The sequence below is a fragment of the Arachis ipaensis genome, chromosome B2, assembly GCF_059453495.1.
Source record: "Arachis ipaensis isolate K30076 ecotype BB chromosome B2, ASM5945349v1, whole genome shotgun sequence".
NCBI lineage: Eukaryota > Viridiplantae > Streptophyta > Magnoliopsida > Fabales > Fabaceae > Arachis > Arachis ipaensis.
The window spans coordinates 18028731-18100819 of NC_142437.1; the positions used below are offsets into that span (position 1 = coordinate 18028731).

The window sequence follows — 72089 nt, forward strand, 5'->3', positions numbered from 1 at the left end:
AGAATATTTTAGAAAAGAAATTTAACACTATATATATAATGTAATTTAAAATTTTGTTCCTATTAAAAGTAAGACTGCCAAGGGAAAAATATAGTTGGTGTTTTCTATAATGTCCTACATTTTTTTTTCCAAGGGGTACGGTTTGGCATTTGTTTTTGCTTATTTAACAATAAACACTCATCGGATTGATTACTTTAGCTATGCTTATGCGGAAATTTTAATTATATTTAGCAAAAGAAGGATTCAATTATGTTGACTAAAACCCTGATCTTACTTTTAGATGAATCTATAAATATAATTATTTCTAAATTTGAAAAAAAAAACTTAAAAAATTTTAGTATAATTATTTCAAAATTAACCTCAAATAATTAACAGATCATGTTGAAAAATAATAAATGCATACCATCATATATAATTTTCAATCAAAATAGTTCTTAGATAAATAAACGGTATAAGTTATGATTTTTTTTTTAAATACTAAATCTAGCATTGTAATAAAGAATATAATAAAAGATTTAAGAATCGGTAATTCTAATAATGAAAAATATAATATAATGTGATACCCAAAAGAAAATTGGATTAGTTTGATAAAATTATCAAAAACATTCAATAAAACTAGTATAAATATTGAGTGCAAATCAATTTGGATTCATCATATAATCAACTCACTTATTTATTTAAATAAGTATAAAATGTTTTAAATTTTGTCTTATATATGCAACAATCTATTGATCAACAACAAAAATTTATCCTAAACTTATTGAGTCGGAAAAAGCCCTAAAAACCCAAAACCTTGAATAGGGAGTGCATGATAAGACATTATTCAATCTCAATAGATGCAATCTCAAGATCTCAGCTACTACAATTTATTTACAATTTCCAGCAAGTAAATTAGTACTTACATGTATATCCAGATATAGCTTCCCCTTGAATTGATATGCCTATAACTGTGAGTTTTATTTCTTCTTTCCTTTAAATTATGATCATAAATCAAGGTTTTAGAGGAAGGAATGAAAAGAGGAAAAACAGCCTCCATAATATAAAGTTATTAGTTTGTACCTTTTTGGACTTTGATGAAATCTTATATTATATTATATTCCAAAGTGGAAACATAGTGGATATATAGTGAAAGAATCAAAAATGGTGTATCTATAATCACTTGTTTAATATATAGCAGCCACATAGAGACAAATGTATTGCTAATTTAATTTGTAATAGAATGGGTTCACACATATATACAAATGTTGGGGCATGGATTATATTCGGTAACAATTTAGTAACATGGAACAAGTTGAAGCATGATAATGGTCGTTAGAGGCAACGCATCCATGTGTCCAGATACAATTTCGCTCATGGGGGCTAATGGATTATAAATTAAATTTAATTTGAATCAATAATATAATGGAATAAATAATGATTAATTGTGAAATCTTTTAATTTCATCTTCGTTCAAAGAGACATATTAAAGTTTTAAAAAAGTGGTTTGGTTTACTTTATAGGGATATATCAACGGTCTATGAAACCTTGAGCATTGTAAATCCTAATTAAAAGTGCTATCCATGCACAAATATTAATAAATTACTTACTAGTGGGTGGGGGCGTTATATCTCCAGTTACTACTATAATCTATATATATACAGGTGAATTATAAGATAAAGATATAAATTTATAAATTTTTTTTATGAAATGAAATAGTATTTAAAAAATTAGAGTTCACACGTTGAATAATAATAATATAATAAAAAATAAAATAATTATAAAAAAATTTATATTTTTTTTTTGAACAATTTTAATCTATATAATAGAGTGTTTCATATATATATATATATATATATATATATATATATATAATACTCTCTTTGTTCCTTTTTTGAGTGAGTTTTGTTTAAAGAATTTGAATTTATTTTTAGAAATTGTCCAAAAAAGATATTTTTTTATATCTATTTAAAGTTTTAAAATTTAATTCTCAGAAATAAATTAGTTTTTAGAATATTTTTTTAAAATATAAAATTTTATTACTTCCTAAAAGGTAAATAGTTGATATTTTCATGTTAAGTGAATAAAAATTAAAATATAAAATTACAATTATATCTTTTAATTATTATTATTTGTCAAACAGCCCCTATTTTTAATTGATAAAACAAACTTATTATAATTTATTTTTAGACTATCGAAATTAATTTCCAACCATTTGTAGTACTGAACAAATAATTCTTTATAATACTCAATTATAATATTCAAATTGAAGTTTAGAATATATTTCTTAACATTGAAGTAAATTCCTGCTAAAAGAATTTAAAATTAATAATAATCTATAAATAATATCGCTAAATAATTATTAGAGTAAATTATATAAATAACACAAATTAGATTTAATATTACCCAATGGTCTTAAATTAAATCTAGATACATTTTTATCTTTTTTAAATTTATGTATATCGTTGCATGTTACAAGGTACTACAAAAAAAACACTAATGAGTTCCGTTAGATTTATCGTCGAATTTAGCGTTGCACATTAGCATCAATTTTATTGGAGAATTTATTGACCGTTTAGGCGTAAAATTCGTTAGATAAAATCATTATCAGCGGATTTCTATTTTCAACGGTAAATTTACTGGTAATAATTGGAGAAAAAACGAAAAAAAAAAATAGATGAGAAATGTAACGTAAATTTACTGTTGAATTATTATGACGGTAAACACGTTTAGTGAAAATCTGAGTTTTGGTGACCCGCAACGCGTTACTGGCAAATGACAGTAATCGTGCCCTAAATTCGAACTGCAAACCCTCTTCCCTTTCATTTCAAATTTCTCTCTCTCTCTCTCTCTAACTCTCTCATCTCCTCTCCGTCAACACCTCTTCGACAGTCCCCTCCGACGGCACCCTCTCACGTATGGTTTGGCTGCTGCTGGTGCTGGAAACGCTTTTGCCGCCGCTTCTACTCTTCTTCTTCTCCTGCTACTCTTCTTCTCGGCGCCGGCGTAGGAGGAAGGTCAGAAACTCCTTCTCAGTTGTTCCCTTCCCCTATTAAAATTTATTTCAGGTAATGCTTCTGAACTTCTAAAATAGGATTAAGGTCTGAACTTACTTGTTATTATCAAATAGAATTTGTATTGATTATTGTTGATTTGTGTTGATTATTCAGGTTTCTTGGTGAAGCTTTCATTATATATAGATTTTTATTATTATTGATTTAATTTGTTCTTAATTTTTAACTTAAAAATTATTTTTTGGTGCTTTAATTTTCTTTTCAAGTTTCTTGCTGCTTCAATTAGGTGATAATTTAGAATCAGTTAGAGAATTTATAAAAATTACTTTAACTTGCTGTTAGGTTTCTTGAATTTGAATTTGAATTTGTTTGGACTAGATTAAGGTCTGAGTTTACTTGTTATTATAAAATAGGATTCGTGTTGATTATTTAGGTTGATTTGTGAAGTTTTCATTATATATATTTTTTATTATTATTAATTTAATTTGTTCTCAATCTTTAACTTGAAAATTATTTTTTGGTGTTTTAATTTTTTTGAGTTACTTGCTGCTTTAACTAGGTGATAATTTAATTAGAATCAATTAGAGAATTTATAAAAATTAGTTTAACATGTTATGTTTCTTGAATTTTAATTTTAATTTGTTTGGACTAGATTAAGGTATGAGCTTACTTGTTATTGTAAAATAGGATTTGTGTTGATTATTCAGATTACTTAGCGAAGTTTTCATTGTATATTTTTTTTATTATTGTTCATTTACTTTGTTGTTAATCTTTAATTTGGAAATTAATTTTTGATGCTTTAATTTCCTTTTCAAGTAGTTGCTTGCAAGCTTCAATTAGGTGATAATTTAGAATCAGTTAGAAAATTTAAAAAAAAATTTAATTTAACATGTTATGTTTTTTGAATTTGAATTTGAATTTGTTTGGACTGGATTAAGGTATGAGCTTATTTACTATTATAAAATAGGATTTGTGCTGATTATTGTTAATTTGTGTTGATTATTATTCAAGTTTCTTATTGAAGTTTCTATTATATATTTTTTATTATTGTTCATTTAATTTGTTCTTAATCTTTAACTTAAAAAATGTTGTTCGATGCTTTAATTTTCTTTTTAAATTGGTTGTCACTTCAATTAGGTGATAATTTAGAATCAGTTAGAGAATTTATATAAATTAGTTCAATATGATGTCATGTTTCTTGAATTTTAATTTTAATTTATTTTGACTGGATTAAGGTCTGAGCTTATTTGTTATTATAAAATAAGATTTGTGTTGATTATTGTTGATTTGTGTTAATTATTCAGGTTGTTTAGTGAAGCTTTTAATATAATATATATATATATATATATATATATATATATATATATATATATATTATTGTTCATTTAATTTGTTCTTAATTTTTAACTTGAAAATTATTTTTTGGTGCTTTAATTTCCTTTTCAAGTTGCTTGCTGCTTCAATAGGCGATAATTTAGAATCAATTAGAGAATTTATAAAAATTAGTTCAATATGCTCTTATGTTTCTTGAATTTGAATTTCAATTTGTTTGGACTACTTTGTGTTTTAATTTGGTTGGATTTGTGGGAACCGTAAAGGTGGATATATGTCCAATTTTAGGAGAGGTTATGTCAAAAAAATTTTTAAATAATATAAATATTGAAGGATTTGTGTTGTATATATGTTGATTAGTGTTAATTGGTATTTGCTTTACAAACATGACGACAGGTAGCAGAGGTGTCACGAGTCAGTCTCGTGGTCATGGTAGAGGGAGGGTTTTCACTACCGGTACCCTAGGGACTTCTCGATCATCGCCCTCTATCTCGACTAGCCCGTCGACCTCTGTGACGTCACAGGTGGGTCCACCGGACCAGCAGTTCATCTTGGTCATGAATCCCGATTATGTGGCTCCTTCTACTACGCCCCTACCTCCACCCCTTACAACTCCAACGACAGAGACCGCGGTGGGTGATTCTTCTAATGCATCCCAGCCAGATGCCCCTCCACCACCGTCTGTCATACGGATGAGGATTTGGCCTTATGAAATGTAGGCGTGAGTACTATTTTAATGTCTTTTATCTGCAATATATTTTGAATTTATTATGTTTTATGTGTTTGCTAATCTTAAGTTTTTTTATTGATAGGTTTACACCAAACAACAATGCATGTACATAAGAGATCTCCAATGTCATTAAGTCCATGTACGACAACCTATGGCCGAGCTACACAAAAATTCCTACTGAGACTAGAGAGCAATGGTTTCAGAAGTGGACAATAAGAACCCAATATTGTTGATTTAACTGTATCTTAGCTATATTTTATTTCGGCTAACTAATGTTGTTGAATTACTTTGTGCAGGAGAACTTTATATGGAATTTAGAACATGATATCTTGATTAGAAAGATCTACGACCACTGGATAGCTAAGCGACTTCAGCAGATGATGCGGGACGTTCGTCAAGGGTACGACCACCTCACGATTTAGCTTTGTCCAAATATTAAGAAGGAACTGGACGTCCATTTTAGTACTGATGAGGAGTTCAAGCGTCGCCATCTGACGAAAAGAACTAACAGGGCTTCATCGAGGTCGTCGAAGTATACCGATGGATCGGCGACTTTCATGAAGACGAAGAGCAGGCTGGTATGTAGTTTGCTAATCTTTGTTAATTATTACTTAAATTAATTGTTACTTAATTTATTTTTGTTGGGAATAAGTAGTATGACCACAATCCAATTAATCACGTGTTAAATAATTTGTTATTGTTATTATATTTAAATGTTAATATAATAACGTCCTTGATTAAATTTAGAGATTTATCATTGTGATAGTGATCACAATATTGAGAGATGAATCTTTTATAATTTAATCTAAATTGTTCTTGGTCATAGGATTATTAAAAAGGACATTAATAATCCGGAAAGATCAATATATATATAATGGTCTTCATTGGATGAAGATTAATAGATCTCATTTATTAAATTATATATATAGATAGTGCATATAGAGATATGACCATTGAACTGACTCACTCTGAGAACTCCTAATGGTTATAATTACCGCATATTTGTCAATAGGATATTCTTAAGATGAACATAGTAATAGAGTTTTCTTTGACCTGCGACTGTCATAGTAATTAACAATGTATTTATTATACTTTGATTCCCGACACCTAATACCCTAGGGTGCTAGTTGAATGGATATTGATTATTGGGTATGATTTAAATACTTGTAGAATTAATGATTTGTCAATAAGGAATCCGTCAACTCTCGGTAAAGAGTTTGAGCTCTATGATTATAATGACTGAGATGAATAAAACCTTGGCCAAGGGGATTGAATGAAGGAAGAAATGAGTTTCTTAGGTCATTCACAGTTCATTATAATAATGGTAACAAATTAGAATTTGACAATTAAACCATACTCTAAGGGTTAACCAAGAGCTGGAAAGATGAAAGGAATTATACTTTGTTCTTCTGAGGTTCTTAGTAAAAATATATTACTTCATACTATCGGATCGTTGAGGAGTGTTGCTAGACGCCAACCTTGATTAGTAAATTTAGTATGACTAATTTACTACCTGCTTAGTATTGAACCTATGGGGTCACACACTAACGAGTGTTCTAACATTTGCTGTAGAATTATTTAATTATTATTTTAATTTGATCAAATAAATAATTATATTAATTCAAATGGAATATTATTATATTCTTTGCTAGCACCAAGAATATAATAATAGTATGATAATTGAGAATATTATATGAGATTTGAGAATAATTAGTTATTCTATTTCTGATGAGCGGATATTTTATACGCTTTTTGGGGTTAATTTCATATAGTTTTTAGTATGATTTGGTTAGTTTTTAGTATATTTTCATTAGTTTTTAGGAAAAATTCATATTTCTAGACTTTACTACGAGTTCGTGTGTTTTTCTGTAATTTCAGGTATTTTCTGGCTAAAATTGAGGGAGCTGAGCAAAAATCTGATTCAGACTGAAAAAGGACTGCTGATGCTGTTGGATTCTGACCTCTCAACACTCGGAATGGATTTTCTGGAGCTACAGAAGTCCAATTGGCGCGCTTTCAATTGCGTTGGAAAGTAGACATCCAGGGCTTTCCAGAAATATATAATAGTCCATACTTTGCTCAAGGATAGATGATGTAAACTGGCGTTCAACGCCAGTTCCATGTTGCAGTCTGGCGTCCAGCGCCAGAAACAGGTTACAAGTTGGAGTTCAACGCCAGAAACAGGTTACAACCTGGCGTTGAACGCCCAAAACAGCCCAGGCACGTGAGAAGCTTAAGTCTCAGCCCCAGCACACACCAAGTGGACCCCAGAAGTGGATTTCTGCACTATCTATCATAGTTTACTCATTTTCTGTAAACCTAGGTTACTAGTTTAGTATTTAAACAACTTTTAGAGATTTATTTTGGATCTCATGACATTTTAGATCTGAAATTTGTACCTTTTGGCAGCATGAGTCTCTAAACCCCATTGTTGGGGGTGAGGAGCTCTGCAGCGTCTCGATGAATTAATGCAAGTATTTCTATTTTCCTTTCAAACATGCGTGTTCCTATCTAAGATATTCATTCGCGCTTAATTATAGAGAAGGTGATGATCCGTGACACTCATCACCTTCCTCAATCCATGAATGTGTGTCTGACAACCACCTCCGTTCTATATCAGATTGAATGAGTATCTCTTAGATTCTTTAATCAGAATCTTTGTGGTATAAGCTAGATTGATGGCGGCATTCATGAGAATCTGGAAAGTCTAAACCTTGTCTGTGGTATTCCGAGTAGGATTCTGGGATTGGATGGCTGTGACGAGCTTCAAACTCACGAGTGTTGGGCATAGTGACAGACGCAAAAGGATCAATGGATCCTATTCCAGCATGAATGGGAAACGACAGATGATTAGCCGTGTAGTGACAGCGCACGTGGACCCTTTTCACTGAGAGGACGGATGGTAGCCATTGACAACGGTGATCCACCAATATACAGCTTGCCATGGAAGGAACTTTGCACTTTTGCATGCATGAGGGAAGAGGAATACAAGAGAAAAGCTGAAATTCAGAAGACAAAGCATCTCCAAAACTCCAACATATTCTCCATTACTGCATAACAAGTAACCTTTAATTCATGCTCTCTTGTTCATTTGCAAGTCAACTGATAACCACAAATTAATATCCTGACTAAGAGTTGCAAGATAACCATAGCTTGCTTCAAACCAACAATCTCCGTGGGATCGACCCTTACTCACGTAAGGTATTACTTGGACGACCCAGTGCACTTGCTGGTTAGTTGTGCGAATTTGTAAGAAATAGTGATATTGACATTGACATATACAAATTCGTGCACAAAGTTTCTGGCGCCGTTGCCGGGGATTGTTCGAGTTTGGACAACTGACGGTTTATTTTGTTGCTTAGATTAGAAAAAAAAAATTTTTTTCTTTTAAAATTTTCGAAATTTGTGTTCTTTGTTCTTTCTTCATCTTCAAGTTGTTCTTGTTTATTTTTCTTGTTTGACCTTTAGTTTTTCTTGTTCTGTTTCTTTTCTTGTTTTTTTTTTGTGTGCCTTTTCAAAACTTTAGTTTTCGAAAAAAAAAATTCATTCTTAGTTATTTAAAAATACTTCTTCAAAATAAGTGTTACATTTACAGCCCAATTGGCTAGAGCGTTAGTCTATGTTCTTGGTAATTGGGTATATTCTTTTCAAAATCTTCTTTTTCAAAAATAATTTTTCTATTAAATCTTGTGCCAAACTTTAAGTTTGGTGTTTTCTTGTTGATTTTTCTTTGGTTTTCGAAAATTTTATTTTGGTTTTCTAAAAATTTTAAGTTTGGTGTTCTACCTTCATGTTCTTGTTGTTCTTGTGATTCTTCGAAGTGTTCTTGAGTCTTCCTTGTGTTTTGATCTTAAAATTTTTAAGTTTGGTGTTCCTTGGTGTTTTCCCTCCAAAATTTTCGAAAACAAGGAGCATTAGATCTAAAAATTTTAAGTTGTGTGTCTTTTATGTGTTTTTCTCTTTCATCATAAAATTCAAAAATAAAAAAAAATATCTTTTCTTCATTCCACTCATAATTTTCGAAAAATTAGCATTAAATTAGTCATCAAATTTAAAAATCATATCTTTTTCAAATCATATCTTTTCCAATCAAATCCTTTCAATCATATCTTTTTCAAAACTTCCTAACCATTTTTCTTCTTTCTCTCTCTTCATTTTTCGAAAATCTTCACCCATCTTTATTTATTTTATTTTAGTTTATTTTATTTTCGAAATAAATAAATAAATAAATAAATAAAAATATATTTTTCTCTATTTTACATCATCTCCCTTTCTCCATCATGGATCTAAGTGGAAATGAACAGTCCAGAAGGACTCTGGGGTCATATGCTAACCCTACTACTGCTTCATATGGGAGTAGTATCAGTATACCCTCTATTGGAGTCAGTAGCTTTGAGCTGAATCCTCAGCTCATTATTATGGTACAGCAAAGTTGTCAGTATTCCGGTCTTCCACAGGAAGAACCTACAGAGTTTCTGGCACAGTTTTTACAAATTGCTGACACAGTCCATGATAAGGAAGTAGATCAGGATGTCTACAGACTATTACTGTTTCCATTTGCTGTAAAAGACCAAGCTAAGAGGTGGTTAAATAACCAACCTAAGGCTAGCATAAGGACATGGAAACAGCTGTCAGAAAAATTCCTGAATCAATATTTCCCTCCAAAAAGGATGACACAGCTAAGGCTGGACATCCAAAGCTTTAAACAAGGAGATCATGAATCTCTTTATGATGCATGGGAGAGATACAGAGAGATGCTAAGAAAGTGCCCCTCTGAAATGTTTTCAGAGTGGGTTCAGTTAGACATCTTCTATTATGGGCTTACAGAAAGGGCTCAGATTTCTCTAGATTACTCAGCTGGTGGATCTATCCACATGAGAAAGACAATTGAAGAAGCTCAAGAGTTCATTGATACAGTTGCCAGAAATCAGCATCTATACCTAAGCAGTGAACCTTCCATGAAAGAAGAGGCTAGAACAGTGACTGCTGAACTCAGTCCTGCAGAACAAGCTACTGAATTCAATCAGCAATTGGATTTTCTAACAAAACAGTTAGCCGAATTCAAGGAGAGACTACAAGAGACAAGAATGGCTAATATAAATATGGAAGTACAATTAAAGCAAACAAAGCAGCAGCTGTCAAAACAAATAACAGAAGAGTGCCACGCAGTTCAATTGAGAAGTGGGAAAACATTAGATGCCCCACCTCAAGGTAGCAGGAAGCCAAGAAATGAGCAAACTATCCAAAATCCATCTGAGGACAGTAAGAGCCCAGAGAGGAATAATTCTGGCAATCAAACGCTAGAAATTGGGTGGAAAGCTGGCGTTGAACGCCCAAACCATGCTCAGTCCTGGCGTTCAACGCCAGAAACAAGCAAGGAATTAGCGTTGAACGCCCAAAGGAAGCACAGTTCTGGCGTTCAGACGCCCGGAACAGGTGAGGAGTTGGCATCCAACGTCACTCCAGCTTCTAACCCTGGCATTCAAATGCCAGTGAGGGATCAGACATACACAAGTGCTGATAACAACCCCTCTAAAAAGGCTTCTCCAATCACCTCTGTAGGAAATAAACCTGCAGCAACTAAGGTTGAAGAATATAAAGCCAAGATACCTTATCCTCAAAAACTCCGCCAAGAGGAGCAGGATAAGCAATTTTCTCGCTTTGCAGATTATCTCAGGACTCTTGAAATAAAGATTCCGTTTGCAGAGGCACTTGAGCAAATACCTTCTTATGCCAAGTTCATGAAAGAGATCTTGAGTCATAAGAAGGATTGGAGAGAAACTGAAAGAGTTCTCCTCACTGAAGAATGTAGTGCAGTCATTCTGAAAAGCTTTCCAGAAAAGCTTAAAGATCCCGGAAGCTTTCTGATACCATGCATATTAGAGGGTAATTGCACCAAGACAGCCTTATGTGATCTTGGGGCAAGCATCAACCTAATACCTGCATCCACTATCAGAAAGCTTGGTTTAACTGAAGAAGTTAAACCAACCCGGATATGTCTCCAACTTGCTGATGGCTCCATTAAATACCCATCAGGCGTGATTGAGGACATGATTGTCAGGGTTGGGCCATTCGCCTTTTCCACTAACTTTGTAGTGCTGGAAATGGAGGAGCACAAGAGTGCTACTCTCATTCTAGGAAGACCTTTCCTAGCAACTGGACGAACTCTCATTGATGTCCAAAAGGGGGAAGTCACCCTGAGAGTCAATGAGGATGAGTTTAAGTTGAATGCTGTCAATGCCATGCAGCATCCAGACACACCAAAAGACTGCATGAAAGTTGATCTTATTGACTCTTTGGTAGAGGAGATCAACATGGCTGAGAGTCTCGAATCAGAGTTGGAAGATATCCTTAAAGATGTTCAGCCTGATCTTGAGGATTCAGAGGAATTGAAAGAGCCTCTGAAATTTCCTCAGGAAAAGGAAAAACCTCCTAAACCCGAGCTCAAACCATTACCACCATCCCTGAAATATGCATTTTTGGGAGAAGGTAACACTTTTCCAGTGATCATAAGCTCTGCTTTAAATCCATAGGAAGAGGAAGCACTAATTCAAGTGCTAAGGACACACAAGACAGCTTTTGGGTGGTCCATAGGTGACCTTAAGGGCATAAGCCCAGCTAGATGCATACACAAGATCTTATTGGAGGATAATGCTAAGCCAGTGGTTCAACCACAGAGGCGGCTAAATCCAGCCATGAAGGAAGTGGTGCAGAAAGAGGTCACCAAATTACTGGAGGCTGGGATTATTTATCCTATTTCTGATAGCCCCTTGGTGAGCCCTGTCCAAGTTGTGCCCAAAAAGGGAGGCATGACAGTGGTTCATAATGAAAAAAATGAACTGGTTCCTACAAGAATAGTTACAGGGTGATGCATGTGTATTGACTACAGAAGGCTCAATACAGCCACCAGAAAGGATCATTTTCCTTTACCATTCATAGACCAGATGCTAGAAAGACTAGTAGGTCATGATTATTACTATTTTTTGGATGGCTATTCAGGCTACAACCAAATTGCAGTAGATCCCCAGGATCAAGAGAAAACAGCATTCACATGTCCATCTGGAGTGTTTGCTTATAGAAGGATGCCATTTGGGCTGTGTAATGCGCCTGCAACCTTTCAGAGATGCATGCTCTCTATTTTCTCTGATATGGTGGAAAAATTTCTGGAAGTCTTCATGGATGACTTCTCAGTATATGGAGACTCATTCAGCTCCTGTCTTGATCACCTGACACTGGTTTTGAAAAGATGCCAAGAGACCAACCTGGTTTTAAACTGGGAAAAATGTCACTTTATGGTGATTGAAGGGATTGTCCTTGGACATAAAATTTCAAACAAGGGAATAGAGGTGGATCAAGCTAAAATAGAAGTAATTGAAAAATTACCACCAGCTGCCAATGTTAAGGCAATCAGAAGCTTTCTGGGGCATGCAGGATTCTATAGGAGGTTCATAAAGGATTTTTCAAAAATTGCAAAACCTCTCAGCAACCTGCTAGCTGCTGACACGCCATTTGTGTTTGACACAGAGTGCCTGCAGGCGTTTGAAACTCTGAAAGCTAAGCTGGTCACAGCACCAGTTATCTCTGCACCAGACTGGACATTACCATTCGAATTAATGTGTGATGCCAGTGATCACGCCATTGGTGCAGTACTGGGGCAGAGGCATGACAAGCTTCTGCATGTCATTTATTATGCTAGCCGTGTTTTAAATGATGCCCAGAAAAATTACACAACCACAGAAAAGGAATTACTTGCAGTGGTCTATGCCATTGACAAGTTTAGATCATACTTAGTAGGATCAAAAGTGATTGTGTACGCTGACCATGCTGCTCTTAAATATCTAATCACAAAGCAGGATTCAAAACCCAGGCTCATAAGATGGGTGTTGCTTCTGCAGGAGTTTGATATAGAAATAAGAGACAGAAAATGGACAGAAAACTAAGTGGCTGACCATCTGTCCCGGATAGAGCCAGTAGAAGGGGCGTCCTTTCCCTCTATTGAGATCTCTGAAACCTTTCCGGATGAGCATTTGTTTGCCATTCAGGAAACACCATGGTTTGCAGACATTGTAAACTATAAAGCTGCAAGGTTCATACCCAAGGAGTACAGCAGGCAACAAAAGAAAAAATTAATTACTGATGCAAAGTACTACTTGTGGGATGAACCCTATCTCTTTAAGAGATGGGTAGACGGAATAATCCGTAGGTGTGTGCCTAGAGAAGAAGCACAGAGGATCTTATGGCATTGCCATGGATCACAATATGGAGGCCATTTCGGAGGTGAGCGAACAGCCACCAAGGTCCTCCAATGTGGCTTCTACTGGCCTACCCTCTATAGAGATTCCCGAGAGTTTGTACGTAACTGTGACAGTTGTCAGAGAGCTGGTAATCTGCCTCATGGTTACGCCATGCCTCAACAAGGGATCTTGGAGATTGAGTTGTTTGATGTATGGGGAATTGACTTCATGGGGCCTTTCCCACCATCATACTCAAACACTTATATTCTGGTGGCAGTCGATTATGTATCAAAATGGGTAGAGGCCATTGTCACACCCACTAATGATACTAAGACAGTGCTGAAGTTCCTCCAGAAACATATCTTCAGCAGGTTTGGTGTCCCTAGAGTACTAATCAATGATGGGGGCACTCACTTTTGCAACAAACAGCTTTACTCTGCCATGGTCCGGTATGGGATTAGCTACAAGGTGGCCACTCCATATCATCCACAGACAAATGGGCAAGCTGAAGTCTCTAATAGAGAACTAAAAAGAATCCTGGAACGGACTATCAGCACTCGTAGAAAGGATTGGGCAAGAGGGTTGGATGATGCTCTGTGGGCTTACAGAACAGCATTCAAGACTCCTATAGGAACCTCTCCATACCAGCTTGTGTATGGTAAGGCCTGTCATCTGCCCGTGGAACTGGAATATAAGGCCTACTGGGCAACCAGATTCCTGAACTTTGATGCCAAATTAGCCGGAGAAAAAAGATTACTCCAGCTAAATGAGCTAGAGGAATTTAGACTCACTGCTTTTGAAAACGCCAAGCTTTATAAGGAGAAATAAAAAAGATGGCATGACAGAAAGCTATCATCAAGAGTCTTTGAACCAGGACAAAAGGTTCTGCTGTTTAACTCTAGGCTCAGGCTATTCCCTGGGAAACTGAAATCCCGGTGGAGGGGACCATATGTCGTTACAAGTGTATCACCATATGGTTATGTGGAGCTTCAAGACATTGATTCTGATAAGAAGTTCATTGTTAATGGACAGAGAATCAAACACAATCTTGAAGGCAATGTTGAGTAAGAGTGCTCAAGGCTGAGGCTAGATTAAAAGCTCAGCAAGGTCCAGCTAAAGACAATAAAGAAGAGCTTGCTGGGAGGCAACTCAGCCATTGGGAAAACTTTTTCTGTTATTTTGCCCTATTCTTGATTTTATTTGTTTATATAAAGTTCATTGTTAATAAGGTAAAGAGTCAATTGCATAAGTTCACAGGGTTACAGAAGGATTCAGCACACAAAACAGAGAGAAAGAGCTCACTGGCAAAAAAACGCCAGTAAGAGGCACAATTGGGCGTTAAACGCCCAAAAGAAGCATCTATTGGGCGTTTAACGCCAGTAATGATAGCCATCTGGGCGTTAAATGCCAGAAAGAAGCAACTTCTGGGCGTTTAACGCCAGAGTGACAGCATCCTGGGTGTTCAGAAAAATGCCCAGTAACAAAGGAGTTCCTGGCGTTCAACGCCAGAAAGAAGCAACAGCTGGGCGTTGAATGCCCAGGAGAAGCAGCATTTGGGCGTTTAACGCCAGGATGGTGGGGAGGAGGTAAATTCGTTTTTATTTTACATTTTTTTATTTTAATTTTAATTTTCATGTTTCAATTCATAATTTCTTGCATAAACATGTTACAAACCCTAATTTCTAAAAACCCTACTTTAAAAATATCAAATGAATCTTAATCCATAAACACAAATTCTTTTTCAATCCAATCCAACTCTTTCAAATTTTCCAAAATAAATCTATCTCTTTTCCTTCTAAAATCTTTTCAACTCATCAATATCTTTTTCAAATCTCCACATTATCTTTTTCAAAATCCAAATTTATCTTTTTCAAATATCTTTCATATCTTTTCAATTTTAAATCACATCTTTTCATATCATACTTATTTTTTATAAATCATATCTTTTATCTTATCTTTTTAAAATTTTCGAAAACCTAACCCCCCTCCCTTTTAAATCCACATTCGGCCTCCCTCCTCTCATCCACCATTCGACACTAGCTCTCCTTCTATCCCTCTCCTTTATTTTCTTTTGCTTGAGGACAAGCAAACCTCTAAGTTTGTTGTGTTTATCCGTGATCATTAAATTATACCCACTAAGATCATGGCTCCTAAATGAAAATAACCCACTCCAAGAGGCAAGAAAGAGAGTATTCCAAAATCACTTTGGAATCAAGGGAAGTTCTTAACCAAAGAACATTCAGACCATTACTACAAAATAATGGGTCTAAGATCAGTGATCCCAGAAGTCAAGTTCGATCTGAAAGAAGATGAATATCCGGAGATCCAAGAGCAGATTCGAAACAGGAACTGGGAAGTCCTAGCTAATCCTGAAACAAAAGTGGGAAGGAATATGGTTCAGGAGTTCTACGCTAATCTGTGGCAAACAGACAGGCAGAGAATATCCGGAACTGCCCTCTATGACTATCGGACTATGGTCAGAGGAAAGATTGTTCACATCCACCCTGACAAAATCAGGGAGATCTTTAAGCTACCTCAGCTGAAAGATGACCCAGACTCCTTCAATAGGAGAATGATGAGAACAAACAAGGGCCTGGATAAGATTCTAGAGGATATATGCATCCCTGGAGCCAGGTGGACCACCAGCAGCAAGGGTGTCCCAAATCAACTCAAGAGCAGTCGCCAGAGGATGGCTGGACTTCATTGGGCGTTCTATATTGCCCACTAGCAACCATTCTGAAGTCACCATTAAAAGAGCAGTGATGATCCATTGCATTATGTTGGGAAAAGAAGTGGAAGTTCATCAACTGATTCTATCTGAATTTTACATACTTGCAAACAAGAACTCCAAGGATGCCAGGTTGGCTTATCCAAGCCTAATCTCTATGCTCTGCAAGGATGCTGGAGTAAGGATGGGAATAACGAAGTACATCTCAGTGGAGCAACCAATCACTAAGACCACAATGGAAAAACAACAAATGCAGGATGACCCCATCAAGAGGAGGGCGCAAGAATTTCTCCCAGAAGTCCCTCAATTTGAATATTGGGAACAGCTTGAAGCATCTGTTACCAAGTTGCAAGAATCTATGGACCAAATAAAGGAAGAACAGCAAAATCAAAACAGTATGCTCTGCAAACTGCTCAGGGAACAAGAAGAGCAAGGGTGTGACTTAAAGGAACTGAAGCGTCAGAAGTTATCTCTTGAAGGACCAAGCACCCCACAGACTAGAGGAACATCCACATCCCAAACTCAAGGTTGTTGAGTTCTAATCTTAGCCTTAACTCTGTGATAATTGTTCTTATTTGAGTTTTACCTTAGAAGTTATAGTAGTAATTAGTAGTGATTTTATCTCCAATTAAGCTATAATTTATTTTTCTCATCATCATTAAACATGAATAAAATAGAAGATTTTCTTTAGAATAAGGAGGCAATATTTTTTCGAATTCTTAATAAAAGATATTCTAATTATGTACATGTGGTGGCAATGCTTCCTGCCTTCTGAATGAATGCCTGAACAGAGCATATGTCTTTGGAATTTGATATTCTTGAATGTTAAATATGTTGGCTCTTGAAAGAATGATGAACATGAGACATGTTATTGATAATCTGAAAAATCATAAAAATGATTCTTGAAGCAAGAAAAAGCAGTGAATACAAAGCTTGCAAAAAAAAAAAAGAGCAAGCAGAAAAAGCCAATAGCCCTTAAAACCAAAAGGCAAGGGTAATAAAGGATCCAAGGCTTTGAGCATCAGTGGATAGGAGGGCCTAAGGGAATCAAATCCTGGTCTAAGCGGCTAAACCAAGCTGTCCCTAACCATGTGCTTGTGGCGTGAAGGTGTCAAGTGAAAACTTGAGACTGAGCGGTTAAAGTCAAGTCCAAAGCAAAAAGAAGAGTGTGCTTAAGAACCCTGGACACCTCTAATTGGGGACTTTAGCAAAGCTGAGTCACAATCCGAAAAGGTTCACCCAATTATGTGTCTGTGGCATTTATGTATCCGGTGGTAATACTGGAAAACAAAGTGCTTTGGGCCACGGCCAAGACTCATAAAGTAGCTGTGTTCAAGAATCAACATACTGAAGTAGGAGAATCAATAACATTATCTGAATTCTAAGTTCCTATAGATGACAATCATTCTGAGCTTCAATGGATAAAGTGAGATGCCAAAACTGTTCGGAAGCAAAAAGCTACTAATCCCGCTCATTTAATTAGAATTCGAGCTTCACTCAAGAACTCTGAGATATTATTGCTTCGTGACTTATTTGTATTCTATTTTATTTGTCTAGTTGCTTGGGGACAAGCAACAGTTTAAGTTTGGTGTTGTGATGAGCGGATATTTTATACGCTTTTTGGGGTTAATTTCATATAGTTTTTAGCATGATTTGATTAGTTTTTAGTATATTTTCATTAGCTTTTAGGCAAAATTCATATTTCTGAACTTTACTATGAGTTCGTGTGTTTTTCTGTAATTTCAGGTATTTTCTGGCTGAAATTGAGGGAGTTGAGCAAAAATCTGATTCAGGCTGAAAAAAGACTGTTGATGCTGTTGGATTCTGACCTCTCAACACTCTGAATGGATTTTCTGGAGCTACAGAAGTCCAATTGGCGCGCTTCTAATTGCGTTGGAAAGTAGACATCCAGGGATTTCCAGCAATATATAATAATCCATACTTTGCTCAAGGATAAACAACATAAACTGGCGTTCAACGCCAGTTCCATGTTGCAGTCTGGCGTCCAGGGCCAGAAACAGGTTACAAGTTGGAGTTCAACGCCAGAAACAGGTTACAACCTGGCGTTGAACACCCAAAACAGCCCAGGCACGTGAGAAGCTTAAGTCTCAGCCCCAGCACACACCAAGTGGGCCCCAGAAGTGGATTTCTGCACTATCTATCATAGTTTACTCATTTTCTGTAAACCTAGGTTACTAGTTTAGTATTTAAATAACTTTTAGAGATTTATTTTGGATCTCATAACATTTTAGATCTGAAATTTGTACCTTTTGGCAGCATGAGTCTCTAAACCCCATTGTTGGGGGTGAGGAGCTCTGCAGCGTCTCGATGAATTAATGCAAGTATTTCTATTTTCCTTTCAAACATGCGTGTTCCTATCTAAGATATTCATTCGCGCCTAATTATAGAGAAGGTGATGATCCGTGACACTCATCACCTTCCTCAATCCATGAACGTGTGTCTGACAACCACCTCCGTTCTATATCAGATTGAATGAGTATCTCTTAGATTCCTTAATCAGAATCTTTGTGGTATAAGCTAGATTGATGGCGGCATTCATGAGAATCTGGAAAGTCTAAACCTTGTCTGTGGTATTCCGAGTAGGATTCTGGGATTGGATGGCTGTGACGAGCTTCAAACTCACGAGTGTTGGGTGTAGTGACAGACGCAAAAGGATCAATGGATCCTATTCCAACATGAGTGGGAACCGACAGATGATTAGCCGTGTAGTGACAGCGCACGTGGACCCTTTTCACTGAGAGGACGGATGGTAGCCATTGACAACGGTGATCCACCAATATACAGCTTGCCATGGAAGGAACTTTGCACTTTTGCATGCATGAGGGAAGAAGAATACAAGAGAAAAGCTGAAATTCAGAAGACAGCATCTCCAAAACTCCAACTTATTCTCCATTATTGCATAACAAGTAACCTTTAATTCATGCTCTCTTGTTCATTTGCAAGTCAACTGATAACCACAAATTAATATCCTGACTAAGAGTTGCAAGATAACCATAGCTTGCTTCAAACCAACAATCTCCGTGGGATCGACCCTTACTCACGTAAGGTATTACTTGGACGACCCAGTGCACTTGCTGGTTAGTTGTGCGAATTTGTAAGAAATAGTGATATTGACATTGACATATACAAATTCATGCACCAAGTTTCTGCTTGCGCCCTCCTTCTTCTGAGGCGTCCCATTACTCACAGGATTCCTCTCAGAAGTGTACATACACTGGTTGTTAGCAACCATGTCAATGAGTTCTTGAAATTGATGCTCTGAATGCCATATTGGCTCAGAATAAAATATTGACTCAGCAAGTCAATATGATTTCTGGAGAAAAAGCTTATGATCCTGAGAACCCTGCAATAGCAGAGGTAAATTACATGGGTGAACCCTATGGGAACACCTATAACCCCTCATGGAGAAATCACCCAAATTTCTCATGGAAGGATCAACAAAAGCCTCAACAAGGCTTTAATAATGGTGGAAGAAACAGGTTTAACAATAGTAAACCTTTTCCATCATCTACTCAGCAACAGACAGAGAATTCTGAGCAGAATCCATCTAGCTTAGCAAATTTAGTCTCTGATCTATCTAAGGCCACTCTGAGTTTCATGAATGAAACAAGGTCATCCATTAGAAATTTGGAGGCACAAGTAGGCCAGCTGAGTAAGAAGATCACTGAAACCCCTCCTAGTACACTCCCAAGCAATACAGAAGAGAATCCAAAGAGAGAGTGCAAGGCCATTGATATAACCACCATGGCCGAACCTACAAGGGAGGAGGAGGACGTGAATCCCAAGGAGGAAGACCTCCTAGGACGTCCAGTGATAAATAAGGAGTTTCCCTTTGAGGAATCAAAAGAATCTGAGGCTCATTTAGAGACCATAGAGATTCCATTGAACCTCCTTATGCCCTTCATGAGCTCTGATGAGTATTCTTCTTCTGAAGAGAATGAGGATGTTACTGAAGAGCAAGTTGCCAAGTACCTTGGTGCAATCATGAAGCTGAATGCCAAATTTTTTGGTAATGAGACTTGGGAAGATGAACCTCCCTTGCTCATCAATGAACTGAGTGATCTGGATCAACTGACATTGCCTAAGAAGAAACAGGATCCTGGAAAATTCTTAATACCTTGTACCATAGGCACCATGACCTTTGAGAAGGCTCTATGTGACCTTGGGTCAGGAATAAACCTCATGCCACTCTCTGTAATGGAGAAACTGGGAATCTTTGAGGTACAAGCTGCTAGAATCTCATTAGAGATGGCAGATAATTCCAGAAAACAGGCTTATGGACAAGTAGAGGACATGTTAGTAAATATTGAAGGCCTTTACATCCCTGCTGATTTCATAATCCTAGATACTGGGAAGGATGAGGATGAATCCATCATCCTTGGAAGACCCTTCCTAGCCATAGCAAGAGCTGTGATTGATGTTGACAGAGGTGAACTAGTCCTTCAATTGAATAAGGACTCCCTTGTGTTTAAAACTCAAGGTCATCCTTCTGTAAACATGGAAAAGAGGCACAGTAAGCTTCTCTCAAAACAGAGTCATACAGAGCCCCCACAATCAAACTCTAAGTTTAGTGTTGGGAGGCCACAACCAAACTCTAAGTTTGGTGTTGAACTCCCATATCCAAACTCTAAGTTTGGTGTTGGAAAGTCTCAACAATGCTCTGAACATCTGTGAGGCTCCATGAGAGCTCACTGTCAAGCTATTGACATTAAAGAAGCGCTTGTTGGGAGGCAACCCAATTTTTATCTATCTAATTTTATTTTCATTCTTATTGTTCTTTCATGTTTTATTAGGTTCATGATCATGTGGAGTCACAAAATAAATAGAAAAATTAAAAACAGAATAAAAAACAGCAGAAGAAAAATCACACCTTGGAGGAAGGGCTTACTGGCGTTTAAACGCCAGTAAGGAGCATCTGGCTGGCGTTCAACGCCAGAACAGAGCATGGATTTGGCGTTGAACGCCAGAAACAAGCAGCATCCTGGCGTTCAGATGCCAGGAATGTACACTGAGGAAAGCTGGCGCTGAACGCCAGAAACAAGCATAGAACTGGCGTTCAATGCCAGAAACATGCTGCATCTGGGCACTGAACGCCCAGAACAAGCATCAATTCGGTGTTTAAACGCCAGAATTGCATGCAAAGGCATTTTACATGCCTAATTGGTGCAGGGATGCAAATCCTTGACACCTCAGGATCTGTGGACCCCACAGGATCATCTCAGCATCTGTGGACCCCACAGGATCCCCACCTACCTCCACTCATACTCTCCCCTCTTCTCATTCATCCTCTCTTCCCAATAAACACCCTTCCCCAAAACCCTTCACCAATCACCTCAATCTCTCTTCCCTATTACCACCCACCACCACTCACATCCATCCACTCTTCCACATAAACCCCACCTACCTTCAAAATTCAAAATCACTTTCCCACCCAAACCCACCTACTATGGCCAAACCTACTCCCTCTCCCCTCACTATATAAACCCCTCCATCCCTCCTTCATTTTCACACAACACAACCCTCTCATCCCCTTCTTGGCCGAAACACAACCCTCTCTCCCTCTCTTCCATATCTTCTTCTTCTTCTTCTTTTCTTTCTTCTCTTGCTCGAGGGCGAGCAATATTCTAAGTTTGGTGTGGTAAAAGCATAAGCTTTTTGTTTTTCCATTACCATTGATGGCACCTAAGACCGGAGAATCTTCTAGAAAAGGAAAAGGGAAGACAAAAGCTTCCACCTCCGAGTCATGGGAGATGGAAAGATTCATCTCCAAAGCCCATCAAGACCACTTCTATGATGTTGTGGCCAAGAAGAAGGTGATCCCCGAGGTCCCTTTCAAACTCAAGAAAAATGAGTATCCAGAGATCCGACATGAGATCCAAAGAAGAGGTTGGGAAGTTCTAACAAACCCCATCTAACAAGTTGGAATTCTAATAGTTCAAGAGTTCTATGCTAATGCATGGATCACTAGGAACCATGATCAAAGTAAGAACCCGAACCCAAAGAATTATCTCACCATGGTTCGGGGGAAATACTTAGATTTTAATCCGGAGAATGTAAGGCTGGCGTTCAACCTACCAATGATGGAAGAAAACGCACGCCCCTACACGAGAAGAGTCAACTTTGATCAAAGGTTGGACCAAGTCCTCATGGACATATGTGTGGAAGGAGCTCAATGGAAGATTGACTCAAAAGGCAAACAGGTTTAACTAAGAAGATTGGACCTTAAGCCTGTAGCAAGAGGATGGTTGGAGTTCATTCAACGATCAATCATTCCCACTAGCAACCGGTCTGAAGTTACAATAGACCGGGCCATCATGATCCATAGCATCATGATTGGGGAGGAAGTGGAGGTTCATGAGATTATACCTCAAGAACTCTACAAGGTGGCTGATAAGTCCTCCACTATGGCAAGGTTAGCCTTTCCTTACCTCATTTGCCACCTATGCAATTCGGCTAGGATTGACATAGAAGGAGATATCCTCATTGAAGAGGACAAGCCCATCATTAAGAAAAGGATGGAGCAAACAAGAGAGCCTATTCATGGATCTCAAGAGACGCATGAAGAAGCTCATCACCAAGAAATCCCTGAGATGCCTCAAGGGATGCACTTTCCTCCACAGAATTTTTGGGAGCAAATCAACAACTCCCTAGGAGAATTAAGTTCCAACATGGGACAATTAAGGGTGGAACATCAAGAGCACCCCATCATCCTTCATGAAATTATAGAAGATCAAAGAGCAATGAGGGAGGAGCAACAAAGACAAGGAAAAGACATAGAAGAGCTCAATGACATCATTGGTTCTTCAAGAAGAAAACGCCATCATCACTAAGGTGGACTCATTCCTTGTTCTTAAATTTCCTACTTTTTGTTTTCTATGTTAAATGTTTATCCATGTTTGTGTCTTCATTACATGATCATTAGTGTCTAAGTGTCTATGCCTTAAAGTAGTGAATATGAATCCATCACCTCTCTTAAATGAAAAATATTTTAATTCAAAAGAACAAGAAGTACATGGTTTCGAATTCATCCTTGAAACTAGTTTAATTATTTTGATGTGGTGACAATACTTTTTGTTTTCTGAATGAATGCTTGAACAGTGCATATGTCTTTTGAAGTTGTTGTTTAAGAATGTTAAATATGTTGGCTCTTGAAAGAATGATGATAAGGAGAAATGTTATTTGATAATCTGAAAAATCATAAAAATGATTCTTGAAGCAAGAAAAAGCAGTGAATACAAAGCATGCAGAAAAAAAATAGCAAAAAAAAAATAATAGAAAGAAAAAGAAAAAGCAAGCAGAAAAAGTCAAAAGCTCTTAAAACCAAAAGGCAAGAGCAAAAAGCCAATAACCCTTAAAACCAAAAGGCTAGGGTAAATAAAAAGGATCCCAAGGCTTTGAGCATCAGTGGATAGGAGGGCCTAAAGGAATAAAATTCTGGCCTAAGCGGCTAAACCAAGCTGTCCCTAACCATGTGCTTGTGGCGTGAAGGTGTCAAGTGAAAACTTGAGACTGAGCGGTTAAAGTCAAGGTCCAAAGCAAAAGAAGAGTGTGCTTAAGAAACCTGGACACCTCTAATTGGGGACTTTAGCAAAGCTGAGTCACAATCTGAAAAGGTTCACCCAATTATGTGTCTGTGGCATTTATGTATCCAGTGGTAATACTGGAAAACAAAGTGCTTAGGGCCACGGCCAAGACTCATAAAGTAACTGTGTTCAAGAATCAACATACTGAACTAGGAGAATCAATAACACTATCTGAACTCTGAGTTCCTATAGATGCCAATCATTCTGAACTTCAATGGATAAAGTGAGATGCCAAAACTATTCAAGAGGCAAAAAGCTACAAGTCCCGCTCATCTGATTGGAGCTATGTTTCATTGATAGTTTGGAATTTATAGTATATTCTCTTCTTTTTATCCTATTTGATTTTCAGTTGCTTGGGGACAAGCAACAATTTAAGTTTGGTGTTGTGATGAGCGGATAATTTATACGCTTTTTGGCATTGTTTTTAGTATGTTTTTAGTAGGATCTAGTTACTTTTAGGGATGTTTTTATTAGTTTTTATGTTAAATTCACATTTCTGGACTTTACTATGAGTTTGTGTATTTTTCTGTGATTTCAGGTATTTTCTGGCTGAAATTGAGGGACTTGAGCAAAAATCAGATTCAGAGGTTGAAGAAGGACTGCTGATGCTGTTGGATTCTGACCTTCCTGCACACAAAGTGGATTTTCTGGAGCTACAGAACTCCAAATGGTGCGCTTCCAATTGCGTTGGAAAGTAGACATCTAAGGCTTTCCAGCAATATATAATAGTCCATACTTTGCCCGAGTTTAGATGACGCAAAAGGGCGTTGAACGCCAGTTCTATGCTGCAGTCTGGAGTTAAACGCCAGAAACACGTCACGAACCAGAGTTGAACGCCAAAAACACGTTACAACTTGGCGTTCAACTCCAAAAGAAGCCTCTGCACGTGTAAACTTCAAGCTCAGCCCAAGCACACACCAAGTGGGCCCCGAAAGTGGATTTATGCATCAATTACTTACTTCTGTAAACCCTAGTAGCTAGTTTAGTATAAATAGGACTTTTTACTATTGTACATGATCTTCAGATCATCTTTGATTAGGATTTTTAGTTCAACTTTGGATCATATTGATCACGTTTGGGGGCTGGCCATTCGGCCATGCCTGAACCTTCATCACTTATGTATTTTCAACGGTAGAGTTTCTACACTCCATAGATTAAGGTGTGGAGCTCTGCTGTTCCTCATGATTTAATGCAAAGTACTACTGTTTTTCTATTCAATTCAACTTATTCCGCTTCTAAGATATCCATTCGCACCCAAGAACATGATGAATGTGATGATTATGTGACGCTCATCATCATTCTCACTTATGAACGCGTGCCTGACAAACACTTCCGTTCTACATGCAAACAAGCTAGAATGAGTATCTCTTAGATATCTAATATAGAGGACCGAGTCCGAGATATTAGAATCTTTGTGGTATAAGTTAGAACCCATGGATGGCCATTCTTGAGATCCGGAAAGTCTAAACCTTGTCTGTGGTATTCCGAGTAGGATCTGGGAAGGGATGGCTGTGACGAACTTCAAACTCGCGAGTGCTGGGCGTAGTGACAGACGCAAAAGGAGGGTGAATCCTATTCCAGTATGATCGAGAACCTCCAGATGATTAGCCGTGCCGTGACAGAGCATTTGGACCATTTTCACAGAGAGGATGGGATGTAGCCATTGACAACGGTGATGCCCTACATACAGCTTGCCATAGAAAGGAGTAAGACTGATTGGATGAAGACAGCAGGAAAGCAGAGGTTCAGAGGAATGAAAGCATCTCCATACGCTTATCTGAAATTCTCACCAATGATATACATAAGTATCTTTATCTTTATTTTCTGTTTATTTATTATTATTATTCGAAAACTCCATAACCATTTAATATCCGCCTGACTGAGATTTACAAGATGACCATAGCTTGCTTCATACCAACAATCTCCGTGGGATCGACCCTTACTCACGTAAGGTTTATTACTTGGACGACCCAGTGCACTTGCTGGTTAGTTGTGCGAAGTTGTGAAGTTATGTTTGGACCATGGTATTGTGCACCAGTTTTTGGCGCCATTGCCAGGAAGAGAACGAACAACAAATTTACAACCTGAGTAACAATTTCGCAGTCTGGGTTTAGGGTTTACAGAAGTATGTAATTGATGCATAAATCCACTTCCGGGGCCCACTTGGTGTGTGCTTGGGCTGAGCTTGAAGTTTACACGTGCAGAGGCTTCTTTTGGAGTTGAACACCAAGTTGTAATGTGTTTTTGGCGTTCAACTCTGGTTCGTAGCCTGTTTTTGGCGTTGAACTCCAACTTGTAACCTGTTTCTGGCGCTAGACACCAGACTGCAACATGGAACTGGCGTTGAACGCCAGTTTACGTCATCTATCCTTGAGCAAAGTATGAACTGTTATATATTGCTGGAAAGCCCTGGATGTCTACTTTCCAACACAATTGGAAGCGCGCCAATTGGACTCTTGTAGCTCCAGAAAATCCATTCCGAGTGTTGAGAGGTCAGAATCCAACAACATCAGCAGTCCTTTTTCAGCCTGAATCAGATTTTTGCTCAGCTCCCTCAATTTCAGCCAGAAAATACCTGAAATTATAGAAAAACACACGAACTCATAGTAAAGTCCAGAAATATGAATTTTGCCTAAAAAATAATGAAAATATACTAAAAACAAACTAAATCATACTAAAAACTATATGAAATTAACCCCAAAAAGCGTATAAAATATCCGCTCATCAATTTCTAAACTTGAATTCTAAATTTGGATGAGATCCTAACTGATTTTTTTTCAAATTGAGTTATAATATGATTCATAAATTTGAAAGATTCAAGTTTAAAATAACAAGATATGATTTAAATTTGAATTGAGAATCAAATTTAAAAATAGTAACGAATCTCATACTATATATATGTATGCCAAGAGTAGAGAAAAAATCAGAATGAAACGAGAATAAAACACAAGGGTTTTATTCCTTTACCTCTACACACATAAGTGTATGTGAGCCTAATTCTTGGAGAAGAATTTTATGGCATGCAAAGAGTTGCAGAAGGTTTCTCAATTTATATCAGATGTCCATTGGTCAAGAAGTTGACAGCAAAGGTTGGTCTCAGTGTGGATACGCATAGCGCCTTCGTACCATCAAAGGAGAAAAAGATTTTAACTAGTGTACACAGGTATTTAGATCTGATCTATATATTATTGGAATAAAGTTTAAGCACAAAATAGATCTTTAAGGATTCATTTTTTTTCTTCCGCTACGTGTTATGAACACATGGTAATCCTTCAATTTTATTAGTTGGTTTTAATATGTGTAGTCTAATAAGTCGTTGGGGGGTGTGAGGCGACATTGGCGGAGATCTTTAAATATGCCCATATGTTGAAGGCCAACAAGGAGAGATTTGCTTATGAGCGGTTTGTGGCTCAATATTTGAATTCAATTAATTCTAAGATTGAAATGTATGTATATGTTTTAAAGTCAATAAACTGTCATCCTAATCACAACGTGTGTTACACAGGAGGACTATACGTAGAGATTGGAGGCCGCGACCCAGCAATCTCACCCTAGTGGGGACGACCCCGGTTCCGATGCCTCACTCATTGATCCTGATAGGGTTTGACACGAGACCACTTTTGAGCCCTATAATAATTCTGTCTACGGGTTGGGGGTCGTTCTTCGCCAGCAGCCTCTGGATCTCCATATTGGTGGCTTCATTTGCCTTTGCCTCTGCCACCAGCCCTGTCGATCTCACAGAAGTTGTTGATTTGAGGGAGGAGGTGCAGAAGCTTACACAGAAACTTCACCAACAAGTTTAGCAGTCTGAGGAGAGGTACAACGAGCTTCTTATATGCGTGAGAGATTCCGTTGCCATCAACTTGGAGCTGACAGAGAAGCTAGAGCGACTAGAGTGCTTGTGAGTCCAGATGGCGGTGTACAATAAGCAGATGCGCGTTGGAGGTAGCAGCAACGCTATTGGTGGGCACTGACATCAACACCTAGTCCGCCGCCTCAGCAGGGGAGAAGATGATGTTGACGACGATTATCGGAATCCGTAGGGTTTAAGGATTTATTTTATTTTACGTCTATTTTATTGTATTTGACTTCTTTGACTTTTATTATATTCAAACCCTTGATATTTAATAAAATCATTAGTTGATTTCTGGTATTTAGAATTTGTATACTAAAAAATTAAAAAAAAAAATTCACTTGCTAATTGTATGCTGATTGTGCAAAAGAAAATTGCATACCGTCGGAACAATTCGACGATAAATGGGAACCACAAAACATAACATGGCGCCAAAATTTCCATCGAAAAAATCCGATAGTGATCTACCGCTTATTTCATCGTATTAATTGCAAAATTCACCAATAATTAGCGTTGGACAGAATAATCCACCGGTAAACATTTTCCGACACCGTTTATACTGTCAAATTCATTCCGACAATAAACTAATTATCAACAAATTTATTTGATAAATCTGCCGATAAATTTGACAGTACTCATCGGCTTTCTTGTAATGACGTAATGATGTCAATTTTATATGTAAATCATTTTAGGTAGCAACGATTTACTAAGAAAAGCCATCAATGGTAAGTCGTGTTGGTAGCAACGATTTATTACTAGTAACCACTAGCAAAGAGATAAATAGTACTAACCTACAATTTAGCTAGGAGTGGAGACTTCAATTCCTTGAAGGCTTAGACTATATAGCAAGGAAGGGGCGTTATACATTTTGGGAGGTTACAGGGATTTAGTCGACTGCATTTGCGACATTGAAACAACTTTAGTTGTTCTAACTATGTAAATCAAATTTGGTAATAGCTAAATTTTTTAATAATTATTATAAGCATTTTTAAAAAGTGTAAAAGCTTTTTATTCACTACCAAAAAAACTCAAAAAATCCTTGGAATTACCGATAGAATTGACAAAAGAATTCGATGCTAATATTAATACTAGCAAAAAAAATTTGACGATATAAATATTGCCTGTAGTATTTTAAAGTTAGATTTTGTCTTTCTGACACTAATTACTGTTAAAAAAATTCGACGGTAAATGTTGCGAAATGGCCAACTTTCGGGTGACATTACCCCAGGAAAAAATCCAACGGTAACGTTGGCATCAATAATTGTGTTTCGCGCTATGATTACCGTCAAAATTTTTTGTTGATAATTCTGATGGTAATATTTTTGTTAAGAATTTAACTTTCAAAAAATAAAACAAACAACATCGAATTTATCTGATGCAAAATTTGACATAATATTTTTTGAATTGAAAAAATAAATTCTATTTAATATTTGTTATCATAATTATAACCTGTTTAAAATTAAACAAAAATTAATGAAAACTAAATATGTAATTAATAATTATAATGTAATAAAGTAATCACGTCAAAAAAGAACTATACACTAATCAAAACACTATATCCTACGGATCTTCGTAGTCGTCGTTGTCGTCCTCCTCCTCCTCTTGAAGGTCTCGTTACTGGTCTCGATGCGACGACTCTACTGTGGGTATTGGTGTTTGAGTTGGTGCAAGTGCAGATGAGGATGTGCCGCCTCTAGCACCGCTACCCTTGCACACATCTACTCGTAGTATGTATATATATGTCCATCTGTCGCCGCATATATATACTCCTCTATGTGCTCCTGCTATAGGCACTCTGACTCCGCATCCCAAACATCCTTCAATTCGCTGTCATGCATGCAAGGAGCTCTTCGTACTTTTATTCTGCTAAAAGGAGTTATTGACCGTAAACTTGCATACTCTAACCAGGTCAAGCTCTGGACCTACTGGAAGGAAATGTAAGGGAAGTTGGAAATTTGATTCTAATTTTTGCAGATGACTCATTTTATCCTTCATATCATTTATTATTTTATTGTAGTGTAAATAATAATAATATGGATTTAAAAAATATAATATTGATATATATGCATTATATCATAAAATATATTATTATTGTATTAATTTAATGTTAATATTAAAATATATTGTATTAATCATGTAGCAAAAAATAGTTATTCATTTAATTATATTTTTAATTAACATAATAGTATGTTATATATAGTCACAGTATATTAGATATTATATGTTTTAAATTTATTTTTTATATTATTTAATAATTTTATTATAAATATAAAAGATAAAATTAATAATTAATATTGGAGATAAGTATTGTTTTGGTCCCTAAAGTTTCGAGTCAAAATAAAAATTATCCCTAATCTTATTTTGGATTTAAAGTTATCCGCAACGTTTTGTTTAGTATTAAAATCGTCTTTTTGAATAAAGTAATTTTTAAAAGATAAAAATACCCCCCCCAACTGTACTACTATTTATTCTGTAGTTCCTACCACCACTGTTCATTCTGCATTCTCTACCAAACAACTTATTGAATTAACTGATAATACAACTAATGCATAAATTATAAATGATCTTCCTATAAGTTTTTAACCAAATAATATGAAATAGATTCTCCATCTCAGATTTCATTATCATTATCAATATATATTCTTCAATTTCACTATAGGAATCCCTAATCTTCAGGTAAATAAAATTATTACTTCCTAAAATCTACAAGTTAATTGTGAACAACACAAAATCAAATCATAAGAACCAAAAATTTTAGTTCAATTCACAAAACCATACAAGATCATAGTTAACAGCAGATTGCACAGTAAAAGCTAACCCTAATTATACAAACAAACCTTAGAAACTGCCACGAACATAACAAAAAAAATTGAAAAATTCCTATGAACCCAAATCATGATTCAGCTTCGAATTCCATAGAAACGAATCAAAATTGATCATTTCGAAGAATAAAGATCTAAAACGACCGAAAATCACTTAATGAGAAAAAAAGAGGGAATTCATAAAAAGGAGAGGATTTCACATTTTTGACAAGGATGAAGTTGGCGGCGGCGACGTGGTTACTATACCACCAAAGAGGGTGGCTGGACCGGTAAGGAGACTCCATGTTCGGTGGCGGCGGCGACGTGGTTACTATACCACCAAAGAGGGTGGCTGGACCGGTAAGGAGACTCCATGTTCGGTGAATCATCTTGCTTCTTCTTCTTTTGAAACCGCTACTCTTCAATGGCGATAGCGGCACTCAATCCCACTGCTACCACCATTGAAAGAAGAAAGAGAAAGCACGCGCGGAGAGAAAGAGCTCGCGTTGCAACTGCCGCCACTGGTCTTCGAAATGGTCACTGGAGAAGGGAGGAAAGAGAGATCTGAAGCCGAGACAAGGGAGATCCGAAATTGGAAAACGTGAGGAACACTACCACCACCACCACCATCACCTCCTCGACAATGATGAGGAACACGAGGAGGCCGAGAGCCAGGGGCGTTGCTGCACGCCGGGGGGGTGTCACAGCGCTGCGAGGGCGACGGTGAATCGCGGCGCTGCGAGGGCGACGGCCAGGCGCGGCGAGGCTTGCTTCTCTTTCTCTCTCTTCTGGAGATGTCAACGAGAAGAAGGGGTTGTGATGAACAAGATGACGATGAGGGTATAATTGTCTAAAGGACAATTTTAATATTAAATAAAATATTGTAGACGATTTTAAATTCAAAATAAGATTAGAGACGATTTTGATTTTGACTCTAAACCTTAGGGACCGAAACCATATTTATCCTTTAATATGTGATGATACTACTTTTTTTCAAAAATTTAGATTCATAAAAAAGATAATATAAATAGTTATTTCTCTGGAAATATTTACTTCTTTTCTTTTGTATGTCACTTTAAAGTTTAAACAAACAATAAAAGTAAATTACTATTTAACTTCCTTTATCTCAATTTCTTTTCGTCGGAGCAACTAAAAAGAATTCAACTTCCATTCTATTTTCTGTGTTGCTCCTCTTATCTTTAGTTCCTTCATCTATTCACTTCCTTCTTTCCATCCAAAACCTAAGAAAAATCATTTCAAAGGAAATTTCTTTCTACATATATTGGGTTGGCCTCTATAATTAATGACAAACCCCGAAAAGAGAAAGGTTTGCATTTTGCAAACAATGTGGATTTGATATCCCACATGACACGTTCCAGCAGCATGGCATTTCCACTTTAAGACATTGTATGCATAATAATAATAATAATAATAATAATAATAATAATAATAATAATAATAATAATCGATTGCCAACGAGCTATAACTTAAAGAAAAAGTATAGGTAGACAACAAGAATTTTAAACAACGTGAACAATAGATATGTCGGATGTTCAATTCAATAAGTATGCAGATGATCATATTGATTATTTTTAATTAGATGATTATTTCTTTTGATTCGATTTACTTATGCACAGTTAATAATGGTTGGATATTCAATTCACTAGGTGTGCAGATAGTTATCCTAATATTAAGGTTTAAGAGGCAATTTGGGAGTGGAGTATTTTTTTACTTTATTAGGTCAATTTTAGAACTCATTATTCACATTGTTTACAAAAGTCATTGTCTACCTAACAAAACGCTAGGGAGACAATGGCTTATTTGTACAATGTGTACAATGGGTTATATGAGTTACAAAATAAACATCCCCTATACTATATAAAATAACCATCCGAGTACTAAGGATAATAAACATCTTCCGAAAAGCTTAAACTGATTTTCGGGTTCACCAAGGATCGAACTCTTAACCTTTCGGATCTAGAGCTCTAATACCATGTCATGATATCACTCATCCCAAAAGTTTCAGCTGATGAAAAAAGGTAACACTAATAGTTATATCTCTAATACTCCCTAAACCTCCATTGTACACATTGTACAAATATTCCATTGGCTCCTCATACTTTCCCTATGAACATATCTACCCTCGTTCATTTAGGATTCGATCGCATATTTAACTAGGAAGAAGTAGTATAAGTAAGTAATTTTTAAATAACTAATATTAACTAATTTTTATAATAAAATATTTTTGAACATTTATTATTAGAAGATTTAAAATTTAGAATTTAAAATTAAAAAAAAAAACAACCATTGGTACTCATGAATTTTGTAAACGCTAACAAAAGTATTTATCAAATAAGAAAACGAATGTTATGCCCATGAAAAATAGGTTTTGTTTGTAACAAATGTTGACTTTTTAAAAAAAATCACAAATTATTCTCTCTCTCTCTCTCTCTCTCTCTCTCTCTCTCTCTCTCTCTCTCTCTCCTTCCCTGCTAGTTCAAGATCTACGTCCTCTAACTCACTCTATCCTAGGAATCACTGATTCCCTCTCATGTCTCACCGTAGTTCCACACGGTTACCGCCGAACACAACGGCAACCAATGACGGAGGATGTCACTCGTCACTCCCCTTGCTGGCTCCTTAGTCTCATTGCCTCGTCGTCAGTGTCTGCTCGCCTCTACTTTCTCCATCCGTGTTGCCCCGACTGCATTGGTTTTGTCATGTTTCGCCTGTCTCTGCCTCCACCTCGTGCCTTGTCTGCCTCTGTTTTCTCCGTCATAATCGTGTTGACTCCGACCTCTTTGAAGCTCTGCTTCTACAACGACCCCAAGTTGAAAAATCGTCCTTATCTTTGTTTTTGACTTTTTGCTTCTATAGTGTATTGTAGGTGAGTCTTTTTTATTTTTAGTTATTATTGTTAAGTTTTTATACTGGACTTTTGTTGTTTTAATGTAGCTTGAAGAACCATGGAGGTTACTCTTATTGATCGTTCCTTCAACAATTGCCTTTTTTATTCTTCTTATTTTGTTGTTTTGTTGCATCTTGTTTACTAACTTTCAGGCGACGGTGGTGTTTGGTTGGTTGTCTTGTGGTTCTTTTATGATATCTTTAGTTTGACTTGTTCTGATTTTTTGAATGTTCTTATTTTTGTATTAATGTTGTTCCTCACTTCCAATATTTGACGGCACTGCTATTAGCTATTAGCTGTGTGTCGTGCGCCACCATCTTTTTTCAATTGTAGATCTAGCTTAGAGTGTCTATGTCTTATTTTGTTGGAGTGTTAATTATGTGAAATTGAGAATTGGAAGAGAGAGAGAAAGAGAGAGAGAATTTTGGTTAAAGATAAAGGGTGGAGTAATTTGAAAATTTTATTAAGAAGCTAACAAAAAATTAAAATTTGCATATTTTTGTCACACTGAACTTATTTTTTATGGGTGCAACATTAATTTTCTTGTTTGATGGGTACTTTTGTTAGTGTTCACAAAATTTATTTTTTTTTTTTTGTGACTAAATAGAAAAGAAAGAAAAAAAAGAGACAAAACCAAATTAATTGGCTAGGGTCATATCTAAATCTATTAGATGTTGAAGCTCACTCCATGGTTGGCTCCAATTCGAGTGAATGTCCGCGACAGAAGCAGCTGCTTTAGCCATACAATCTGCAACACTATTTGCAGTCCTTTGAATTAAAAGAATAGAGACTCTCCAATTCCAATTCATAACCTCTTGTATATGCTTTGCCAAATCCCATTCCGGAATATCCTTACCAAGCATTCTTTGGTTTACCAAGAAAAGAGCTTCTAAACAGTCTGTTTCACAAATAACCTCACGAAATCCACTATCCCAAGCAAGAAGTAAACCTCTCCAAATTGCATACAATTCAGCAAAAAGAACACTGCACACTTCGACTTTCCCAGTGCAACTTTTCAACCAACATCTATCAGGATTGCGAATGATACAACCAAAACCAGCATAGCCAGAAGGAGCAAACCAACTAGCATCACAATTCAATTTAACAGAATGAACTGGAGGTGGAACCCAATGCAAACAAAGTGAAGGAGGAGACAGAGATTGATGCATAGCAAAAATAGTGTGAAACTCCCTTACTAAACTACGAATCAAACTCACCACTTTACTAGCACTCCATGAATCATCTATATTAAATAAGTCATGATTCCTGCTTCTCCAAATCCACCAGATGGTCGAAAAGAAAAGAAAAATATCTCCACTCCTTGCACCTCTGTAGAGCCAATCATGTAAATTCGAGTTATCTGAATACAGGCCTAAAAGGTTCCAGACCTCCTTGGCACTAGGGCACTCCCGAAGACAATGAAGAATGGATTCAGAACCATTCTGACATCGATGACAGGTGCTAGATAAAGGTAAACCATGACCCAAACGAAACTCTGCCGTAGGAATAGCATTATGAAGACTGAGCCAAATCAAAAACTTGTACTTCTCAGGAATATGCAGTCGCCATACCCACAACCAATTATCATGCTCATTCCAGTCAAACTCTCTTTTGGCTAGCCAACTGTACCCACTCCTAGCTGAGTAGAGTCTAGAAGATGCCACACCTCACGACCAACCCGAACTCTCTCCAGCATTCAAATCTGGATTATAAGCATTCAAACGCTGTTTGACATCTTCTGGAATGATGGAGAAAATATCATGGAGATTCCATTGACCATCTTTCCAAACGTCTCTAATAGTTAAATCAGAGTCAGATATATGTACAAAAGGGACATCTTGAGCAATTGGGCCCTCAATACTCCAATTATCAAACCAAAAATATTGATCAAGTGACCCAACGCACTAAGAGAAGGCATCCTTAAGAGCACCAAAAGCCTTTGAGATACTCTTCCAAACATGAGAAGCATTGCAAGGGACAGGGCCATCTAAAACTCCTTCATTCCTCAGATACTTCGCCATCAATAGAGCAACCCAAGGCTTGTCCTGACAATGAAAAAGTTGCCACACCAATTTACCAAGTAAAGATATATTAACACACGCAGGATCTCTAACACCCAGGCCACCAAATTTTTTTGGAGTGATCACGGTCCTCCAATTAACAAGGGAAAGACCTCTACCATCAACTTGACCCTTCCAAAGGAACTGTCTCATCATAGAAGACAATTTATCGCAAACCCAATTTGGAAAAAAAGATACCTGCATATGATAGACAGGAATGGATGCTGCAATAGAATTGATCAGGCAAAGTCTCCCTGCTTTATTTAGAAGCCTTCCTTTCCAATTAGCTAATCTTCCCCTCACCTTTTCAATCACCGAATGAAAAGAAGCCCTACTGGTACGGGAATGATTAAGGTTAACTCCAAGATATCTTCCTAAGTCCAAAGCAAAACATATTGAAGAAACACTAGTAAAAATATCTCTTCTACGAGCAGTCACATTTTTAGAACAAAAAGCTTTAGACTTTTCAAGATTCACTTTCATGCCAGATGCCTTGCAAAAAATGTTAAGAGAATGCATGGCCATTTAGACCTGACTCTTTGTAGCCTGACAGAAGAGTAAGAGATCATCTGCAAACATTAAATGAGAAAATTTTGGGCCACCCCTAGTGACAGAAACTGGTTTTCACACACCCTCGACCACCTTATGAGATATATAGCAAGCAAGTCTTTCCATACAAAGCACAAATAAGTAAGGAGACATTGGATCGCCCTGTCTAAGCCCCCTTCTAGGAGCAAAACTATTCAATCTATTCCCATTCCACATAATAGAAAGAGATGATGCACGGACACAAGTCATAATCAAATTAACAGTGATGATAGAAAAACCAAAAGCAATGAGAGTACTCTCCAAAAACCTCCAATCCACCCTATCATAAGCTTTTTCAAGATCAATTTTAAAAGCAAGAGTACCTTTCTTGGATTTTGTATACTTCATGAAATTCAGAATTTCTTGAGCCACAATAATATTATCAGGAGCACCACGACCCGGAATAAAACCTCCTTGTAAAGGACTAACAATATCTGGAAGAAAAGGCCGAAGTCGGTTAGTCAATACTTTGGTGATAATTTTATAAACAACATTACACAAGCTAATAGGCCTGAAATCCTTCATAAAGGTATGGTTATCAATTTTAAGAATAAGCACAATCAGAGTTTCCATGATACTAGGATTTAAGAACTCTCCCAAAAAAGCGCTCCGGAAAATATTCCAAATCTCAGTGCCTACTATCTCCCAATATTCTTTAAAAAAAATAAGCTTGAAAGCCATCTGGACCAGGAGCCTTAAAAGGGCTCATACTGAATACTGCTGACTTGACTTCCACAAAAGAGACAGGGTCAATTAACCTAGCACAAGCCTCAGTGCTTAGAGTGGACATCGGAACATCCCCTAAACAATCAACCTCAACCTCTTCCATTGTACCAAAGAGATTCTTGTAAAAAGAGAGGGCTTCTTCCTGGAGAATATCTGGATCAGTAGGCCAAGACCCATCTCTAACATATAATCCATGTACTCTATTATGGTTTCTACGCACCAAAGTCTGAAGATGAAAGAATTTAGTGTTTCTATTCCCATACTTGACCCACTGCTCTCTAGATTTCTGGTACCAAAAAAGTTCCTCTTGCAATAAAAGCCTATTGTAATCTTCTCTCAGTTCAGCTTCTTTAATTCTCAGAGATAACACATCGGTAACCTCCAAACACCGTTGAATCTGATCAATCTGATATTCCAGCTTATTTTTTCGCACAAAAATATTTTCAAAAATCTTTGAGTTGGAGTCCAAAGAAGCCTGTTGAACCATTTTAAGCCTTTCAGTAACGCCTCCAAACTCTTGATTCCAAGCCTTACTAACAACATGTTTATAAGAAGGATGTGTTGCTCACGCAGCTTGGAACCTAAAAGGACGAGAACCTTTCACTCTGGGGCTACCATGACAACAAACTAAAATAGGACAATGATCAGAATGAAGCCTGCTAAGAATTTCAGAATAACCCTCAGGAAACATTGTCATCCACGCCTCATTAACTAGAGCTCTATCCAACCTTTTAGCCAAGTCCCTGCCAGCCTGAATTGCTCTATACCAAGTATATCTCCTACCAGTCAGTCACTTTAAGATCAAAGAGCTCACAGTCATCTAGAGTAGTAGCTAATAGACTAGCTCTGTGAGAAGAAAAATAAGCACATGTACTCTCATCTAGTGCCACAATCTCATTAAAATTACCAACGGTCATCCATGGTCTATTATGGCCTGAATTAATAGAACGCAAATGATCCCAAAGCATACATCTTTTTTCGAATTGAGGACTCCCATATACTGCACTACAAAGCCAAACTAAGTTACCCACACTCACTTTCACTGTGATACATTGGTCAATTTGATCAATAACCACACAAGAAGCATTAGCAATAGAAGATAGAAACCAAATGCCACCCCTGCGTCCTACTGCTTCCTCAATACCAACACAATGAAAACCCAACTTATCCCAAAAATTCTTCAAATTAGTAAACATGGTATGAGTCTCAAAGAGAAAGAAGAAAGATGGTTTATATATTCTAACCAAATTTTTGCAATGCACACGGGCCATCTTGTTAGACGCACCCCTCACATTCCAGGCTATGATATTGAAACTATCCATAAAAACAGCAAAAAAGGAGCTCCAATAACAAATCCGAGACTCAACATGATGTCCCTGTCTTCGACGATCCTGCCTTTAATGGACTCTCAAGTTGCAGCCCAATTTTCTCCGTCGAAACTTGCACCATACCCGCCGTCAATGCTCCATCCTTATCTACTAGTGAATTCTGCAAAGAGTTTGGGCGAGGACGCTTTCGCACAGTGCCATTTGTTGTCTCACCTTGCTGCTGATGATGAACATTGTGCCGGGTCCCCAAAGAAGCCACACTAACCGGTTTTTCAATATTGATGCCCCTGCTTAATTTTACTTTGGATCTAGTAGCATGTGTTGTACGTTGGTGATTAGGCCTTGTCCAAGTATTGGTAGCCTTGTTAGGAGTCTTCTTTGCTATTGGTTGGACCTGATGGGTGCTAGGAGAAGGCTTTTGACCCATTTTATACTTTTCTTTCCTAATCACTTGAGTCCAACCTTCTAAATCCTCATGTTGTGCATGGTCTACATGAACAGCATGCAAATCACTCTCCACCAAATTCGGGACAGTAACATTTACAGTCTCATCTCCAAGATACTTGCCAAAATGAAAACTTGCCTTTTCCACATGTACTGGATTTTTTTAAATTTGAGCTTTCTGACTGCTTTGCTACATCGCTGATCACCTTGGCATTAGTTCCTCCTCCTGCATTGCTGTCAGTCTTGCACACCTTTATTTCATGACCAAACTTGAGACAGGAGCCACAAATAAGGTGAAGACTTTTATATTCAACCTCATATTCAACACCTTCAACAAGAATCTTCTTAGTGTTCACAAAATTTATGAGTACAAATAATTATTTTTTCAATTTAAATTTTAAGAATAAAAAAGGTTGGTTAAAATTAGTTAAAAATTAACTTTCTAGTTTGGATTCTTAACTATATTAAATTCCTTAGTACAACAATTACTGAAATTCACATGCATGAATGTATAAGCAGGGCAAGCAAGTGGTAACATGAATCATTATTTTACAATCCATAATCTAATAAGACAAACGAAGTCTTTCTTGGATTTCATTTGTTGCAACGCAATCTTAATTAATCATATGACTTCAATTGATAGATTCCCCAAACTCATAATACTAAAGAAACATTTGGATGGGATCCAAGACCTATATAAATAATAGGGTTACAGCTACCTAGGGTCAATAGGTTCCTAGGATTCAAGCAACCCAAAAAAAAAAAAAAAACTCAGTTGACAAAAAATGACTTCCCCTAATTTCTTTGAGATCCAGGATTGGAAAACATCATCTTCACCAAATTTTTGCTTCCAAAAATTTTCCAACAACAATGTTGATGATTCTCCTTCTTTTGATATGATTGACTTCTCCATGCCTTCACAACAAGTCCCAAAAATAGGTAACAACAACAAATACAAGGAGAAAAATGTGAAGAACAAGAAGCATGAAGAAGAATATGAAGATGTTCATCATGGTGAAAAAGGAAGGTACATAGGTGTAAGAAAAAGGCCATGGGGGAAATTCGCAGCCGAAATTCGAGACACAACAAGGAATGGAACAAGGGTTTGGCTTGGAACCTTTGATTGTGCTGAAGATGCTGCTTTGGCTTATGATGAAGCTGCATTTGCCATGAGAGGTTACAATGCTGTTCTCAATTTTCCAGTTCAAAAGGTCAAAGATTCCTTGCAAGGAATTGAGTATAGTTGTGGCAACAACAACAACAAAGGGTATTCACCAGCACTTGCACTCAAAGAGAGAAACTACATGAGAAGAAAACTGTCATCATCAAAGGAAAATGATTCTACTCAAAATTCAAAGTGTAAAGGGAAAAGTGAAGAATCATCATCATCATCATCATCAAATAGTAGTGTGATGGTGTTAGAGGACTTGGGAGTTGAATATCTTGAGCAACTCCTAAGTATTTCGGATAATAATAATAATAATAATCAAGTTGAAAGTCCTAGTTATTACTTCAAATAAATCTTGTTTAATTTCACTTAGATTTAATTTCTTTTCTTCTTCTTTGTTTGTTTGTAGTTCTATTATTTTCTCCTTTATTTGATTTTGTAATATTGGTGTGTGTGCTTGCGAGTTTAGATATCTTCATAAAAAAAAAAAAAAATCATTTTTTTTCTTTTAGACCTCAATCCCCAAATGCAACCCAAGAAGAGATGATATTCTTCTATTTGATCAACTAATAATTAACATGGAACAAAATGCTGCCAATAAAATTCAGTTTTGATTCTTACTGCTAGTAACGTATGTTCAATGGCATATCTCAACACAAAAGGGGAATGAGTAGTTACATTTTCTTCTTATCTTGAAATTTCACAAATTAGTCCAAAGTAGGGTTTTTGTATCTAACATCTTGATTGGTAAAAGATTGTGACATTTTGTAAATTGTTTTACATATCTTGACTTTCATTTTTCCGCACTACATCTCCTGTTGGTAATAATCAATCAAAAGAAAATCGGGACTTTACAATCACAATGATCAGAAAAGTGTTCAAGAATAATAAAATTAAAGTTGACAAAATTTGACAAAATGTATATCTGTAGTGACAATTAAGACAACAAGTAAAGTGGAGTTCATTTTATTCTTTAAAGATTTTTTAAAATCCATTTTCTTCTAAGAATCCTATTCACAAATGTATCTATCCTTAGGAAATTTGTTCTTAGAAACATAGATAATTAGGATAGATCAGATACTCAAGAAATTATTGATTCCTACTAAAACCCTCAAAATAAACCCTCTTATTAATTAGAAACAGTTTGTTTCAATACTTATTAAAGAATGCACCACTTTAGTACTTGCCTCTTAAATAAGAGAAACAAAAGAATTATTGAAAACTCTTAAAATATATGAAAAAAAAAAAGATTGTAAAGTCTTTAATGTTTGAGTTGAAAATTAAAATAGTAATTAACATTTTTTATTTCTCAAAATCAATCTTAATATTGTTAAAACCTTTTAATATGTCTTTCTTCCAAAATTATCCCCCTTTTCTTAACTTCATATATCAGTTTTCAAAGGTGCCAAGAATATACGAGGGTGTGTGCTTCAAGTATTATTTTGTTATTCAGATTCTATTTCCATAAGAATCAAATATACACAGAGAGAAAGTGAGAATTAAAATGATGGTATTTTGATTTTCTGGAATCAAATTTGTTTAAGAATAGCTTTTCAAACTTTGAAACAACATAGGAATATTATATTTCCATCTTAAAATTTCTAAGAATTATTTATAATTCTCCAAAAACACACATCCTAAATATAATGTTGGATATGAAGGCAGCCATCATTTTACTATCTCGTGGTGGCCGCGGCCACAGTCAAAGGAGGTGGGGAAGACAAATCAAAGGGGAATTTGAAGAAATCAAGAAATGATATGAAATTAAAATGAAGAAATGATGTGGAATTATGAAAGAATGATAAGGTATTATTAAAAATAAAAATTTAAAGACCAATTTGTAAATGTCATCGACGATTTTAAACAATAAAAAGGTTTAAAGATCGTTTTGATGTTCAGTTCAAATATTAGGTATTAATAAAAAAATATTGGTGAATTTTATCCAACTCTCTTTAAAATAAAGAGTAAGTTATTTTTTATGATATATATGTTTAATGATTATTATATAAAATTGGTTAGCTTACATGATTAAATTTAATTTTTAATTTAACTTAAAATTCAATAACCTAACCAACTAACTAGATAGTTAGATTAAATGTTAATATTCATCGTTTTGGTTAATATTCATGAAATTATGCGTTCAACTTTTTCGTTTCCCTTTAATTGGGCTTAATGTTTGATGTTGAGTGGTATATCAAAAAATTTATTATGCCATTATTTATTTAAAAAATATAATTATAAAATAAAAAATATATATGAATAAATCAAAGTATTTGAAACTGTTATAATCTTATTCTATTAATATATCGAGGTCCATCTTTTGATAAGTCATTCTTATATATTTTATGGATGAATTATTATTTAACTTAAATTTTAATGATATAATTTTAACACACACAAAAAAAGGATTTCAATCGTATTTAAATATCAATTTTTTTCATTATTTGATAATGTGATTTTTTTTATATGATTCTATTCGGTAAAAAATGATCAAATTCAATTAATAATTAATTAAAAAATAATTTATCAAAATACATGTTTGTTGACAATTAAATATAATTATTTTTATTTTTTCTTAAATTTATCATATTTTTTATTTATCTTTTTTATTATTATACAATAAATAAATCAATTTCATCTAATAATTATTAGTCATATTACAAGGGATAATTTATCTTTTATTTAAAAAAATTAAATAGAATTCACTAAAAATATTATTTATACACTAAAATTAGTCACTAATTAAATAATTTTATTTTAGCTGATTTTAGTGTACAATTAACATGCTTGGCTATTAAAACAAACCTTTATCTTAAAATAAATAAATAAATATATATATATATATATATTTTGCTTTCCAACCAAAAACCAACAAACATGATAACAAATCAACAAAAGTTGATACTAAAGATGATAGCCCATCATACAAGAATTGAAAGAATGCCGATAATATTTGGAAGTTATTATTTTTAAAATACATGATAATGGTGATGAGTCAGTGAAAACAGTGACGAAAATAAAAGTATATTTGATAACAATTTTAAAATTAATTTTGTTTCCCCATTTTTCAGGGTACTAAATTTTGCTATAGCAGAAACTAAATAGAGTTATATACTCATTTTCTCTATATTTATATCTAAAAAGCAACATTCAAACATCATCAAAATTTATGCATCGCAATAAAAATCAACAAACGGTATCACACACAAAATAAAAATAAAGTAACATCAACTATCACTAAGTTAAACTCACAGCCTTTATTAGTAGAGATAATTATTTATCTGTCTCTTGTTATATATTAATTTAAATATTTAGGATAAATAATTTTATGATATTAGAATTAAAGTTTTTTTATATTCGAAAAATTTAGACTTCGATTTTTGATTGCTATCTCAAAAAAAAAATAGTATAAGACAAATAAAAAAATTTATGCAAAGAATTAAGCGAATTTAAAAGAAATTTTTATTTGAGAGAGCATATTAGATATATAACTATTCGTAGGCCTTCTTCTAGCAACTTAAATTTTTTAAAAAAAAGGTGATTTCATAACAAATAGAAACAGAAAATTTTTTGAACAAAAATACTAATTGTCCACACATGAACTCGAACAAAATCAAATCAAAATCAACTCGTCATGTTGTAACCATCACCAATGACACAACAGAATTAAGAAACATAATAAATCAATATTTGAAAGAAATTTTGTTGATGTAATAAACAAATCAAATCACTCAAATACATTTTTCCATCAAAAGTAAAACATATCTATGTAAGTGGCAAGGACCATCTATGTACTACTCACCATTGCTTCTCTCTTTGAGAATCAAACCTTTAACAATTACATTAAAAGAAAAAAAATGGCTATGCTAATTGGTAAGGAAAGGGTGAAGTAATAAAAACAGAAAGTTAGTTATTGTTTGTTAGGAAATTAGTTATAACAACTTTTGCACATTGCTCTCTATGAAAGGTTCTCAATATCTCTTGCAAACGGTAAGGAGAAAAATCCTAAACGGCTCCTGACAATTACTTTGAAAGATAATGAAATCCTTAACAAAAAATAAAATCCAATCCGACTCCTGAGCTTTACTTTTATGGAACAGATTAGCCCCGGTGTTAGTATGTTTTTTTTTGTTTTTTTTTTGTACAGGGGCTAATCAGTCCCATAAAAATAAAGTTCAGGAACCGAGTTGGGTATTTTTTTATTAAAGGTCTCGTAGTCCTTTCGAAGTAATTGTCAGGGTCGAACTGGATATTCATTCAACATTAAAAAAGAAAAATATTATAGTTCATATATGAATATTCATATCAAACTCTCAATTTCTCTTCTCCAATGATGGGAATAAAGTCTCCATTAAGGGCATAAATACAACTATGATCAATTTGAATAGAGATTATCTGTATAAATTTACCATTATAACATCAGTCTTTTTTTATTTTATTTCATCAGTACATGTAGCAAGAAACTAAATGTATATTAGAAATTCAAATTCAAATTCAGATGCGAATCCAACAATGAATTACATGCAAATTCGTTCTCAAAATTGAGGTAATGAATAGATAGAAAAAACTGGTGAATAATTTGGATAAGTAAATTACTCGTCCAAATATACAAGAAAAAATTGAATTGATGATGAACAATAATATCAATTAGGATCAACCTTCTATATACCCAAACAACTATACCACCAACCCAAGTTCAATGCATTGATTCTCGTTTGAATAATCAATTGGACAAACATCTTCACCCAATAAAAAACAACGCAATATTCATAAAGTAATCTTCGCTCTAAAATATTTTCTAGGACAAACAAGAAATTAATAAGGAAAGCTATGTTGAACCTACCTCTCAATTCAGCACTGTTTGGTTGTGCAACTTCCCCTGAAATTAATCATTTTCTTCAGCCCCACAACCTTGAAACGTTATAAACCCACAACAATAATTTCATTTAGCAATGAGAAAAACAAAAAAAAATAAAATAAAATAATAAATAAATAAATAAAACCTTTTATTTTGAGGGAGAAAGGCATAGATGAGGGCTTGACAAGAGAAAGTACAAAGTAGCAAGAAAGAGAAAGAGGAGGTAGAGAGTTTTGAGGTTTGGTAGGTATAGGAGAAACAATATAATATATCATTATAATTTTTATTCTTTAATTTTATAAAGCCATATAATAATGTTGCTCTAATTTCTCTCCATGATTCCGTGGCCAAAGCTAATTGGATTAGATTTCAGTATTTCACAGAAAATTGGAGAGATTATAACAAACACAATGAAGCAAAGATTAAAAAAAAAAAAAAAAAAAAAAACATCATTGGCTAATCAGTGGAAGGTTTGATATAACGTCTCTTTTTTTGTTTGCATTTAATAATTATAAGGTGGAACAGTCGACTTCACGTGAAGTTAATATTGAGAGCTGTTAAATGATTTAATTGATTTGACTAAATTTTTATCTAACGACTTTCAGATATCATCTTTACGTGAAGTCGACTTCACCTGAATTTTTACTTAATTATAAATATAATTATATACTAGTGTTTCGGTGTTTCCTTTTGTATTTAGGGGTGGCAGGAGTACCCGAACCCGCGGGTACCCGACCCGCCCCTACCCGATCGGGGCGGGTTATTACCCGTCCCGGTAGCGGGGCGGGTTTTGTCGGGGCGGGTGCACTAGCGGGGCGGGACGGGGTCGGGGTTAGGGTGAACCCGCCCCGGAGCATATATTATATATTATAATATAAAATAAAATATATAATATAAATATATAAAAATTATTAAATATAAAAAATATATAAATGACTTTTAGTTGTGCTAGGGTTTCATTTTTCGCAGTTTCACTCTTCACTCTTCAGATTCAAAATTAAACCCAAATCTTCTTCTCCAATTGAGCTTCTTCTTCTCTAAACCTGCCGGCTGCCGTCGTTTTCAGTCTGAGAGAAGGGCTTCACCTCCGTCCGACAGCAGAGCTTCGCAGCCATCCTCCATTTGAGCGTAGAGCTTCGCCGTCCTTCGTGTAAGCCCGTCGCCATCGCCGTGAGTCAGTCGCCATTGCTGTTGTTGTGAGTTCGTCGCTGTCTCTGCGTCCTGCGAATCACTGGATCTGTAAGTTTCTCTTTCTCTTTCTCTCCTATTGTGAATCTGCAACTAAACCCTGGAACTAGAACACTAGATCTGTAATTAGAACTCTATAACTGTGAGTTAATTTCTCACTATTTGATATTGATGGGTCAGATTGTTGTGTTTATCTGAGTCATATTAGGAGGAGTTTGCAACATTCATACTTATATTGTTTCTAACCTGTGGCTGGATATATAATGTTTATCCTGGATTTCCTGATTTTACATTAAAATTTCCTAGTCATATATGCAATGGCTGCAGAACACAGAGGGAGAGGGATGTCTCTACCCACACCCACACAGACAAAGAACCTTTTCCTTTTTTCTTTATTAATAACTGTTAAAATCATTTCTATACCTATTAATGATTAATTAACAATATACATTATTCTAAATAAATAGCTGATGGATAGGGATGAAATACTATTATTGTTTTCTTTATATAATGAGCTCTGTTATTTTACTTATTAATTTATTAGTGTTCATCACTCTATTTTTTTCTTTTTCCCTTTTGGCTTCAATTTAATTTTCATCTATCAATTATTTAAAGCAAAGTTTATGATGTACATTGAGACATCCAGTTTGCACAAGGGCCTCTGTATTGTTATCTTGTGCTATTTATCTTTTGGCAGAAATTCATTACCTTTTTTTTTTCTTTTTTCTTCTTCTTCAATGACATTATAGTTTCTCCTTTTAATAATTGCTACTCCTACTTCAATAACATTAGTCTTGTATAAATAACAATAACAATCATATTTTTATTCAAGAATGATATGCATCACAGGAAGAAAATATCCTTCTTATTATTGACAAATCATGTGTTTATGAATTATTATTGTTCTGTTTATATGATTCATGTGCTTATGAATTATTATTGGTAACTGAGTCTTGGCAATTATTCATTCTAATAATTTAAATTCTTATATTATAATAGCACTTAATTACTTTTTTCCCCTCTGCTTTACATTTACCACTCATGTGCTTGAATGACCAAATGCTTATAATTTATAGTACTATATAGTGGTGTGCTGTTTTATTATTTGTTTCAACTCATGATGGGGTGCTGTGTTATAATTTATAGTACTATATAGTGGTGTGCTGTGTTATAATTTATACTAAGTATTTATTTAATTTTTATTTATGTTAATTTTTTACATAGTAGCAATTAATTTGTTAATTGTTATATCTTTTGATTTTCAAGTTTAAATCTTGATTTGTAAACTTTTGATGATGATAAAGATGTGAAAAGTGATCAAAAATAAGGATCGAAGACTATTTTATATTTAATATTGTAATTTCTTTATTATGTTGTTAAATTTGTAGTGATCTAACACTAGTTTTTTTTTAATTCAAGTTATTTTAGCTAATGACATTGTATGAATTTTATGTTTGTATTTTAATTTATCTATGAATTTTAAATTTTTGTCTTAATTTATATATGAATATGTAAAAATTAAAATAATATTTTATTTTTATAGAAACAGGTACCCGCAGGGGCAGGTTAGGGTACTGCAGTTTACTACCCGCAGGTAGTGATGGGGCGGGTAGTACTTGAGTAAAAGGACGGCGGGGCGGAGTCGGGTAGGACGAAAACCTGCCCCTACCCGTCCCACTGCCACCCCTATTTGTATTTAACGTGTATGTATAATAATAAAAAATGTGAGATACATTATTATTATATGTGTTTAATTTTTATGCTGTGTTGTCTAGTGCTGCCAATCACATATGATCTTTACTTCTTTTCGAAAATTATTTATGTAATTAATATAAAAAAATAGTTATTTTTATTAATGTAATATTATGTAATTGAATATAAATATAAAATTATTTTATATTGATAATTATTTTATATATATATATATATATATATATATATATATATTTTTTTTTTTATTTAACATTTTAAATATTTGAGATGACTAATTTTATAATATATTATGAGTGTCTATAATAAAAAAAATCTAAAATTTGATACTTACTGTAATGATTCCTTTTCTTTAATGGTCAAAAAAATAAGGTGACGGAAATGGCGACCCAAATAATTATATTTTGTATGCTTACTCTTTATAATAATGTAAGCATTTGTGACTTTTGTACGAACACGGTTTATTTCAAGATATGCAAGCCGAGACTTTGCTGAGTTGTCGTGTTTGTTTGTGTGTTGGACATATTTTGACACGATATTTATTGATACTCGTCCGATACGATGCGTGTCTGCTGTATTCAACCATGTCTTAATAAAAAAATAAAATATTTTTTTCTGGACATACTTGGACACACCTAATAAATACTATCATATGTCAATGTGTTCAGTCTTATTCTCAACATATATTTTTAAAATAAATTTAGATATAGTATATATTATTATTTATTAAAACAAAAAACTATTTTAAATACTTGATATAATTAAAATAAGACATTAAAAATAATTAAAATATCATTATGATTTATCAAAAAATAATTTATATTTTATATATATGTGTGTCGCTGTGTCTTATAAAATTTTAAAATTCGCGTGTTAGCATATCCTGTGTCGTGTTTATCCTATGTCTATGTCATACATCATAGATTTCAAGTCAATTAGTTCTTAAGGCACTAAATAAAATCAATGTTTAAATTTGAAGGTTGTCACACTTTAATTGCATTATGTCTCTATTTTAATGGCAATAAAACTACGATAAGGTTGTTGCATTATGGTCCCAATATATAGGCTATAATAAATCGCAATGAATGGTTACGAATTTAATTATTTCAAGTTGTAAATGTTAAAATTAAAGAACAAAAAAAAAAAAAAAAAACTAGGGTCGGTCATTCATTTAATCAAGTGTTGGAGAATGGATTAAATCCCATCTTATGTATACAGCAATTTATTAACTAACAATAAACCTTTAAATTTAGACGATAAATTAATTCTTAGTCTTTCAAATTGAGAAACATTACGGGTAACATAAAAAACCAAAATAAAAAGCCCACAATAGTAATTAATGTGAATCTGCAAAGGGTATGTATTTGATTGTTTTTATGTTTAAATTATCTAGATAGGTTATTTATTTTAGTACTTACATGTGTATATATCCAGATAGCTTCTCCTTGATATGCCTACTATAACTCTGAGTTTCTTCTCTTGGCAAGTCACATGCTCTTCTTCCTTCAAATTATGATTACAAATCAACATATTTACTAGTAAATCAAGGTTTAAGAGGAAGGAATGAATAGCCTCCATAATATAAGGTTGTTAGTTTGTACCTTTTTGGACTTTCATAAATTCTTATGTATTATTAAATAACTTGTGAGAAGAGTCAAAAAGGTTGTATTGATCAATCAATTGCTTAATATATATATATATAGCAGCCACAGAGACACATGTTATTTGTAATACAATGGGTTCACACATACAAATGTTGAGGCATGAATTATATTTGGTAGCAATTAACATATATAGAGCAAGTTGAAACATAATACTAATGGTCATTAGAGGCAACGCACGCATCCATGTGTGTCCAGATACAATTTCGCTCATGGTGGGCTAATGGATTAATTAGGTTTAATTTGAATCAATAATTATGAAACTTTTATTTATATTGTTTCATCTTCAAATGGACATGTATGTTAAAGTTCAAAAAAGTGGTTTGATTTACTTTATAGGGATATAGCAACGGTCTATGAAACCTTCAGCATTGTAAAGTCCTCGTGTCATCCATGCCCAAATAATAATAAATTACATACTAGTGGTCTAGTGCATATAGAATTTTTTTATTTAAATAACTATTTTATTTATTAAAATAAATAATTATAAAAATTATTACGAAAATATATTTTCAATCTTATTTCGTTTATATTTATAATTATCTTATTTAGAAATAAAATTAAGAGACATATTTTTTGTAATAATTTTTATGATTATTTATTTTAATAAATAAAATATTTATTTAATTTATTTAAATAAAAAATCCAGTAAATATATATATTAATATAGTACTCTCTTCACATATATGAGTGTAATTTATCAAAATGGATAGATGATGTATGGAAATATGGACTGTTGTGCTCTCTACAACTTGTAAAAAGTTAAGAGAGAAGTCATACGTGGCAAAATAAATTGTATACTATTTTTTTGTAACCTGTGAAAAATAGAAAAAGCCAAAACAATGTGTTTTTGCGACTTGTAAAAGAGGACAAAAATAATTACTTTTTTCAGCCTAAAAACAAAAATTTAGACCCATATTCTTGAAATTGATAATGTATAGCTCATTTTCAAAAAATTCACCATTTTGAAAATCATATGCAAAATTATCAGCCTTCTCTTCGTTCATTTTTTCTTTTCATTTTACTTGAATTCACAATTATTAAGTGAGCTTTGTTTCAAGTAATTTATTTTTAGGAATATACGTAAGAATAATATACGCAGCAATTGTAAAAAAATGACAAATAAAACCTAATTTGTTTATTTTTTTTCTAAAACCTCTCTTGAGTTTGAGAGAAGATATAAAGAAAAAATAACCATCTCTAATTTAATTAGTTATACTATAAGTAAGTGTACATTTTCTGTTATAGATAATTAGTAATGCTCAAGAATCATTCTTGACCTTTCTTAAACTTCTCTTTGATTAGTTTCTAGTTTCTACCTATAAATGTTGTTCTCCCCTCAGGTGTAATACACACCCTCTCTTCTATTCAATTCGGTTTTCATTCTTTAACTTATTGTCTTTTTTCTTCTGCAAGAAACCACTGCACTAGCATTCTGTTTTCTCTGCTTCTCTTAAGATCCTTTCAGGAAGCACAATAGCTTAATTTAAGTTGAAAAAGGGGATTTTAGAATTTAGATTTACTAACATTCAACCTGGTCGAATCGGAGTGACTCAAGCTTTGGCCTAAATAAAATTGAATTGTTGGATAAAGTAATATTTTGGTCTTAATTTTTGGGGCAAATTCTAATTTAGTTTTTAATATTTTAAATGTTTTATTTCAACTAAAAAAATTTTTAAACGTCCTATTTTAATCCTAAAAAAAATTTAAACGAGTTTAATGTGGCTCCACTATTAAACATGTCGCAAGCAATTCGCATATTGAAGAGCCAATAACATTCAATTTTATTATATAAGTAAAATCGATCTACCAACGATCACTAATATAAAAGTTTTTTCTTTGATTTTAAAGGTTGGTGATTGATTGTTAAAATTTTGAATTTTGTAAAAGAAAAGAAAATTAAGGAAAAAAAGTGTTACAAGAAGGATCTTATAGAATGTTATTAACGTCCACGTTACTCATTTGGTTAACTATTAGCATCAAATTTAACAATAGGATTATATTGAATAGGTTTAATTACTCTATTAGTCTCTATAGTTTTACCAAATTTTTAATTAGGTCCCTATACTTTTTTTTTCTTTCAATTGGAAATTTAATTTTGTAATTAAATCCTTCCATGTGTAAAAAATATTATCTCCACAAATTGAAGGTATTTATAATTAAAAACTTAATTAAATATTTGACCGCATATATTTTGGTAAAAATATTATATTAATTTTAACATTTTTAACATAAAAATGACGTAATTACAAAATTAAAAGTAATATAGGAACCAATTAAAAATAAAAAAATATAAGAACCTAATTAAAAATTTATTAAAACTATATAGACTAACAGAATAATTAAATCTATTAAATATATTTAAAATTTTTTAAAACAAAAATTAAAATATTTAAAACCTTAAGAATTAAATTAAAATTTAACTCAAATATTAAGAAGTAAATTAATATTTTATCTTTGAAATATTTTATTGGGTTGTAACTTTTTTTCAAATCTTGCTTAGCCATTTTTAATTCGGATCAAAATTCACCCAAATTGTTCGGACTTTGGCCGGATCGTACACGCTTAGACAAAAATATAGTATTTTTAGTATGTTGTAAGATTTGTCCCTCAATTAGGAAAAAATTATATTGTACCATACGTAAGAATAAAGGAACGACACATAATATCTACAACCTCGTCAAATGCACTAAACGACAAATGAAAATGCCTGCCCATAAAATAAGCTGAACAAGAATCATTAATTTAATTATTATTAGAATTAGAGATAAGTACAAGCTATTAAGTCACTAAAATTAGACAAAATAGCATGTGATGGTGATAGATGACCCATTATGAGAGTGTCAGAGTTTAAAAACAAGCAACTTTTATGGTAGAGTCTTAATTTTATTTTAATTTTATTTTTTAGTATAAAATCAATTTAAAATCCCAAATTGTTTTATTTGCAAAACTAGAATTTTTCAATCCGATCTTACTCCAAACAATAAATTTATTTTTAACTAAATATAATATTTATATTTTTACATTTATAATATAAAATATTTTCATATATTATTCATAATTAAATATTTAATTTGGTGGCACTAAATACTTTAAATTTTTACTATATCATCATATATGAATTCGGCTTTATGCCTTTATTTGAGTTCTGCCAATTCTGCAATAAATCTTATCTACTGTAATTTTGTAAAGTGATGGTTATGGTGCTTATAAATGTTTGTCTAATTTTTAAAAAAAAATAAAAATTAATATTTAATTTTAAAAATATAAAAATAAATAATTATTAAATATTTAAAATTTATCATAACAAATAAATTAGACAAAAATTAAATACCATCGTACTATAAACACTATAAAATTTACCTTTTATAAATTAGATATCTATAAATGCAGGTAGTACTAACTAACCCGCAATTTTATGGGTTAGATACTCTGTACAAATAGTAAAAATATATATGTATGAATTAAAATATAATTTTTAAATTATTACTAATTTTATATTATTTTTAGTTGAAAAATCCTTACCTTTTCTGAGTAACGTTAATTAACATAAATTACACAAATATTTTAAATACAAATAGGTTACACGTCTATTTAATTTATAATTTTATATAAATCGAATCAAATAAATTTGATTTAGTATGAATTATAATAAATTGTCATAACTTGTTTCGATTTACTGTTATAAAAGTATGTAACGCTAAATCAAGAGTTTGATTTATAGGTTTATAGCATCAAATGTAAATCGTCACATGTAATTAATTTATTTAAATCGAATTTGATAAATTCGATTTACATATAGGATCTCCTATAAATACAACTAGAATGTTTGTTCTTTATCAGAATAATACTCATAATGATTATTGATGATAATTTTTTAGTTCTTGTACACTACAGAAGAACGATTAAAAAAACACGAGAGAAAATAAAATTTACTGATAACAATCTAATGAGTGTCTTTATCAAATTTTTTACGAGTTTTACTCAGCTGCAAAATACTACTATTTAGAAACTGACAGTTCATACCATGAAATGATGTGAAGTACGACTCCTTTGTAAAAGATAATGATAAAGATTTGCAAATTTTGTTTCACTGTCATTAGTTTTTTGAAGTGAGAACCCATGAACTGTTGGCCAAGTTTGGAGATGTGGTCGCTAATTCACGAGGAACAAATCAGAATTTATAGTTATTCTAGGAACCTCTAGTTCAATGCCTGTTGTTGCCTCTTTATTTGTACCTGTAATTGCACTCAAAGGAATCTTGATGACATCTTAGTCCTTCGCTGTTAATCTAAACTGTGTTAATGATAGAGAAATTGGTGGCAATTGCTCTTTTAGTGAGTTTGCGATTGCAATGACAAATACTCTTGGGATAGATGATATCGGTTTTAAGAGAGAGTGAAAAACCGAATCCTATAAAAGATGTATTGTAGGATGACATTGATGCGGAGTCCGCCATGTGATACATGAGGATAACGATGATAATTTAGGGAGGAGTGTTCCAGTTGGTTAGAATTGATCATTAAATTCTAGAACGTAGCAATATTCGTCGCATTTTTTTACTTTAAACCTATAAGTCATAACACAGTAGGGTACACACATAATGAAAGTTTAGTTAATATATGTTTTAAGGATACATAATAAATTTATTATAGTAAAAAATTTTAAATCTTTTTTATTTAATAAATATAAAATATATATATTAAAAATTTAAATTTTTTATATTTTTAATAAAAATTTTTAATTTATAATTTTAACATATGTTCTTAGAATACAAAATATATACATAAATCTTAAAAAAAAAGTACATACACAAGACTAAAGTTTTTTTTTTTTTGGACATGACATAAGATGTAAAGTTTTTATAAATATTTGTGTGGACATTCATTTTATCACTATTTAATTAAGTTGTAAACCCCAGTCACCCCCAAACTCATTTTATCAATAAAAACTACTTTATGAATACCAAACAAAATATATTATAGTTTCTTTTTTCTTTTGGGGTTAACAGAAACAAAATTAAAATTGTGGGAGTACGTACTCCTCATCTAGCGCCCGCTCTGTTAGGGTTTCACTGCGCCGTCTCCATGGTTACACCTTTTTTTGTCTTTTCTTCGTCAAACCCTTTTCCATCTTCTTCTACTTTCTTTTCTTAATTTCTTTTCCACTTAGTTCCCTAATTTTCGTTTTCTCTCCCAATTCATTCCTCTTTTAATTCATTCCGTTTTCTTATTCACTCATTCCATATATCTTATTTCTCTTTGGAATCATTGAATACCAATTCTGATTTTCTCTACACCATGGGCAACAAATCAGAGACTCAGAACCCTCATATAATTGCTATGACGGTGGAGGGTGCCAGCCTTCAAGTGGCATCCAGAGAAATATGAAACTGCTCTCGTGGAATTGTCGGGGTTTGGGGAGACCCCTGACAATCCACAATCTTAAAGGGATTTGCAAATCCTACTCCCCCGAGGTTGGTTTTATCTGTGAAACAAAAAATCAATCTCGACAAGTTGAAGGAAAACTAAGATCTTGTGGTTTCAATGAATGGTTTATTGTGGATTCGGATGGATTATCAGGGGGTTTGGCAATGGCATGGAGGGATGGTTGCACTATTCAGATTTTATAGCATGGTAGATTTTTCATTGCGGCATCAGTTCTGACAGCTGGTTCTAATGATCCCTATGGTGTTCTAGGTGTTTATCTCAGTTCAAATGATCAACATAGAATGGCTCAATTTGCTGAATTAACTTCAGTCACCCAACAGTTCGATGGTAAGGTTGTGTTAATGGGGGATTTTAATGCCATTTCTAATCAATTGGAGAAAGAAGGTGGGGGTGCTAAATCTCCTTCTTCTATTGAAACCTTTAATAGTTTTATTGATGATAATTCCCTGATTGATATTGGTATGGTCGGAAGACCATTCACTTGGTCAAATAGACGGAGGGGTGATGAGTTGATACAGGAAAGACTGGACCGATTCCTGGTAGGAGTTGATTGGCAGCAACTCTATCCTAATGCAACGGTTCTTAGACTGTCAGAATCAGGCTCGGATCACGCCCCTCTTCTCTTAGACTCTAATCCGAGAACTGAGATATCTAAACGCCGATTCAAATTCCAAGAAAGATGGTGTTCCAATGATGAAATAAGGCAGATTGTTAGAGAGGTTTGGCATGAATAGATTGATGGTTCAGCCATGTATATCCTAACTCAAAAAATAAAGCGTTGTCGGCATAAGATTGTCAGATGGCAGCAAGAACACAGATCTAATTCGAAGGTGGAGATTGATTTACTACAGTCGGAATTAGAGGAACTTCGTTTAGCAGGAATTCATAGAGGCGACATCATTTCAAAAATAGAGGACAAACTTGAAAAAGCATTGCAAAATGAGGAATCTTATTGGAAAGATAAGTCTAGAGTCAAATGGCTCAAATCTGGTGATCAGAATACAGCTTTCTTCCATCAAAAATTTAGAAATCGAACTCGAAGGAATAGAATTTGGCAACTAACTGACAGTGATGGTGAAGTGGCTACTTCAAATGCTAGTATTGCTTCTGTGGCTGAATCTTATTTCAAGGACATCTTTTCCTCCACTTGTCATGAGAACCCTGAACCTCTGTTTACTGATTTTGAACCTAAGGTTACAGCTCACATGAACCGTAGGCTTCAAAGACCAGTGACTATGGAGGAAGTGAAACGCGCAACATTTAGCATTCATCCTCAAAGTGCTCCAAGAGATGATGGTATGACAGCAAAATTTTTTCAAAACTTCTGGAACATACTTAGTGGTGATGTGTTTCGAGCAGTTAAGAGCTTCTTTTCTGGGGGCAGAATCTTGAAGGGTTTTAACCACACTCAGATCTGTCTTATTCCCAAGATTTCTGATGCTAAAGATATGACTCAGGTAAGACCAATAAGCCTATCTTCAGTCTGTTACAAGATTATCTCCAAAGTATTTGTACATAGGCTTCAGGGTATGATGAATAGACTAATTAGCCCTACACAGAGTGTTTTTATTAAAGGCAGATTAATCTCTGATAATATCCTAATTGCTCACGAGTGTATGCATTACTTGAAGAACAAAAAAAGGGGTCTCGAAAATGAAATGGCGCTAAAATTAGATATGAGTAAGGCATATGATAGGGTGGAATGGCACTTTCTTTGGTTTATATTAGAGAAGTTTGGTTTTGACTCCCGGTGGATCATGTGGATTCGAGAATTAGTGACAACTGTTTCTTATTCTGTTATTGTGGAAGGACAACCTTATGGTTTCTTCAAACCAAATAGAGGTATTCGACAAGGAGATCCTCTATCCCCCTATCTTTTTCTTTTCTGTGCAGAAGGTCTCTCCTTCTTGCTACACAAGGCAGAACAAAACAGACTAATTCAGGGTCTTCAGATACATAGGCGATGTCCCAAGGTCAACCACCTCCTATTTGCTGATGATTCCATCTTATTCTATAAGGCTAATCTTGAAGCATGTTCAAATATCCTGCATTTATTGAATTCTTATGAAAGCATCAGTGGCTAGAGGGTAAATCTTAATAAATCTGCTGCATTCTTTAGCCACAACACTCCCTCCACTACTCGTACACTACTGACTAACTCTATGAATATTAATCATATTGGGGTTCAGGATAAATACCTTGGTTTGCCTTCTACAGTCTCTAAATCGAAAAAGGCTTCTTTTAGTATGATCAAAGAAAAGATTCGGAAAAGAATCCAAGGGTGGAAGCGCAATCTTCTTTCGTCAGGTGGTAGACACATATTGCTTAAGGCAGTGGGAGAAGCTATTCCTATTTATACATTGTCTTGCTTCAAGTTGCCTGATGGTTTAATTTTGGAAATTCACTCTCTACTTTCTCAGTTCTGGTGGGGACAAAAAGGTTCAGAAAGGCGGATGGCTTGGATTAGCTGGGACACTATGACTCGCCCACGAAAAGAAGGAGGCCTTGGATTTAAAGATCTCAGAATCCAAAATCTGGCGCTTTTAGGCAAACAGTTTTGGCGACTTGTAACACAGCCTACTTCCTTATTATCCAAAATACTAAGAGGTAAATACTTTAGCAATGGTAATGCTATAACGGCAGAAATTGGAGTCTTACCTTCTTGGAGATGGAGGAGCATACTGGAAGGCCGAAAGATTGTTGAAAAAGGTCTTAATTGGGCTGTGGGTACTGGTGAGAATATCCGAATCTTTGAGAATCCTTGGCTGCCTCCTCCGTATCCTTTAATGATTTCTGACATGCCAAATAGACAGGCTATTTCTGAGTTGGTTCCAAGAGTTAAAGATCTAATTACTGAAGATATGAATTGGAATCAGAATCTCATTCAAGAATTATTTCCCCAAGACGTTGCAAACAGGATTTTGTCAGTTAAAATTCAGCAGGGTAGGGACAAATTGCAATGGGATTTGAACAAATCCAAGCAATATGATACAGCTTCAGGTTACAGAATTGGCTATTTATTTTACCATCCGCCTCTGGAGCTTTGCCCTAATTATATGCAGCAGAAAAAGCCGTGGATTGATCTATGGAAGTTGAACTTGCCTCACAAAATTAAGCTATTTATTTGGAAAGCTCTCCATGGCCGACTTCCGGTGCTTGCTCAGATTCATCACCGCATCCCATCTATATCACCAATATGCCCCTGCTGTCATGAAGCAACAGAAACAGTCACTCATTGTTTGATCGATTGCTCTAGAATTAAAGACGTATGGTCTCAGAGTTATCTTCGTGACTGTCTTCCCCCTCAGAGTTCTAACGACTTTTGGACATGGTGGACTGCATCAACAGAGATACTTAACCCGTTGAAGAATGCTGACCGTAATCCTCAATTGCTTGCCATCATTTGCTGGAACTGCTGGAAAGCTCGCAACCAGTTGATTTTTGAAGGTTCTACTTCTATGCCGTCTGCCATTCTAGCAAGCTCTGTCAAGTTGCTTCGTGAAATCCAAAGAACTCCCAGTTTAGGTCGTCATCTCCATGAGGCAAGCTCTTAGTTGCATGCAATTGGATTTATCATTCTTTCTTCTTTAAGATTTTTCTTCGTTTTTCGACCACGCACCGTCGGATGAATACCTTCAGTGTAGTGTTTTTGGGAAATCCCCACCTTTTATTATGCTGTCCTGCTTTTGGACATCTTTGTATTTCATTTTTTAATAATTAATGAAATATAACCTATTATTTTTGAAAAAAAAAAAACAGAAACAAAATTAGATCACCTTAAACTTTTGTATAGAATTGCAGTTGATCTTAGCCGGAATGGAAAATGGTTCGAATCGAAATTTTTTTTTTTTTTTGTTAACGAATCGAAATTACTTTGAATATTCATAATTTCGTTGAATCTTGATTGAAAAAAATTAGAACCGTAAACTATTGATACTTTTTAAAATATTTATTAAATATTTACAAGTACTTGATTAAATATTATAAATATAAATTACTCAAAATTTTATATTTAAATTATCTATTTTATCTTTAAACGCGACAACCTTTTTAAGTAAAATTTTGAATATTTTTCTAGTACATAATTTCAAATATTCGTTTGAACATTAATATAAATTAAAAATAAAATATTAAAAAATTATCTAACATTAACAGATAAATAACTTTTCTACAAAAACTAATATTGGAGAATCAAATTAACTATCGGTATAAAATACTTATTGAAATATAAAATATAAATTAAAAATAAATTAAACAATATATATATATTTATACATAAATACATAATAATTAATTTAGTGATTGATTTTTAGTGTGTATATAATATTTTTATATTTTTAAAATTATTTTATTTATCTCAAATTCCATTCTTTAAAATAAATTTTTAATTTTAAATTATAAAAATTAAACTATAAATCCTCAAAGGAAAAAAAATTTTTGATATTAAAAAAATAGTTAATATGGACTAACAAGAGATTCATTCCTATATTTAATTTCTATACTTTGTGTTTTACAAATTCATCTCATTGGATATTCTTTTTTGTATTTCGGTATGGTATAGATGCTCTTTTAATCTATTTGCAACAAGACTTTAATAAAAGATGGCCAATATATAAATTGGTTCTGCTAGAGAACCAATTAGGAGGTGAAATTAAACTAGTTAAAAATAGGTCTTTTATAGAAAAAAATAATAACTTTTTATTATTTTAATTTTTTAAATTTTAAAATAAAAAATAAAAAATTAATTTAATTAGCTTATATTACAAATAATTCCCTATACTTTTTCTATATAAATATATACATGGTAAGAAACATAAACAATTAGGGTGGGATCTCTAGGTTTCAGTATATAAATAAGTAGTCACACAGAGCCATAAGTGATTATGATATCATATAATCATACAAAAATGAGCACTACTACGCCTCCTTTCTTTGAGATCCCAGATTGGGACATGTCCCATCATGATGATAACAATGTTTCACACACTTTCTGCTTCACAACCAACAATAATGGATTATTCACAACCCATGTTGTTAATCACCCTTCTTTCATTAATAACACTTCATCACTTTCCTTTGATGATGATATCATTGACTTCTCCATTGATTATTCACAATCACAATCACCAACAACCACAGAGAACATCAAGAAGAAGAAGAAGCTTGAAGATGATGAAGAAGAACAAGTTGATGGTGACAAGGGAATTAGAAGAAATTACATAGGAGTTCGGAAAAGGCCATGGGGGAAATTTGCAGCAGAAATAAGAGACAGAACAAGGAATGGAAGAAGGGTTTGGCTTGGAACATTCGAGAGTGCAGAAGATGCTGCTTTGGCTTATGATCAAGCTGCATTCTCCATGAGAGGCTACAACGCTGTTCTCAACTTTCCATTCAAAAGGGTCAAAGATTCTTTGCAAGGAATGATCATGGATTCTGATTCTTGTTCTTGTTCTTCACCTGCACTTGCACTCAAAGAGAGGAATTGGATCCAAAGGAAGTTGTCAAAGACTAACAAGAAAAAGGAATCATCAGAGAAATCTTCATCATCATCAACAACTAATAATAGTAATGTGATGGTGTTTGAGGATTTGGGGGTTGAATATCTAGAACAACTCCTTAGCATTTCAGATCAAAATACCACCACAACTTAAGTTATTTACTACTTACTCCTTAGCATTTTCTTTCTTTAATTATCCCCTTTCACAAATGTAATTTAGTTTCACTTTATTTGTTTCCTCTTTCTTAATTTTGTTGCTCTTTCTTCGGATTTTCATAAGTCCAATGTTCTAGTAATAAGCACATTTAACAATAATCTCTATAATTCTTTATAAGTCCTTCTCCATTTTCTTTTAGTAGCTTAGGTAGCATTTGGTAGAGAGAGACTGAAAGACTGAGATGAGATTGAGAGACAGGGACTAAGAGACAGAAACTAAAATAAATTTAAGTAATTTATTTGGTGCAAAGTGAGAGACATGAATTGAAACAAAAAAAAAATTTTAATTTAATTTGTACAAAGGGTGAAATTAAAATTAATTAATTAAAATGAGGGTGTTTTAAGTATAAAATGTTATTAAAGTTTCAGTCTTTGTTTATAAAAATTTCAGTTCATATGTCCCTACTTTTTGGAGGTAAGTACTGAAATTTTAGAAACAAAGACAGAAATTTTAATACCAGAGCCAACAAACATGATACTGAGTTTTAGTCTCTCAGTCTCTGTCTCAATACCTTAAAATAAACGTTTCCTTAGTGTGGTAAAGTTTTTGTTTTTTAAAGAGTATAGCATTTATGTTTGGTAAATCAAATTAAAAATGACTTTTAATAAACACAAGCAACAATAATTGTGTTTGGTAAAATAACTCTTAAAATTTAAAAATACTATAAAAGACATAAATTTAAGCGTTAAATATAGACTTTTAAATTTTAAAAAACATAAGGCACCTTTGAAAAACTCTACGTTAGTTACTTTTAAAAGTATTCGAATCTTTTAAAAACTACAAGTACAAGCATATGGTCTTTTTTATTTACCAAACACAAAATGACGACACATTTTCAAAAAATTTTACCAAACTAATCCTTAAACTACTATTTGAAACATGTAAGGGGATATAAATGACAATAATTTTTTTTTATAGATAAAATTGATAGGTAAAATTACACCTATAATATTAACCTAAAAAATTTTATTATATTTTTTATTCTCAGTTATAATCTGACACAACAATATCAAAAGAAAAAAAATACACTTCATCATGATACATAACTGAAGTACCATTAGATCATCAAGACAGCATAAATATTAACTTAATTAGGAGATGAGGATTCTATACAGACCCAAGAATGAAAAAAGTACTTAAAAAATGTGCAATAATAATCATGGCACATAAAAACTCTTAAATTCTCATTTCTATGAAACAATTATCATCTGCTGATCAACAACTGATACTATGTGAAAAGAATAATACTATAAAACCAGAAAATTTTTTTTCCAGCATCAGCTACCAATAATGCAGAATACTTTAATGAAGATTAACACACACATATATATATTTTCAACTACTTCTTATAATTATATATGAAAAGGCTAAAATAACAATATTTTCAAGTCAAAATAATTTTGCTAATATTTTATGACTAGATGGTAGATAGTACTCTCACAATTTTAAATTATAATTGCTGTTGTAACGTAAAAAATTAAGAAACATAATAGTCAGTCTAACACTAATATATTATCAATATAGTATAATTTTATATATAGATAATGATAGATGTACACTAAAATTTAGAATCACATTTATATAAATTATTATCAGATTCTTACAATTTAGATTTTAGAAGAAAAAAATAATAACAAAAGCAAAAATTTTCACAAAACACATATCAATCAGTACCTGATGGATGATGTGCAATCACCACATTCAAGTGTGTTACTAACTTACTATAATGTATCCAAATTAGGTAAACCAAATCTTCATTAAGGCATCAACACATCAATATTAAAGGGGACAGTTACTTGCTTAGCCATTAATAATTAAGGGTTAATTTCATCGATATGCATTATTAACTGGTAAAAAGCAATTCCAAAATTGTTAAATGTTAGCCAATAAAAACTTAAGAAAATGTAAAATCATAATTAAATAAATGTCCACTATGATGATTATTCGCATTATTTTTTTTTTATTTTTCTAAATTTCTATTAGATAACACAGTATAAATCATCTGTACATGAAAACTATTATCCTTAAATGATGATGAATTGACTCAAATTTATTATAATAACGAAAAAATTCCCTCACACACAATGAAAACTCTTCCAGCTAGGGCGGGATGGACAAATAGATTAAAATAATTTTGGTTCTAGAATGTCTATATAATAATATTAATTAATAATATAATTTTCCAGGAAAATAAGAAAAGAAAATCCAACCTACCTCTTATATATTCTTCTCTTCATGAAAGTAATGTTTCCCCCATCATCTGCCAGAAATAGAAGTAGACAATAGAAATTGAAGCTCCACAACCTTAAAACAACACACATTTGTAAGAAATGCAAGAGATAGAAGAGAGAAGAGGATGCTTTGGTGGATGAAAAATAGGGCTTAACGGAGAGAATTGAAGAGAAGAAGCTAAGGATCGGAGAAGAGGCGAAGTGTGCTTTGGGTTTTGGTTTCGGAATTTTAGGGTTCTGTCTTTAGAATGTAAAATGACTAAAATATCCCCCTTCTTAACACACACACTCTTTCATTATTTTACCCGATAGGAAAAAAAACTGAATATCTATGCAACGGGTAGAAAGCAGATATTTATAGAAAACTAACAGAACCAGCTAAAAAAGAAACTAAACTACTCCTTTTTTGGTTGTTCATGGTATTTTTCAGTTTTCAGTCTGATAAGTTAAGAACTAATCCGTCACAGATCTGAATTCTATCTAAAGGTGGATTGCTGCATGTTCAAGGCGAAATTTAAACCCCCAATACTTACTCAAGTGGACGAATAAACTAACTACTCGACCAACCCAAGTTGATTAAACTAAACTAGTCCTAACCAATTCTGTTATGCACATATATACTAGCAGTCTAGCAGACTAACAGAATTTCAATATTCTAACTAACCTCCTTTACACTCCTTATATCTTTATCTCTTTTAACATATAACTAACTTATCTTTTTTGTTTGGACTACTTTTGATATTGTTAAAAAGGGAATGTTAGTTGAAAACTAGTTCCTATTAAAGGTAAACAGTGAAAGGGGCTCTAAAAAATAAATTATTAAGAAAATTATTATATTTCTGCAATTGAATCAAGAGATTGATTTAAGTTAACGGGTAGATATGTTTAGTGTTATATTTATATCAATGTTATATTTTATAAAGTATAGGAATATTTACTGTCATTCAACTTAAATATCAATAGAAGTTAATATATAATTCCATAAATTCTGATGAGAAATAATAGGAGGCAACACTTTTAGTATTAAAAAAAAGTAAAAATGTTATTTGTACAGTAAAATTAGTCACCAATTTATATATAAATATATGTGTAATTTATTTTCAATGTATATTTATATTCCAATATATATTTTATATAGGTAATTGATTTTGGTGGCTGACTATAGTAACTAATTTTAGTGTACATATAATATTACTTAAGAAAAAATTGGCTATTGCTAGTTAAAATATAAGATAAAAATAAAGAAAAGCAATATTACTTAGATAGAACTTCTCATTGAGAATATATATCTAATATAGTTAAATTTAAAAAGAAATTATTACAATTTATCCTAATCAAGTGAACATTTCAATATTTCAAAAAGTATATAAATTTATTATTTAGTTAATATATGAAAAGAGGTTCTCTTCTCAAATTTCGTTCTGTGATATTTAATTATACTTTAATTTAGTTTTGTTTCTTTATTTTATTCTAAGAATTTTTTTTATATTTTATCCCTATCCTTCAATTTCAAATAATTTATTCTACATTTTTTTCCTCTTAACATTCATCTTGTTTTTCTTTTAAAAAAAGTTCAAACGCTGTCACTTTTAGTCATCAACTCAATTCTTTTAGTCTAGTATTCAATAACATATTTTTAGCTCAAAATTTAAAATCAAGAAATTTTATACAATTAACAATAAAAATATACATGGAAATATGTAAAATAAACCAAATTATTATGAATTGGTTCTTCAGTGAGATAATCAAATACAATATGTAAAACTAATAATAAACCAATTATTCCAGAATTTTTCATTTTAATTTACATCATAAATAATAAGGCGTTAAACACTTAATTATGCATGGGAATTGAATTATTAAAAAAAAAAAATACAAAAGGTGTTACCTTATTATGAGTGTACCTAAAATATGATCAGAAAATGTCCCTCAACAGGTATGAATCTCATAATGACCTTCCTTCTGCATTTAATTAGTTAAAGATAAGATAAGAAAATTTCTAGTAGCATATAAAAAATTTCAATAACTTCTAATTAAAGAGTCAATTTTATACGAGGTATAATTCAACTAAAGCTAGAAAGTTTCATGGATTGAAATTCAAGAAGAAAAAATGTAAATAAGATTAATTCATAAATATTTGTCATAATAAATAAAAAAATAACGAATCCTGAAATTTTCATCACTTTTTTTTTGCATCAATATCAAAATTGACTTTGTGTGACAGAGTAATACCCATTGAATCAATTTTGATAAGACTCACTCATTTGTAATATAGAAATTTGTATTTAACGGCAATCCCCATCATTAAGAAATGCGCGACTCAAATAGAAACAAAGTAAATAACACTTTAAAATCAACTTCTAAACTTAAAATTAAAAGAACTCAACACTTCAAATCTAAAACTTAAATATATATCACATACATACACGAATTTGTTTAATTAGTAAAAAAAAAAAAAAAACTCTTAACACTAGACTCATCAATATAATTTGTACCAGCAAACCAAGATTTTTAGAATACATGCAACAATTATTCATTATTCTAACAGATAGAGATATAACAACTATTTATTACCTTAAGAATTTGAGAAATGTAATTTTACAATATGATATTAAAATTTTTATGACTTAAAAATCTAAAATTTAATCTTTGTTGGCCAAAAATAAAAATTTAGTATAAAAAAAAAGATATATGCAAAAAATTCACACAAATTTAAAAAAAAAATCTTACATAAAGGATCATATCGGTTTAATTTTTTTTTTTTAAAAAAAAAGAATAGTTCATGACACTATCATTAATGTAAGTTCCAAATTCTCATAAATAACCAAAACATCACCTCTGCTACATACTGAAATTATATATATATATAAAAGAAAAACTAATAACATTTAATACTATATATAAAGGTACTACATTCATATTTACTAATTTATAATTCTAAAATATTAATCATCAAATTAATCTCTACAACCTATTAAACTCTACTTAATTAATGTGGTTTAAATTTCATTACCTATTTTTGGGGTAAAAACAGTCTCCTATATATTGAAAATATTATCCACTAACATACCCAAACCACCACAACCACAATCCATGGAAAGAAAAACAAAAACTATGAGAATTATGATGGGAATAATTATGAGATCATTTTACTTTACAAACACTTCCTTAACAAAAACAAATAATTATTTCAACTCCTATTTTTCGTTTCAAATACAACCCTCAGATCACCTAATAAGGTTTCAAGAGTAATATTTTGGTTTAGCGCAAAACAGGACAAACTCACAAACATAACACATACAACATACAACATAATTACTCAAAAGATACACATAATGTTAGTTAGAGTTTAGTAACTAAAATACGACACAATTACATAAATTAAGAAATACAAAAATATGTTTAAACTTTAATATAAGAATATAAAACAGTTTGTCCCAAAATATAAATTTTATGTATATAAAATTATTATATTGATTTTTTTTCATCCTTGTGTGCGAGTCATTCTCTATCATATACTAAATTATTTTTTTCCAATATCTAGTTGAAAAAGCCCTCAACTTCAAAGAAATGAAAGTTCAAAACACACTTTATTCTACAAAAATTTTAAACAAATAACAATAAAAATCACCATAATTATATATACCTAATCTAGAAATAATGTTTTTCACACAGGATTATCTAAGATTAGATGGAATATGTAACTAGAATAATAATTTCCAATTTCAGCACTATATTGCAATGTGACAAAAATTATGAGAAGAGAAGAGGGGATGAGAGGAAGAGGAACTACATCTAGAAACTGATTTAACAATAAGGACTAATTTTTATACAGGCAAATAAATATATAAAACCTCAACAAATTCGGCTTAATTATATAAGTCTGTAACTCAATAAAAGAACCTTTCTTAAAAATATCTTTAGGACAAGAATCAAGAAAAAAAAAAGAAAAAAAAAAGAAAAAGAAAAAGTATACTTATATACAACAGATCAGAAAACAGGAGAGTAGTACTTACTTGTAGATGAAGAAAACTGCTTTTATTTTGAATTTTTGATTGTTATTATTATTTTTCCTGCAAACAATAATTAAATTAGCATATCATGATGCTAGCTAAGAAAATTAAAAAATAGATGAAAAAGAGATAGACTTCGATATAAGCTAGCTAGTTTGTACCTTTTGGAAATCTAATCTCATATATTCTCTGAGTTTCTTAGAAGAAACTAAAGATTGAAATTCATAGTGGAAGCATAATAATAAGTAGAAGAAATTAGAATGATTCAGAGAACTCTCACATCATTCAATTGCTTAACTTATATAGCAGCCTAATTGAGACAAACTAACGCTGTAATTATAATTTAATTGGTAGTCACATATTCAAATGTACTATATAATATGACTTTCAAATCAAATGATCAAATTGGAACACAATAATCGATAATTATAAGAGGCTGCGCCTCCATGTGTCCAGGTACATTTGCACTTTTAGTTGAAACATTGAACATTATTATTGGTAAATTAAGTCCATGTACCATGCATGTTCAGAATCTATCAAAACACAAATCAATTCAAATATTCTTATTATTGAATTGATATCATCTTCTAGCTAGCTAGCTTGCATTCATTGAATTGATCTCTTGTACAATTTTAATTAATTAATGAATAATAATAATAATTGGATTGCATATTGATATATATTATGTCATAAAATTTATTGTCAAAAGTTTAAATTGATAGATAAAAATATATGAATATTTATACTTTCAATATATTTTTTTATTTAACATTTTCTTTTTCTAAGTTTGTGTAAATTATGCAAGATTTTTTTCTTTTTGTTTCGCATTATGTAATTTTTTTTGTTAACAAAGATATCATACTCTAGATTATGATTATAGAAATTTTAATATTATCTAAAAAATTATTTATCCAGAAATTTTAAATAATAAAAATACATAAGTAATTTTTTCTCATCATTTCAACTTTCAAGTGGTAACTATTAAATGATAATTCAGGCTTTAATCCAAGCAAATAAGACAAAAAGGACTTGATTTAAATATGTAAAAGCAGATATCATGCGGCGTAAAATCCAAGAAGCAAAGATTGGGAACATCTGGAAATTTTATATATTGCAACTCGGTCCATCATTTTATATTATTTCTAAATCGGAATATGTGTGCGTACCAGGCGCATGCATCAAATTCATTTACAGTATAATGCGGGTGAAGAGAATATAACGCCTTAAACTCCCCTAGATTTATTTTATGTATGCTTGTGAATCTCATCTTGGATCTAGCTTCACCTATAACAAATTTAATTTAGCCTTTGAATGTATATAAAGAACAACGAAATAAAGGGAAATGGGGAAGTTCATTTATACACGTGACTCATCAATTGTGTATCCTTAGCTTTCTTAGGTTTGCTTTCTTAGCTTTCGAACTTTCATGTATTCTTTTATTATTGGTAGAATCCACTATTTAATTATATGATTGAGGGGAAATGTTCTTCACTTTAAAACAAGGTTCTGAAAATCAGATCGGATCTGTCGGTTCGACTGGATTAACTGGAAATCGGTTATTTGACTAGTCTGGTTAATATTAGAAATCGATCCGTAAAAAATTAAAAAAAAAAATTGGACGAATTGGTGGTTATATATATATATATATATAAAAGAAACAGATCTCTCTCAGTTCTCTCTCACAGACGAAGGAAACCTTATCAAAACTGCAGCCACCTTCAAGTTCTAGAACGCGTGCCAGTCCTCGCCATTGTCGCCGCCGACAGTGACAACCCTTTCGAAGGTCTGCTCTGCCCTCTCGAAGGTCAAGCCAGTCGTCGTCGTTGGCCCTGATTTGCTGATTTTTCTGATTTTGTGAAGTTTGGTTCGCTTATGGCTCTCACCGGCGCGCCTCAACTCAGTCGTGGACTTCTCTCATCGCCGTCGCTCACGCATGTTTGCTTCTCGTCGGTGTTTTTTTTGCTTCGTCTCTGTTCTCTCTCTTTCTCGTAGCTTAGTCATTGTCACCGTTGGTAAGCCTCCATCCCTCCACTGCTTCTTCAATTTTATTTTTCGAAGTTAATTACTATTTTTCTGGATTTAATTATGTTGATTGTTGATTTTTTTTCTGGGTTAATTAGTTGTTTTCTGAGTTAATTTTCTTTGTTGTTCATTGTTGTTAACAGAGCTGGATTGTTGTTGTTTTGTTCTGACCTCTGGTTAATTATTGTTGATTATTGGTAATTTTCTAAGTTATTTTTGTGTTATTTTTTCTAATTCTGAGTTAATTTACTAGTTGTTGGCTTGTTGCCAAGTAAAATTAGTTAAACTTAAAAAATCTTAGTTTGTTATATTGATTCTGATTTTCTGAGCTTTGTTTTGTTATACTGATTCTGATTTTTGAGTTGTTAGTTTCTGATTTTTTCTAATTCTTCTAATTCTGAGTTGTTGATGGTACTTTGTTGGGAATGAATGTGTCAATATGCAATTGAGATATTTGAGCTCTTCAACTGGATTTATCTCTGATTTGATACTGGATTTATTTTCAATGGATGCTAACTGCTTGTGTGGTTTGTTTGTTACAGAAAGTACAAAAGGCTCTTTTGCAATTTGATGTCCACTCAAAATCTGCTTTTCAGTTTTATTTTTTATTTTGAATGCTATATAGAATATTTTGGATTCTGGATTTTTAAATGTTATATTCAATTTTGTAATTTAGATTATCTTTATGATGGGAACAAGGAACACTTAATGATGATTATGATTACTAATGAGTATTGTCTTTGTTTAGTTGAAAACTTGTTTTGTTTAATTTTTGAATGCTATATTTAATTTTTGATTATATATTGAATTTTTTTATAATTTTACTGTATATTTAATTAAACTGGTTCAACTACAATTTAATTCCGGTTGGACTATTGAACCATTGAACTAGTCACTTGACTGGTTCAATGATCGGTTCGGTTCTTGCAACCTTGCTTTAAATGAATTATTCCAAAGAAAGAATGTATTGATCCAAAATTAATAAATGAGAACAAATATAGAAAGTTGTGATCAAAGATAAATTAGAAGATTCAAACACTTTTGCCTCTCCCTTAAAAACATTTTAGCTTTCCTACTAAGATTTATAATTTTTTCTAAGACATTTATAACTATAAGTACAAATTAAACATTTATAATTTTTTTAAAACATTTAAAACGTTTAGGTCCAATCTGACTAAGCTTGCGGATTATACAGGCTGATCGATTAATTTTTAGTTTGGTTATTGGCCTCAATTGTCAGAGTAGATTGTTTATAGTTAGTTTGACGGATAATATAGATTGGTTTGTTTATTTTTAAAAAATACAAAAAAAAAAAATCATAACAGGTCATCCATTTAACCTGCGGATTAATCTGTCTAACTTGTTATTTTTTCAAGTAAATCATGTTGAATCCGTTTAGCCTAAAATTTTAAATAACATGTCTGATTTTATAGCTAAAATCCCTACCCATTTAAGCAGATAAATGAATTATCTGAACAGATTTAACTATTTTGATAACAGTACTTGATGGCACTATTTACCCCTTCTTCTCCTCTTTTATTTTGCTTCCTTTTTCACCTAATGCTTCCTTCCCTTTTTTTTCTCCCTTCTTTTTCTTCTTTAGTTTTTGTTTTTGTGTTCAATTTTTCTTTTGAGATCTAGATCTTAATAATCTTCTAGTTAGTTTTTTTCCTTTTGTGATTTAATATTTTTTTTTCTATAGACTTTTTGAATAAACACGGGAATACATATTCTCTATATTTGAGAAAAAAATTATTAGATGAAAGTTTTTTGTCCATATAGAGATATTTATAGATTAGAAAAATGTTCAAATTTATTTGTAGGAGACCGAAAAATTATTTTACTATATTGCATCATGAATGAAGAATATCAAGCTCAAGCAAGAGAAGAAGTAAAAGAAGAAGAGAGTTCAAAGACGAAGAGAGTGAGAGCAGAAAGAAGAATATGGTTTTGAATTGAGTTTTTGGTAGTGAGCAAAATCAAGAGTAACAATGGCTTAGCTCTAGCTATTTATAGTAGGAGAGTGCCAGCTATTTCATTGAGGTCCATACAAGTCAAACTAACTAATTGACACGTGCTTGATTACAAACTGATCACTAACTAACTAACAAACTAATCACAAATTAACTGACAACCACAAGCTGACTAACTGTAATGCTAACCAATTGTGTACCAATCTGTTTTGTACTAATTCTGTTTAGCAGCATTCACTAATACTATCTATCATGACCCCTGCTGTTTGGTTGTTCTGCTTCTATTACTACATTCTGAAAAGAGTGCTTTGGTTCTTTACCATGACTGCTATTGTTCACTCTTCATGAATTTTCAGAACTCTCTGGTTTCCCTTTGTGATCCTCTGTACTAAGCTTACTTTCACCATTGTGTTTTTCCAAGTCTTCAACCATCAATTCGGACCTGAACTCCAGAAAGGTAGCACTAGGCAATGATTTTGTCAACACATCAGCCAGTTGGACAACTCCAGGAATATGACTCACTTGAATAACTTTTTTAGTGACATAATTTCTTACAAAATAGAGATCAGTCTCAAAGTGTTTTGACCTTGAATGCAGAATTGGATTTGCTACGAACAACACAATACTTAAATTATCATAATAAACTGATGGGGCTATTAAAAGTGTAGCTCATAATTCAACCACAAGGTTCTTAATCCAAATTAGTTCAGTAACTAAGTTAGCCATAGCCTTGTACTCTGCTTCAGTACTAGACCTGCCAATAACACCCTGCTTCTTTGAGCTCTACGATATCAGATTGCTTCCAAGTAAAACACATAAGCCTCTAGTGGACTTTCTATCATTTGGGTCTCCGGCCCAGTCAGAATCACTATAGGCTTTAACAGTTTGAACATTTATTTTGTATAAGTGTAAACCAAAGCTAAGTGTCCCCTGCACATATCTCAAAACTCTTTTTACAACTTCCAATGATCATCCAAGGAATTTTGCATAAACTGTGAAACCTTGCCCACACAATATGCTAATTTTGGACGAGTGACTGTAAGGTATTGTAAACTACCCACAATGACTCTGTAGAGCTTAAGATCCTTGTACACCGAGCCCCAAAGACAAAAAACCGAATTGAAGAAGGTAAAGGTGTGTGGCAAGGCTTGCAATGCTCCATTTTTGCTTTCTTGAGCAGGTCTTTGGCATATTTCTCTTGTGACAATAGTAGACCACCACTAGCAGTTTTAGTGACCTGAATCCCAAGGAAATAATAAAGTTCACCCATATCTTTCAATGCAAACTTGTTAATTCAGGTGCCTAATTACCTGAAAAACTGCTTCATCCGAGTCTCCAATGATGATTATATCATCTACATATACCAAGACAAACAATGAGGAGCCATTTTTAAACCTGATAAAGACAAACACATCAAATTTTGTTGAATTGAAGCCAAGATGATGGAGAGGTGTGGATACCTTGTAGTACTAGGCTCTTGGTGCCTGAGTTAGACCATAGAGAGTCTTTGTGAGCTTGCACACTAAACTGCCATCCCCGATTTCATAACCCTTTGGCTGTTTCATATATACCTCTTCGGCCAAATCACCATGTAAGAATGCATTGTTTACATTAAGCTGTCTAATCTTCCAATTCTTTGATAGTGCCAAAGTGAGAACAATACGGATTGAAGTAGGTTTTATCACTGGGCTATATGTTTCAGTGAAATCAAAGCCTGGCCTCTGAGAAAAATCTTGAGCTACTAGACGAGCCTTATATTTTTGAAAACTACTATC

General features: G+C 33.3%; 1 protein-coding gene and 1 pseudogene across 1 annotated transcript; both read left to right on the forward strand.

Moving 5' to 3' along the window:
* Window positions 1-39111: 39111 nt before the first annotated feature.
* LOC107626955 (ethylene-response factor C3 pseudogene) lies at window positions 39112-39846 on the forward strand (annotated as a pseudogene).
* A 19366-nt stretch (window positions 39847-59212) lies between these two features.
* On the forward strand, window positions 59213-60072 carry LOC107626954 (ethylene-responsive transcription factor 1B). Its single transcript, XM_016329836.3, has one exon. The coding sequence runs from the start codon at window positions 59245-59247 to the stop codon at window positions 60010-60012; it is 768 nt and encodes a 255-aa protein (XP_016185322.2). The 5' UTR covers window positions 59213-59244; the 3' UTR covers window positions 60013-60072.
* The last annotated feature ends 12017 nt before the right edge of the window (window positions 60073-72089 follow it).

What these genes read in the sequence shown, in the direction of transcription:
- LOC107626954 (XM_016329836.3), top strand. Translation starts at nt 59,245, where the DNA reads ATGATATCATATAATCATACAAAAATGAGCACTACTACGCCTCCTTTC.